The following is a 72,089-nucleotide window of genomic DNA, read 5'->3' on the forward strand; positions in this document are numbered from 1 at the left end:
CTGCCCCATCGGAGGAAGACTTCTGGACGGATCGGATGACCGGCTGGGTGAAGACGGCTCAAGGTAGGGTGATCTTCAATGGGGTAGTGTTAGGTTTTTTAAGGGGGTATTGGGTGGGATTTAGAGTAGCGGTGTGTGGGTGGTGGGTTTTAATGTTGGGGGGTATTGTATTCTTTTTTTTTACAGGTAAAAGAGCTGATTACTTTGGGGCAATGCCCCGCAAAAGGCCCTTTTAAGGGCTATTTGTAATTTAGTATAGGGTAGGGCATTTTATTATTTTGGGGGGCTTTTTTATTTTAATAGGGGGCTTATATTAGGTGTAATTAGTTTAAACGTCTTGTAATTTTTTTTTTCGTAATTTAGTTTTTTTTTTCTCCTTATTTAGTTTACTGAATTTAATTGTAATTAATTGTAGGTAGTTTAGGTAATTTATTTAATGATAGTGTAGTGTTAGGTGTAATTGTAACTTAGGTTAGGTTTTATTTTACAGGTAATTTTGTAATTATTTTAGCTAGGTAGCTATTAAATAGTTAATAACTATTTAATAACTATTGTACATAGTTAAAATAAATACAAAGTTGCCAGTAAAATGAAAATAAACCCTAAGATAGCTACAATGTAACTATTAGTTATATTGTAGCTATCTTATGGTTTATTTTACAGGTATAAGTATTTAGTTTTAAATAGGAATAACTTATTTAATTGTAGTAAATTTATTTAGATGTATTTAAATTATATTTAAATTAGGGGGGGTGTTAGGGTTAGGGTTAGACTTAGGTTTAGGGGTTAATAACTTTATTATAGTGCCGGCGACGTTGGCGGCGGGAGATTAAGGGTTAATTAATTTAATAAAGTTGCGGCAATGTTGGGGGGGCAGATTAGGGGTTAATAACTGTAATTTAGGTGTCAGCTATGTTGGGGGCAACAGATTAGGGGTGAATATAATAATGTAGGTGGTGGCGGTGTCCGGAGCGGCAGATTAGGAGTTAATAATATAATGTAGGTGGCGGTGATATTGGGGGGTGGCAGATTAGGGGTTAATAAGTGTAAGATTAGGGGTTTTTAGACTCATGGTTCATGTTAGGGTGTTAGGTGCAGACATATGTTTTCTTTCCCCATAGGAAACAATGGGGCTGCGTTAGAAGCTGGACGCTGCTTTTTTGCAGGTGTTAGGTTTTTTTCCAGCCAGCTCAGCCCCATTGTTTCCTATTGGGAAATCGTGCACAAGCACGTTTAGCCAGCTTACTGCTACCGTAAGCAGTGAGATGTGGAGCTAAATTTTGCTCTACGCTAACCTTTATGCGGCTAACGCCAGGTTTAAAAAAAACTGTAATACCAGCGTTGGCTTAAGGTAGCGTTAGAAAAAAAAGGAGCGTTAGAGCCGCTCAGCCTTACCGACAAAACTCGTGATCTAGCCAATAGTTTTTTATCATTGAGCCAATGGGTGTCACCGCTATGACAACATGAGCACTAACAGGATCCGATTTGGTTAGTGCTTGGCACCGCTTGAGTATAAGTTTTGGTGTTGGTTATCAATATTGACACATGTAGTTTGTACCATGAGTTTGAGGAGTTTGTAGGTGTGAACTGTCAACTTAACAGTTTGAGGCCTAGTTATCAACGTGTCTACTTACCTGCCATCACCGGCCCCAATACGCCCGCCTAAGCTCGCCTCACATGGCCGCCGCGGACCTGAATACGCTCGCCAAAGTTATCAATAAAGCTGCCAAAAAGCCGCGCACCAAGTACGGGGCGATGAGCAGCGGACTGTGATAGTTATCAATCATCCGCTCTCGCTGCTCTTTGGCTTTTACCCAGCTTTATTGATACCCCTGTCACTAAGCACTCACACTAAACTACACTGTTCTACCGCCTATACCAGCACCCCGGAGCCCCCCTGCAACTAAATAAAATTATTAACCCCTAAACCGCCGCTCCTAGACCCCGCCGCAACTATAATAAATGTATTAACCCCTAAACCGCCGCTCCCGGAGCCCACCGCCACCTACATTATACCTAGTAACCCCTATCCTGCCCCCCATATACCGCTGCAACCTATATAAATTTATTAACCCCTATCCTGCCGATCCCGGACCCCGCCGCAACTAAATAAATTCTTTAACCCCTAAACCGCCGCTCCCAGACCCCGCCGCCACCTATATTAAACTTATTAACCCCTAATCTGCCCCCCCTACACCGTCGCCACCTATAATAAATTTATTAACCCCTATCCTGCCCCCCCTATACCGCCGCCACTATAATAAAATTAATAACCCCTAAACCTAAGTCTAACCCTAACCCTAACACCCCCCCCTAACTTAAATATTAATTAAATACAGCTAAATATTTATAACTCTTATTAACTAAATTAATCCTATTTAAAACTAAATACTTACCTTTAAAATAAACCCTAATATAGCTACAATATAAATAATAATTATATTGTAGCTATCTTAGGATTTATTTTTATTTTACAGGCAAATTTCAATTTATTTTAACTAGGTACAATAGCTATTAAATAGTTATTAACTATTTAATAGCTACCTAGTTAAAATAAAGAGAAATGTACCTGTAAAATAAAAACTAACCTAAGTTACAATTACACCTATCACTACACTATCATTAAATAAATTATTCCTATTTAAAACTAAATACTTACATGCAAAATAAACCCTAAGATAGCCACAATGTAATTAATAATTACATTGTAGCTATTTTAGGATTTATATTTATTTTACAGGTAACTTTGTATTTATTTTAGCTAGTTAGAATAGTTATTAAATAGTTATTAACTATTTAATAACTACCTAGCTAAAAGAAATTACCTGTAAAATAAATCCTAACCTAAGTTACAATTAAACCTAACACTACACTATCATTAAATTAATTAAATAAATTAGCTACAAATAACTACAATTAAATACAATTAAATAAACTAACTAAAGTACAAAAAATAAAAAAACTAAGTTACAAAAAATAAAAAAAAATAAGTTACAAACATTTCAAAAATATTACAACAATTTTAAGCTATTTACAACTAATCTAAGCCCCCTAATAAAATAACAAAGCCCCCCAAAATAAAAAAATGTCCTACCCTATTCTACATTAAAAAGTTAACAGCTCTATTACCTTACCAGCCCTTAAAAGGGCCTTTTGCGGGGCATTCCCCAAAGAAATCAGCTCTTTTGCCTGTAAAATAACCCCCCCCCCAAACATTACAACCCACCACCTACATACCCCTACTCTAACCCAAACCCCCCTTAAATAAACCTAACACTACCCCCCTGAAGATCATCCTACCTTTAGCCGTCTTCAGCCAGCCAACCACCGATGGAACAGAAGAGGACATCCGCAGTCATCATCCAAGGGGCGCTGAAGAAGTCTTCCATCCGATTGAAGTCATCATCCAAAGGGCACTGAAGAAGTCTTCCATCCGATTGAAGTCATCATCCAAGCGGCGTCTTCAATATTCATCCACCTGGAGTGGAGCCATCTTCAGACGAGCCGACGGGGAGCCATATTCTTCCACCGACGACTTCCCGACAAATGACGGTTCCTTTAAGTGACGTCATCCAAGATGGCATCCCTCGAATTCCGATTGGCTGATAGGATTCTTTCAGCCAATTGGAATTAAGGTAGGAAAAATCTGATTGGCTGATTTAATCAGCCAATCAGATTGAAGTTCAATCCGATTGGCTGATCCAATCAGCCAATCAGATTGAGCTCGCATTCTATTGGCTGATCGGAACAGCCAATAGAATGCAAGCTCAATCTACTCCGGATGGATGAAGATTGAAGATGCCGCTGGATGAAGACTTCAATCGGATGGAAGACCTCTTCAGCGCCCCTTGGATCATGACTTCAATCGGATGGAAGACTTCTTCAGCGCCCCTTGGATGATGACTTCGGCCGCTGCGGATGTCCTCTTCTGTTCCATCGGTGGTCGGCTGGCTGAAGACGGCTAAAGGTAGGATGATCTTCAGGGGGGTAGTGTTAGGTTTATTTAAGGGGGTTTGGGTTAGAGTAGGGGTGTGTGGGTGGTGGGTTTTAATGTTGGGTGGTTGTATTTTTTTTTTACAGGCAAAAGAGCTGAATACTTTGGGGCATGCCCCGCAAAAGGCCCTTTTAAGGGCTGGTAAGGTAATAGAGCTGTTAACTTTCGTAATTTAGAATAGGGTAGGGCATTTTTTTATTTTGGGGGGCTTTGTTATTTTATTAGGGGGCTTAGATTAGGTGTAAGTAGCTTAAAATTCTTGTAATATTTTTAAAATGTTTGTAACTTTTGTTTTTTCTGTAACTTATTTTTTTTTATTTTTTTTACTTTAGTTAGTTTATTTCATTGTATTTAATTGTAGTTATTTGTAGCTAATTTGTTTAATTAATTTAATGATAGTGTAGTGTTAGGTTTAATTGTAACTTAGGTTAGGATTTATTTTACAGGTAATTTTGCATTTCTTTTAGCTAGGTATTTATTAAATAGTTAATAACTATTTAATAACTATTCTAACTAGCTAAAATAAGTACAAAGTTACCTGTAAAATAAATATAAATCCTAAAATAGCTACAAGGTAATTATTAATTACATTGTGGCTATCTTAGGGTTTATTTTACAGGTAAGTATTTAGTTTTAAATAGGAATAATTTAGTTAATGATAGTGTAGTGTTAGGTGTAATTGTAACTTAGGTTAGGATTTATTTTACAGGTAAATTTGTCTTTATTTTAACTAGGTAGCTATTAAATAGTTAATAACTATTTAATAGCTATTGTACCTAGTTAAAATAAATTGAAATTTGCCTGTAAAATAAAAATAAATCCTAAGATAGCTACAATATAATTATTATTTATATTGTAGCTATATTAGGGTTTATTTTAAAGGTAAGTATTTAGTTTTAAATAGGATTAATTTAGTTAATAAGAGTTATAATATTTAGATGTATTCAATTAATATTTAAGTTAGGGGGGTGTTAGGGTTAGACTTAGGTTTAGGGGTTAATAATTGTATTATAGTGGCGGCGGTGTAGAGGGGGCAGGATAGGGGTTAATAAATTTATTATAGGTGGCGACGGTGTAGGGGGGGTAGGATAGGGGTTAATAAATTTATTTCAGGTGGCGGCGGTATAGGGGGGGCAGGATAGGGGTTACTAGGTATAATGTAGGTGGCGGTGGGCTCCGGGAGCGGCGGTTTAGGGGTTAATACATTTATTATAGTTGCGGCTGGGTCCGGGAGCGGCGGTTTAGGGGTTAACATATTTATTATAGTGGCGGCGGGGTCCGGGAGTGGCGGTTTAGGGGTTAATCAGTTTATTAGAGTGGCGGTGGGCTCCAGGGGCGGCGGTTTAGGGGGTAATACATTTATTTAGTTGCGGCGGTGTAGGGGGGACAGATTAGGGGTGTTTAGACTCGGGGGAAAATGTTAGAGTGTTAGGTGTAGACAACTCCCATAGGAATCAATGGGATGTCGGGCAGCAGTGAACATGAACTTTCGCTATGGTCAGACTCCCATTGATTCCTATGGGATCCGCCGCCTCCAGGGCGGCGGATTGAAAACCAGGTATGTTGGGCCGGAAAAGTGCCGAGCGTACCTGCTAGTCATTTGATAACTAGAAAAAGTAGTCAGATTGTGCCGAACTTGCGTTCAGAACATCTGGAGTGACGGAAGAATCGATCTGTGTTGGACTTACGTTACTATATTCTACTTTTGCCGGTGTGTAGGGCTTGATAACTAAGGCGAATCAGCCTCGCCACAAATACGCTGCGGAATTCCAGCGTATTTGCGGTTGACGGCTTGATAACTAGGGGCCTTTGAATTCAATGTATTTAATATATAAGATTTGGGTTCGGGTCCCAACAGTGGTTAGTTTGATGTTATCTGTATTTGCACTAAGAGGATTTTATTTGTATAAGCCCTGATAGAAGGGTTTTCATATTCGATAGACTGTTGGTTTCTATTTAAGGTGTCTTGTAAATAAATATAGGAGTGTAAATAAATATGCTTGATGAAACAGCGAGTATATATGCTGAGAAAAGAATTGTGGTCTGCTTCTTGTGATAGCACTTGTTTTTATATTTTATATTTTTATTAAAATTGTTTTAATCATACGTTCAATTGTGGCTCTGGATAATTTATTGAACCACAGTCTATTGGTCTTTTTTGGAATCGGTTGAACCAGTCCTGTATGTACCTGCAACCTGAGTCAGTGAGCTGGCACCCTGAGAATTGCCAGCATGTTTCCACTAGCACATTGCTGTACCAGCCGATATTGGGCTAGATTATAAGTGGAGCACAATTTAGCACTACTGCTCGAGGGCAAACTACATTAGATGGAGGTGTTTGCGTGCGATGGGTTGCGCTCATATTACAGTTTGAAAGTAAAAAGTTTGCAAGTGAGCGTAAACACGACGCATAACACATAACATATTCTCCCATTGACTTTATATTCTACCATCACCTCCTCTCATGCTAGACTACAGGACTTCTCTCGTGCGGCACCAACCCTCTGGAACGCACTTCCTCGAGCTGTCAGACTTTTCCCCAACCTCTCCTCCTTTAAATGCTCCCTAAAGACCTTCTTGTTCAGGGAAGCCTATAACCAAATCAGTAACTAATGAATTCCACTTGCCTAATAGTTGCCCTCATCTAACTTCACACTAACATCATTCCTACCTTTGCAGTCCCCACCTCCTGTTTCTCACCCTCCTACCCATTTAGATTGTAAGTTCCCACGGGAGCAGGGCTCCCAATTCCTCCTGTTTTTGTTTGTTAAATTTTGTCTGGTGTCTCATATTGTACTGTCCTTTTATCTTTGTTACCTATGAACAGCGCTGCGGAATCTGTTGGCGCTTTATAAATAAAGAATAATAATAATATGTACAATAATATGTATATGTCTAGGGTGATTACATAAGCCTGTGCACCCTTCCCTTGTTCACAGTTTGTTTGGATTTGAAAGTGTGCATTATGTGGCTGTTTTAGGGTCCCAGGTATTGGAAAGGACCTTGACATGGTACCTGGGCTTGTCCCATTTGGCCAGATGCGGCAACTAACCTTTCCATTTTGCTTTTAAATCTTAGCTGAGAGCTTGTGAGTGCTGGACTTTCTCTGTGTGTTGTATTAATTTGTTTTGTAATTTTCCCTATGGTTCTTGCACCCAGACCTGTCTGGGGTTAACTGCCTGTGACTCTGGGGACAGCACAGCTTCCTGTGAGTGCCAGTGAGCACCCAGGGCTCAGCATGTTGCAGGGTCATGGTATGTGTACCTGGTCTGGTATGAGAGTGCTGTCCCCTTCCATGTTTTGTATATGTCTAGGGTGATTACATAAGCCTGTGCACCCTTCCCTTGTTCCCAGTTAGTTTGGATTTGAGAGCTTGCATTGTGTGGCTGTTTTAGGGTCCCAGGTATTGGAAAGGACCTTGATGTGGTACCTGGGCTTGTCCCATTTGGCCAGATGCGGTAACTAACCTTTCCATTTTTGCTTTTAAATCTTAGCTGAGAGCTTGTAAGTGAGTGCTGGACTTTCTCTGTGTGTTGTATTTATTTGTTTTGTAATTTTCCCTATGGTTCTTGCACCCTGGGGTCAACTGCCTGTGACTCTGGGGACAGCACAGCTTCCTGTGAGTGCCAGTGAGCACCCAGGGCTAAGCATGTTGCAGGGTCATGGGATGTGTACCCGGTCCGGTACGAGAGTGCAGTCCCCTTCTGTGTTTTGTATATACAGTATTAAACATGTATGTATGTGTACCAGCACATGTCTAACAGCACATTGTGTGCTTGCTGTTACACACATTGGGTGCCTTCTTTTTGTTTGCTTTATATTTTTACTAAATAGCTATTTCAATTTGAGATAGCCATGAAATAAACTGACATTAGCCCCAAACATTTTCTTTCATGATTCAGATAGAGCTTAAAATTTTAAACACATTTCCAATATTCTTCTATTATCAACCTTGCTTCATTCTCTTGGTATCCTTTATTGAATGATCAACATTGCACTACTGGGAGATAGCTGAACACATCAGTAAATCAACGACAATAGACTTATATGTGCAGCCACCAATCAGCAGCTCCATAGCCTACCTAGGTATTCTTTTCAACAAAGGATACCAAGAGATTGAAGCAAATTAGATAATAGAATTACATTGGAAAGTTGTTTAAAATTGCATGTTGTATCTGAATCATGAAGTACATTTTTAGGTTTCATGTCCCTTTAATTTGAGTGGCTTGCATTGGATCTATACCATTGTTTTTTAGTTTACAATTCAATATTTTATTTAATTATTGAATCATTTTCTAAAAGAGGGCATTCTAATATGTATTACAGTGTTTTGCTTTTTGATAAACAGCATTGAAAAATTACCAATATTTTGTTCTTATACATATTAGGCATGTCACTGTCTACCATTAGAGATGTGGGAGTATTCAGGGGTCAAGTCCTACAAAAAATAGTGTGGGAACTCACCAAGAATTCCACCCCCTCACAATTATTATTGTTTTATATATATATATATATATATATATATATATATATATATATATATATATATACACACACACTGTATTTATATGTATGTATATAATCTATACACTTTGGTTAATGAAAGCAAATGAAATCCAAAGAAGGGTTGAATGGTTGCGTCTTGGCTTTAGGATCCTTCTCTGTCACACCCACTTAAGGTGCAATAGTCCTATTCTGCTGATGGGAGCTAAATAACTCCAAATGTTACACAAATTGTGGGGTGATCCCACAGCAGGACCGCTGACAGTCTTACATTTAGTGTATTGTAGCAAGTGTTTCTGCCCATTACTAGAGGATCTCACTATCCCTCTAACCAGACTGCGCTCCAGTTCCTGCCACCAGCAGCAGTGTTTTCTGAAGTATTTCTGTCCAGAGGGAACTCTTGCAAAAATAGTGCAGGAACTCTGTTCCCATGCTTTCCCGCTCAACTTTACCACTGGGAGTATTTAGTTTTAGCCAATAAACCTCTAGCCTGCATGCCAGTTATACTTTTTTTTAGCTTTAAAATCCAGCTTTATAACTTTTCATACAAAATAAATAAAAAATAAAAAATAAGGCAGATTACCCCCAGGGTAGCACAAATTTAATTAAAGAAATCCCCAAAAGTAGAACAGCATAATAATTTAAACTCTACTACAAATTGTGCGCTTAGTAGCAAAGTGCATACTCAGATTCACATATATAAAAAATACACTGAAAATTTGCAGGTCAGTACATACTGTACATACAAGTAAAATGTATTCATAGGGGATATAGATGAGTTAGTCACAATTAGACTTATACCAAGCCACATCAAGTAAATCCGTCATAAAACAGTACATGATACAGGAAAATGAACATGAACAAAATTACATTGAAAGTAGATATCTGTATGAATATGATATTATAAATATATATATTGCATTGTAGCAAGTAAGATTAACATAATAACTTATACAGTATAAAACAATGGTCAGAAACTTGTGTATGTTGAAAGGGAGGTTAAAAATCAAGAATAAACAATTAGCTGTAGTATGAAAAAAATGATTAGTTAACAGTGCTATAAACAAAACATACTAGAAAATTTTTTCCATGTTCGTGAAGAATCCAAATGTAAAAGTGAAAACAGTTAGTCCACAGAAATTATTATATACTCAACTATTTACTCAATACCTTCTTTGCAGGTAGGAAATAAACAAGAGGAGTTTACTGTTCATATATACAAACTGGTTAGCAAATACACTGGACTCAAATAAAACAAGGTTTCCCCATGTAAGAACACAAGGATAAAGCTCCTTATCTGTAAGTTTCTGTTCAGAGGTCTGGAACCCACCAACAAGTAACAAAAGAGATACGTTTCTCATTGACTCTTTCTAAAAGATTCATTGAGAAAGTTACGTCATTGATGACGAAAAGCGTTTGACTTTTACCTATTGTACCTTTTATCTTATGATGGAATAATGGAATAAAGAATATTTGCTTTTTTTCGCTTGGACTCCTGCTTTCCTTCTGAGTGCGAGGATATCTTTTGTTACTTGGTGATGCTGTGCTTGGAGGCGTTGGCGAGAAGTGAGAAGCTTTGTTATGTGTAACACAGAGCACACAGCGTGAAGAATGCTGTATGAGGAGTTGGGGGATGGTGTTTGGATCCGGAGAGCATACCATGAACTACATACTGGAACCCACCAACCCTGGCAAAAGGAAACTCTTTGAGCATGCTTATATGGAACGACAGGCCAGAAACAATACATCCGCACACAGTGTCAGTGTTTTGAGGTATATTTTCAAAATTTCCTAGGGAGAAGAATCATAATGCATTCAAGCTTCCAAAATTTCAATAAACTATCTTTTGTTGAAAGGAGATATTCCAGAGTCTTACAGTGTTCATGAGCTGTGAGTTAGGCTGAGGAACTACCTACAATGGCATAGTTGTTCACATAATCTTTACTAGGTGGCTCCAATGTTTGCTCTGGATGCAAATTTGCTAACTGTTGAGGTAAAGAAGCAATCCTTCAAGGTTTCACAAATATTCAGTCTTGATAAGGTGTTTTTATTGGCAATAAATAGTCAGGAAGCAAAGTTCCTCAAAACATAGAAGTAGTCCTGGTCCTTTAGTCTAAGAAAATTGTTTACAGAGACAATGTACTATCCAAGCAAGTACTGAGCTGACTTGTAGTTTGTGGGCAGCGTCTAAGCCCAACAACTTAAAGAGATAGTAAAGTCCAAATTAAACTTTCACGATTCAGATAGGGCATGAGATTTTAAACAACATTATAATTTACTTATATCATCAAATTTGCTTTGTTCACTTGGTATTCATAGTTGAAAGCTAAACCTAGGTAGGATCATATGTTAATTTCAAATCCCTTGAAGGCTGCCTCTAATGTGAATACATTTGACTTTTTTTCACAGCTTAAGGGCATTAGTTCATTTTTTTTCATATAAATAATATTGTGCTCATGCATGTGGAGTTATTTAATAGTCAGGACTAATTGCCTTAAATGCAAGTCTGTCAAAAGATCTCAGATAAGGAGGCAGTCAGCAGAAGCTTAAACACAAGGTAATTACAGAGGTAAAAAGTATATTAATATATCAGTGTTGGTTATACAAAACTAGGGAATGGTAAACAAGGTGATTCTCTTTTTAAATAATTACATTTTTGGTGTTTACTATCCCTTTAAAGGACTATGAAATACATTATATTTGCATAATCAACAAATACATAATAATTTTTTCAAAGTTAGTTTAAATTTCCTTTCCCCTTTATCATGTGATACAACACAATATGCCTATATGTATATACTATGAATTACTGCATATGCTCAGAAGGAGGTTGTGCCTCAGAAAGTGTGTGTAAGTAAAACAATTGTGTATATTTTCATTAGAAAGTCTCTTCAAAATGCATGCTCTATCTGAATCAGAAAAGTTTAATTTTGACTTTGGGGTTCCTTCAAATTATTTTACAGGGGAGAGAGAGAAACAAAAACATGGATGCCCTACTTTAAAAATATTAGAGTCAACATAATTAAACTTAAATGTGTAGTAAAAACGTTTCACATTTGGCAGCAATAGTTATGAAGGGCTATTTTGACTTTAAAAATATTTGACATTTGATAATAATAGTTGTGAAGAGCATTTTGACCCTTGACACCAAGTAGAGGAAACAGCAAGCCATTTCCACATACACGATACACATTTTATTATTTTATGTATTTTATTTCACATTTGTTATATAATATATTTATTGTGAATTTATTGCACATTTATTAACAAGCTGAAAACTGTTGAGAGGCTTATTGTAAACTGCGTGCAAAGTATAATTTTTTTGATCCAATCGACTTTAATTGGAGCCGAAAAATCTTGCACTGATGTTATCTGGCTTGTGAAAAATGAAAATCTGCCAACGTTGTTAACTGCTGGATGGTGTCATTTTATGTTTATCAACAAGATGAAAATGATAAGGAACATCTATGTTAACTCGATCAATGTGTTCTCCCCCCTAAAGCAATTACACACATAAGGTAAAAATACTCTGTTAGGACCAGCAAAACATTGATATGGGCAATGAGCTAATTTGGAGTGGCATATCAAAGCAGCCTCCCTTAAAGGGCCATATGCTTCTTAGGAGCCTAAAACACCTAAGAAAGTAAAGCAGAATTTGGGGCCGATTTATCAAGCAGTCAATCGACCCCATTGCATCTGTTTCTGCGAGAGCCTTCAGGCGCACCGGAAACAGGAGTTAAGAAGCAGCGGTCTCTGAGGCGGAGGACAGCACCAGAACTGCTTGTGCAATGTTAAATGCTACAGCGTATCATGTGCACAGAATACCTGTTTATTGATGTGCAACATATGTGCATGCTCTATTGTTTTGATTTTATATTCCTTTAAATACTCAACATATATTACTTTATACATTTATATAAAGCTATAAAACTAATTGTATAATTTGTCTAATTTCGTTCGATTACTTACCGTTTTGACAGTACATAGAAAAGAACTTTAGAATTAATAAATAAATGTGTATATTTAGGTATATCAATATGGGAACTTTCTTGTTCTTACCCCAATTCTTGTCTTGAAATAAAAATTGACAACATGTACAAAAACTAACTATAGTTTTTTTTTTCTATTTTTTATAATCTGTTTTGGGCTAGCCTTTTGTGAAATGGTTGAATTAAAGTTTTAGCAGAGATTATGAGATAACACCTACATAGTTTGTTTTTCTCTTTAAGAAGGAGCCACCTGATTGCTTTTAGAAACTGTCTTGCTTTCCACTATTTCAGCTGGACCAACTACAGTAGAACTCTCCTCTTCTGGTGTCGTAAGGTTGAAGTGGCCACATGTAAGAAACTGAACAGCACCATTGCGGAACTAATTAAAAAAAGATAAAAATAGGATAAAAATAAAACCATAACATCAGCCACATATGGGAATCATATAAATTAGCATCAGTTTTAAATATGATCCTGGAAATATCTAGCTCATAGACTAAATTAATTTGATTACTCTGTTGTTAGTTGATATACTGAAAAGAGAAAATTGTCTCTCAGAGGAAAAAGTAGCTGTTTGTGATGTGTCAATATATTTCCATATGTATGTTTTCAGAAAGTTAAACTGTTAAACATTAATCATATAATATTAATACATTTTTTATAATGGTTAAAACAAATGTGGTATATGACAGGTGTTTGAATGGAAACTTATGTACATATATGTCTAAATATGTGTATGGGTGTGTGTGTGTATATATAGATAATATATACAGGTGAAACTCGAAAAATTAGAATATTGTGCAAAAGTTCATTTATTTCACTAATGCAACTTAAAAGGTGAAACTAATATATGAGACAGACTCATTACATGTAAAGCAAGATAGTTCATGTTGCGATTTGTCATCTTTGTGATGATTAGGGCTTACAGCTCATGAAAACCCCTAATCCACAATCTCAGAAAATTAGAATATTGTGAAAAGGTGCAATATTCTAGGCTCAAAGTGTCCCACTCTAATCATCTAATTAAGCCATTACACCTGCAAAGGGTTCCTGAGCCTTTAAATGGTCTCTCAGTCTGGTTCAGTGGTAATCACAATCATGGGAAAGACTGCTGACCTGACAGTTGTGCAGAAAACCATTATTGACACCCTCCATAAGGAGGGAAAGCCTCAAAATGTAATTGCAAAAGAAGTTGGATGTTCCCAAAGTGCTGTATCAAAGCACATTAATAGAAAGTTATGTGGAAGGGAAAAGTGTGGAAGAAAAAGGTGCACAGCAGGGATGAACGCAGCCTGGAGAGGATTGTCAGGAAAAGGCTATTCAAAAGTGTTGGGGACTTTCACAAAAGCCATCACACACAGACGGATCCTGGACATGGGCTTCAAATGTCGTATTCCTCTTGTCAAGCCACTCCTGAACAACAAACAACATCAGAAGCGTCTTACCTGGGCTCAGTGGTCCAAAGTTCTCTTTTCTGATGAGAGCAAATTTTGCATCTCATTTGGAAACCAAGGACCCAGAGTATGGAGGAAGAATGGAGAGGCACACACTGCAAGATGCTTGAAGTCCAGTGTGAAGCTTCCACAGTCTGTTTTGATTTGGGGAGCCATGTAATCTGCTGGTGTTGGTCCACTGTGCTTCATTAAGTCCAGGGTCAACGCAGCCTTCTACCAGGAGATTTTGGAGCACTTCATGCTTCCTTCCACAGACGAGCTCTATGGGGATGCTGACTTCATTTTCCAGCAGGACTTGGCACCTGCCCACACTGCCAAAAGCACTAAAACCTGGTTCAATGACCGTGGGATTACTGTGCTTGATTGGCCAGCAAACTCGCCTGACCTGAACCCCATAGAGAATCTATGGGGAATTGCCAAGAGAAAGATGAGCGACATGAGACCGAACAATGCAGAAAAGCTGAAGGCCGCTATTGAAGCACCCTGGTCTTCCATATCACCTCAGCAGTGCCACAGGCTGATAGCTTCCATGCCACGCCGCATTGAGGCAGTAATTGCTGCAAAAGGGGCCCAAACCAAGTACTGAGTACATACAGTATGCATACTTATACTTTTCAGAGGTCTGATATTGTTCTACAGGTATGTACAATCCTTGTTTTATTGATTGCATGTAATATTCTAATTTTCTGAGATTGTGGATTTGGGGTTTTCATGAGCTGTAAGCCATAAATATCACAGTTATGACAAATCATGGCTTGAACTATCTTGCTTTGCATGTAATGAGTCTATCTCATATATTAGTTTCACCTTTTAAGTTGCATTAGTGAAATAAATTAACTTTTGCACGATATTCTATTTTTTCCAGTTTCACCTGTATATATAGTGTGTTTATATATATATATATATATATATATATATATATAGTATCTCACAAAAGTGAGTACACCCCTCATATTTTTGTAAATATTTTATTATATCTTTTCATGTGACAACACTGAAGAAATGACACTTTGCTACAATGTAAAGTAGTGCGTGTACAGCCTGTATAACAGTGTAAATTTGCTGTCCCCTCAAAATAACTTAACACACAGAAATTAATGTCTAAACCGTTGGCAACAAAAGTGAGTACACCCCTAAATGTATATGTCCAAATTGGGCCTAAAGTGTCAATATTTTGGGTGGCCACCATTATTTTCCAGCACTGCCCTAACCCTCTTGGGCACCAAGTTGACCAGAGCTTCACAGGTTGCCACTGGAGTCCTCTTCCACTCCTCCATGACGACATCACAGAGTTGGTGGATGTTAGAGACCTTACACTCCCCCACCTTCTATTTGAGGATGCCCCACAGATGCTCAATAGGTTTTAGGTCTGGACACATGCTTGGCCAGTTCATCACCTTTACCCTCAGCTTCTTTAGCAAGGCAGTGGTCGTCTTGGAGGTGTGGTTGTGGTTGTTATCATGTTGGAATACTGCCCTTCGGCCCAGTCTCCAAAGGGAGGGGATCATGCTCTGCTTTAGTATGTCACAGTACATGTTGGCATTCATGGTTCCCTCAATGAACTGTAGCTCCCCAGTTCCAGCAGCACTCATGCAGGCCCAGACCATGACACTCCCACCACCATGCTTAACTGTAGGCAAGACACACTTGTCTTTGTACTCCTCACCTGGTTGCTGCTACACGCTTTACACCATCTGAACCATATAAGTTTATCTTGGTCTCATCGGACTACAGGACATGGTTCCAGTAATCCATATCCTTTGTTTGTCTTCAGAAAACTGGTTGTAAGCTTTCTTGTGCATCATCTTTAGAAGAGGGTTCCTTCTGGGATGACAGCCATACAGACCAATTTGATGCAGTGTGCGGCATATGGTCTGAGCACTGACAGGCTGACCCCCCACCCCTTCAACCTCTGCAGAAATGCCGGCAGAACTCATACGTCTATTTCCCAAAGACAAACTCTGGATATAACGCTGAGCATGTGCTTTTTCGGTCGACCATGACGAGGCCTGTTCTGAGTGGAACATGTCCTGTGAAATCGCTGTATGGTCTTGCCCAATATGCTGCAGCTCAGTTTCAGGGTCTTGGCAATTTTCTTATAGCCTAGGCCATCTTTATGTAGAACACTAATTCTTTTTTTCAGATCCTCAGAGAGTTCTTTGCCATGAGGTGTCATGTTGAACTTCCAGTGACCAGTATGAGAGAGTGTGAGAGTGATAACACCAAATTTAACACACCTGCTCCCCATTCACACCTGATACCTTGTTACACTAACAAGTCACATGACACCGGGGAGGGAAAATGGCTAATTGGGCCCAATTTGGACATTTCCACTTAGGGGTGTACTCACTTTTGTTGCCAACGGTTTAGACATTAATGGCTGTGTGTTGAGTTATTTTGAGGGGACAGCAAATGTACACTGTTATACAGGCTGTACACTCATTACTTTACATTGTAGCTAAGTGTCATTTCTTCAGTGTTGTCACATGAAAAGGTATAATAAAATATTTACAAAAATGTGAGGGGTGTACTCAGTTTTGTGGGATACTGTATATGAATATTTTATCAGATAGTCTATATATGTGTAACACTTTATTTTAATGTATTTATGTTATGTTTGGTGCACATAATTTTTAGCACTTAAAGGGACATGAAACCCAAACATTTTCTTTCATGATTCAGATAGAGAATACAATTTTAAACAACTTTTCAATTAACTTCTATTATTTAATTTGCTTCCTTCTCTTGTTATCCTTTGCTGAAATGTTTATCTAGACAAGCTCAGGAGCAGCACAGGACCTAGATTCTAGCTGTTGATTGGTGGCTGCATATATAAGTTGATTGTGATTGGCTCACACATGTGTTCATTTAGAAACCATTAATGCAGCATCCTTCAGCAAATTATACCAAGAGAATGAAACAAATTAGATAATAGAAGTAAATTAGAAAGTTGTTTAAAATGATATTCTCTATCTGAATCATTAAAGAAAAAATATGGGTTTCATATCCCTTTAATCTTTACAATAGGTCTCCACTTGGGCAAACCAGACTCATGCTAAATTTGTTTGTGCTCGAGCAAACAATTTTACTTTCAACATGTAATATGTGCACACTAAAAATAGGTGCCAGTTGTAATCTAGCCCATTGTGTATATGCTACATTGTCCAGCAGTCTTTTCAGACCAGGATGGTAAATCATAGAAATGCAATATGTGCTGCACTAAGGGATGGCTCTTCTGAGCAACCATTATCTAGGCACTTTGTCCAAGCGGGTCATCAGGTTTGCCAACCTTAGGTTATATGATCATTGAACATGTCTCCTGAATTTGGGGGGGGATAGGGTACTTATTTTGCCATAAATGGAGGCCAAATGGGCTTTCACTGTAGAGACACTAGCCCCATAAGGACTACATACCAAGTTAGATTGGCAATATTTTCTATAAATTCAGTATTAGAAAAAATGTATCCATCCTACTTTTTTTTTATTAATTAAGCATTAATTAAAATGTATCCATATTTCTTTGTCAACCATTTCCTTGTTACCTAAAGGTTAATGTTAACATTTATTTTGTTAGATGAAAAATAATGTGTTTTAATGTGATTATGTTTATATGTAATCCACAATGACATTTAGTAGTTTTTTCTCTAGCTGTATCTTTATATATATATATATATATATATATAGCTATACTGTATATAGGGAATTAAATATTTAAAAATGTCAAAGAACATTTTCTACTATGTTAAGAACATTGGAATGTAAAATATTTACAGGAAATACACAGTAAAACATAAACTAATAAAATTGAATAAAAATGACTTTCCTTGTTTAAAGGTTTTTGAGTGGAAAGGGCTCTAAAGTGAATATATATGTGTATATACGTGTATACATGTATATATATATGTATGTACTGTATATACAAATCTAAATACACACACACGCACACATATATATAAATAAATATACACCCATACACATATTTATAAATATACAATATAGCCCTTTCCATTCAAACACGTTGTAAAATACCATATACTTTTTAACACTTATAAAAATATATATTTAAATTATAAGTATATATATGTGTGAATATATGTATATACATGTGTGTATATATGTGTTTATATGTGTATATACAGTATGTATGTATATGCATATATAAATACATAAATATACATGTATATACACAATTATGTATATATATATATATATATGCTAGGTCTCCATTTGTGCTAACCCGACATGTGCAAATTTAGATTGCACTTGAGTGAAGGTGTTTACTTTCTACTTAATAGTTGCTAATAATATGAAAACAAGTTCTCTAACAATTGCGTGCCACTTGTAATCTGGCCCTATACTAAATAGTACAATAAAAATGTTGGAGGAAAGTTGTTAATATGCCATGACTTTACCTGTTTATTAAGAAAGATATAGATAATTGGATTGTAGACAGGGCTAGTCTTTGCAAGATATGTTGGAAGAGTGGCAGCAAGAGGTGGAATATACATTTCTGGATCAAAGACAACAATAAGTGCAAAGACTGTGTATGGCAGCCAGCAGATGAGGAAAGCGACCACCATTAACAGAACCATAATTATAACACGGACTTCCTCCTCTGGATTTTTTGTTCCTCCTTGTTGTTCAATTTTTTGATTCAGCTAAAATAAAACAAAAAAAAGCACATAGGTTTTGTATATCTGAACTAAAAAAGGAAACAAGGAACGTACAGTAACAAAAATACTGTTCTCAAAGCCTTCTAGATTTACCAGTCAAAGAAATACTGAAATATCTTATTTGTGTGCTGTCCCCCTACATAGCATAGTTTTACAATGGTAATAATAAACAGCAACAAACAACAAAAACACTTACTGTTGATTCATGTACTTTCATTTTTTTTTATCAAGCTCTAAATGCCCACTGATTTTTTTTTTTTATTAGAAATTGGAAAATGTCATAATAAAATAAAAAAAGTGGTGTAAAAATTAACTTTAGCTCTATTGCTGTTTTTGGGCTAGATTACGAGTGGAGCGCTATTAATCGTGTTAACTCCAGAAGTAAGCTTTTCGCGTGCACAGGGTAGCACACTTATTACAAGTTGAAAGTAAAAAGTTTTTGCATAAGCGCTAGCCCGATGTGTGCAAAAAGCCGAACTTGGAGTATTGCAACCACATTAATTTGTTCCCTATAGACTTCAATAGAATATGAAAAGTGGAAAAAAACACCCAACAAGACCTGATTGCGTTTTCTCAAGTGCGTTAACCTGACATGAAATAATAATATTTCACATAGCAGACTATGTTCTTTTTATTCTTAAATAAATATTTCTATATATATCTGATGGATTTTTGGTGCAACACGTAATCTAGCCCTTAATCTTTTATGTCTTTTATATTTTCATTTACACATGATACCTATTTTGTAGTTTGCCCTGAATATTATATTAAAATTTAATATTATATATTATATACATGTTCTGCATGCTTTTCTTTGTGAAAAAGAATATTTTATTCTTAATACATTAGCATCCAAACTCTTAATTAAAAAAACAATGTATTCTTAACAAAGAAATAAAAAAACAACAACCTGGCATTAAGTACAATGACAATCAATTCCATTATATAAAAAATAAAATTAAAGACAAATCGTTCCACTTTTTGTAGCTGTATTATTATCTTCTTTGGCAATGTTGTATTATTATGTTGCTAAGCAATACCAACCTATTCAAGGTTGAGTTAAAGACTATCTGGTCCATGCTACAATAAACTTTGTATTGGAAAAGATCTAGACTGCTATGAAATAGTAAAACCTTGCACACATTTCTAAGAAAAACGCTAAGAAATTGCTTTTAAACATATATACTTTGACACTTTGCAACCGTGCATAATTGATTATACATATTAAAACATTACTTTACTTTATTTTTTATCCTACTGTAGCCACATTAATTTAACTATTAACCCAAATGCATCACCAGAAAAAGTCCATTTAATAACTGAACACCTACACATTGCCCAATAGTTCTATCATTCACAACTTTATCCAAAACCAACATCCCATATAACACCCAACTATAACCCAAGAATCTAACAAACTCTACAAAAAGCTCACCAAAAGTGTTCTCTATCTAAATCCACATTCCAGCAAAATATAATTTCATGATTAAAAACACATCTCCAGTGTTCAGCCTCTTCCAAGCACTGGTCAAAGATTTGTTACAGTCTTAATAGCTTTATTCAGGTCATGCTCCAGATTGGTTAAATAAATAACCAATCAGGAAATAGTATGAGTTCTGAATCCCTTTTGATTTTGAGAATTCTGAACAGATCTAGATTATGATGAGAAAGGGTTATTTGGGGGATCAGATCATTGCTCGATGTTTAGGGATAGCACTAGTATTCACATTTAGTCGGCTCATGCCTTGCAGCTCGCCCCTGTGGCTGTTGAAAGGGAGAGGTCCAAACTCACATCAAGGACTTTACAGCTTAAGGACTGAGCTTTAGCACATAGTAATTCCCTAGCTGTGCATATATATATATACAGGGAGTGCAGAATTATTAGGCAAGTTGTATTTTTGAGGATTAATTTTATTATTGAACAACAACCATGTTCTCAATTAACCCAAAAAACTCATTAATATCAAAGCTGAATAGTTTTGGAAGTAGTTTTTAGTTTGTTTTTAGTTATAGCTATTTTAGGGGGATATCTGTGTGTGCAGGTGACTATTACTGTGCATAATTATTAGGCAACTTAACAAAAAACAAATATATACCCATTTCAATTATTTATTTTTACCAGTGAAACCAATATAACATCTCAACATTCACAAATATACATTTCTGACATTCAAAAACAAAACAAAACAAAAACAAATCAGTGACCAATATAGCCACCTTTCTTTGCAAGGACACTCAAAAGCCTGCCATCCATGGATTCTGTCAGTGTTTTGATCTGTTCACCATCAACATTGCGTGCAGCAGCAACCACAGCCTCCCAGACACTGTTCAGAGAGGTGTACTGTTTTCCCTCCTTGTAAATCTCACATTTGATGATGGACCACAGGTTCTCAATGGGGTTCAGATCAGGTGAACAAGGAGGCCATGTCATTAGATTTTCTTCTTTTATACCCTTTCTTGCCAGCCACGCTGTGGAGTACTTGGACGCGTGTGATGGAGCATTGTCCTGCATGAAAATCATGTTTTTCTTGAAGGATGCAGACTTCTTCCTGTACCACTGCTTGAAGAAGGTGTCTTCCAGAAACTGGCAGTAGGACTGGGAGTTGAGCTTGACTCCATCCTCAACCCGAAAAGGCCCCACAAGCTCATCTTTGATGATACCAGCCCAAACCAGTACTCCACCTCCACCTTGCTGGCGTCTGAGTCGGACTGGAGCTCTCTGCCCTTTACCAATCCAGCCACGGGCCCATCCATCTGGCCCATCAAGACTCATTCTCAATTCATCAGTCCATAAAACCTTAGAAAAATCAGTCTTGAGATATTTCTTGTCCCAGTCTTGACGTTTCAGCTTGTGTGTCTTGTTCAGTGGTGGTCGTCTTTCAGCCTTTCTTACCTTGGCCATGTCTCTGAGTATTGCACACCTTGTGCTTTTGGGCACTCCAGTGATGTTGCAGCTCTGAAATATGGCCAAACTGGTGGCAAGTGGCATCTTGGCAGCTGCACGCTTGACTTTTCTCAGTTCATGGGCAGTTATTTTGCGCCTTGGTTTTTCCACACGCTTCTTGCGACCCTGTTGACTATTTTGAATGAAACGCTTGATTGTTCGATGATCAGGCTTCAGAAGCTTTGCAATTTTAAGAGTGCTGCATCCCTCTGCAAGATATCTCACTATTTTTGACTTTTCTGAGCCTGTCAAGACCTTCTTTTGACCCATTTTGCCAAAGGAAAGGAAGTTGCCTAATAATTATGCACACCTGATATAGGGTGTTGATGTCCTTAGACCACACCCCTTCTCATTACAGAGATGCACATCACCTAATATGCTTAATTGGTAGTAGGCTTTCGAGCCTATACAGCTTGGAGTAAGACAACATGCATAAAGAGGATGATGTGGTCAAAATACTCATTTGCCTAATAATTCTGCACTCCCTGTATATATATATATATATATATATATATATAAATTCAACATTTTATCACCTGTCAATAATTGCATTATTTCTAAGTTGACAAGTAGAGCATTTCCTCTTATGAACAATAAACAAATACTTTAGAAAGACTATATTGAAAATACAGGCTTAAAGTAGAAACTACAACAGAAGTGTGTACAACCCTCCCCTGTGCAATATCAAATGATTCCTCAATGCGATAAATGACAGAAAACCTTTTCAATACCTTATATGTCCACCTTAATTTTGGTGACAGACTCAATTCTCTTTGGAATGGATTATACCAGTGTTTCACAAATTTCTGGAGAGATGTTCTGCCATTCAGAGATGGAGGGGTTGTGTTGCTCTACCTTTCTCTTCTAAATACCCCAAAGGATTTTTATTGAATTCAAGTTAGGCGACATACATGCCCAGGTCATAGATTTCACTTTTTTCTTCTTTAGAAAACTCTTTGTAATTTTGGCAGTGTGCTTCGGATCATTATCATGCTGGAATATTCCTTTTCTGACAAGTTTCTGTAGACTGGGAGTTATTTTGACAGCCAGTATTTTGGCATATCCATAGACATTCATAGTGTTATCTATAAATGTATTCTCCCAAACACTTTTTTGCACTCATGCTCCCGCATACCATCACACTCCCAGCTCTATGCTTCACTGTTGGGACTATGAATTTACTGTGGTTGTCCTTTCCAGGTTCATGTCAAATATGCTGGATCCCATGTGAGACGAAACAAATTTATTTTGGTCCCATATGAACAAAGAATGTGCTCCCAATATTCATCAAGCTTCTTTTCATGATCTTTAGCAAAGTTTAATTTTGTAGTTTTGGACCAAAGAGCAAACAAGGATTTTTTTCATGGACGTCGTACATAGAGGCTCACATTATGCAATGTCCTTTGCACTGTCTGAGCTGTCACAGAAACTCCTATTTCCTTTGATAACCCCTGAGCCAAGTCTATAGCACTTGCCAAGTTGCCCGTCTGTTTTTCAGAGCTAGTTTGAGCAAGTAGCGCACTGTCCGTGTGATCATTTTAGGAGGATGGCCACTATGGCTACTTCTATACCTCCTGATTACTGCTGCAACAGTGTTTTGACAGATCTTTAGTTGGTCAATGATCTTCCTGTATCCTTTTCCATCTTTGTGAAGTCTCGCAATCAGATTTTTCAGTTCCTCTGGCAATTCTTTTCCATGTGGAGAATGAGAAAGTTCTGGTGTTCATAAGTCATTTAATAACCATGTTCATGCAGTTAGACTAATTGGAAATCACAGTTGTACTCTGTTTTTTTTGGTGTGTGTATATATATATATATATATATATATATATATATATATATATATATTGGTCATCCCATCAAACTGTTGTTCACAAAATAACTTCATTATTTCTATGGTTTCTCATCACTCCCTGAAATTGCAGCTTCACAATGTTTAAAATTAGTGATGGAGGGTGGAAGATGGTGGTGTGTTCTGGTCTGTAGATTTTCTAAGTAAGGTAGTACCGAGTTTTTAATTATCTTGAAAAATACGTACATCTAAAAAGTAAAAAGTAGTCATACTATGGGTATTTTTAAACCAAATGAAATCAGGTAAGTGATTCAATTCATTAATCCAAATTCATTAAAATAAGGCTGCACTCCCATTTCATATGAGAAACAAATGATTTTCAGAAAAGTGTATCTTAGGTGTCTGATACACCCTCATTATTGTTCCAAGATCAAGTTTGCAAATAATGAGGCCACATTGGTCCCCATTGCAGTTTTAAACATTTTCAAATAGAACATATTCTCACATCTAAAATAAATATTTGTTGGTCATAATCTTAAGAAGTTGAGGAAAATCTCACTTGTAGGACCCACATAGGCTATTCTATTAAGTCTACTTGTTAAGCTTGCCAGACCACTATCATGAGGAATTACCACTTGATACTTCCATCTTGACCAGATGGTCTGATTCCCTAATTTCTATCAGTTTGGTAATCTTCTTGATGAAGGCTGAAGAATCCAGCACAAAGGAATCCATCCTTTTTGCCCATGGTTGAAGATAAAAGTCAAGGCTGCCTGGTATTTGGGTGTAATCCTTATGCACTTTGGGGAGGGTATAGAGAATTGGACAAATAACTTTTAATTAGACCTGAAATAAAAATTTGATCAAGTATTCATCATTCTTGCTTTTGGGTATCAATGTAAGTGTCAAAGTCATTATAGTAATTGGTAGGTATAAATGTTAATCCTTTGTTCAGAACACTGATTTCAGCTTTGGTCAGGTGTCTAGTATTAATATTAATACTAATAGTTTCTATTCTGGAGGTAAGTGGAAGGGGATGGTTTTTGGCCACTCCTCATCTTGATTGATGCCTGAGGAAACGGTGCAGTAGACGCAGAGAAACGCGTTGCAAATAAGTGTATCTGCTTTTAACTTATGCTTCGATTTTGTGTAATTTGTTATAAAATGAAAAAAAATTGTATACTATATACTATATATTATTCGAGCACTTTTTGGAGTCTTATTCATCTGCTATTTTCTATCATCTGGAGACACAGAGAATTGTGTTGCGGACATTCCAGTGGGCTGGAGGATCAGTGAGCTGGGCCACTATAATAGCCCAGTATGCGTTACTAGCACTGTAAGGTGCTTTTCAGCTTGTGAGTACCCATTTTATTTTTGGGCATCTTTGGGGTTACATCCATCTCGTGTATCTTTACTAGGAGGCGCCCTTTTTTCTATGAGTTTATTTCTAGATGCTTCCTGATTGGGCATCGAAAGGAGTAACCTTAGTTTGTGCACAGTGTGCTGAGACACTTAGAGTTCTCAGCTTGCTTACCTAGGCATTACCTTTGCCTTTGGATATTGTGAGTATCCATTTTTTCTTTTCCTACATATTCCCCGTGCCCTATTGGCTACTCTAGCAGGCGCCCTTCTTGTCTCTCTTTTATAATTATTTGATGTATCAGGAGTAATTGTATTGAGATGTTCATCTTCAAACTGTTGTATTTCCATTTTTTTTATTGATCTACCAACCTACTAAATCACACAAAATTCAGGATTATTATGGCCTATCATTAGTTTACTGCAGATTCTAATCCTCTGGTGATATACTGTTTCTTATGATAGACAAGTAAGTACCATTTAAGTTCAAGTTGATCTCATGTTTCCTAACTTTAATTAGAGTGCTATATAGAGACTGAATAGACTCACCAGTCTGATGTTCTTGGACTGACCCAAACCTGATATTTTCTGCATCATCCTCAATGAATGCAAAATTGTCTTCCTACATCTCTGTTCCCCCTGTGCCATCAGGTACCTGACTTAACTCCTTAATATCAGCCATGCCAAGTGTATTCACAGTGGATCACAGAGTCCAGTAGAAAATACTGAGGTGTGCATAGCATATATAACACTCGAGTTTGAGTTTCACATCACCCTTTGTGCTATTCTCACTGATGTACAATGTACCTTTCTCACTGCATAACACCCATCTCAAATGTAAATCACTCCACACATGAGATCCCCCTACATGGGAGCCCTTTTCCAACTGTAAACCCATTGTGACCTTGAAACCATAATAGATGTTTTCATAAGTTTCCATTCATAAAATGTTTTATCACTAAAACCCTAAGTGCAAGACCCTCATAGGACTCCTCTTGCTTCTTCATTTGCTAAACAAATATGAATTTAAAAATGTAATTTGGGAGTATGGTGCCCCCCCCTAAAATAAAATAATCATGACCAACACAGAAAGGAACAGTGTTTAAATTATTTTTTCAAATGAAAATGACAACTTGATATCATTGCTCAATTATAGTAAGTTTCAGTCAAAGTATAACTTATGAAATGTACCTGATGCAATGATAAAAGGACACTGCCATAGGAAAATCCAATTATGCCCACTGGAATGATAAAACATGTGAGAAAATAGGCTATCAAGTAACTGTAGTTATTCCATGATCTCACTTCCCAGCCAATGGAACAAGAGGTCTGAACACCTTCAGGTCCATAGGAGCTCCAACCAAACAATGGTGCTATAGCCCAAAAAAGACAAAAAATCCAGATAAACGCCAGGCCAAGGTAACCTCTTTTGTTGCTCAGCTTCAGGGCTCCAATTGGCTGACAGACAACATTGTACCTCTCATAAGCTAAGATAGTCAAAGACCACAGTGAAACAATTCCTGCAAAAAAAAAAATAGTATAATAAATCAATATACCAAAAAATAAAGGACGTCATTTATGTTTGTTTAAACATTCTATATTGTTGGTTCATATGCCTAATAATCACATAGAGTGAGGTTTTAAATGCTTATGTGTTAATAATAATTAATGCCTATAGCTAATTTCTTGCCATGATAAAATTTGAAAAGCTATATCATGTGGCAAAATACCTTGATCTGTACTAGCAATTTGACATAATGTGGTAACATGAAGAATGGGTGAAGGAACATCCTTTTTTCTTTAGGACAAACTTGTATTTATAGATATATTTGTGAATATTTTAAAACTAAGTAAAAAGTGATAGATTTTGGATATAATTTTGTTCTGCTATATTTAAAAAAAAAAAAAAAATGCTACACAGAGCAATATTGAAGATGTAATAAACATTTTTTTTTAAAATATTGCACACAAGTTATAAAGGCTCAAAGAGATGAGATCTCAGGTGTTAGAGAAAAAAAGGCAGGAAAAGGGCTTTAACATGTCTAAAGATGTATATGTATGTGTATATATAAATAGATAGATAGATAGATAGATAGATATGTATTTATAAGTGTATATATGTATTTACAGACATATAAACACATAAATACATATGTACATATATATAGATATAAATATATATATATAAGTGCATTGGAGCCCTTTGGTATAAAGTAGATGAAAACATGAACAAGCATATTTATGCAATATTCATATTTAAAGGGATACTAAACACAATTTTTTTCTTTAATGATTCAGATAGAACATGCAATTTTAAGCAACTTTCTAATTTACTCCTTCTATCAATAGCAAGAATTTAAAGCTTAGAAGGAGACAGCCATTTTAAGTTCAGCACCCTGGATAGCCCTTGCTTATTGGTGGCTACATTTAGCAGACCAATAAGCAAGCATAATCCAGGTTCTTAACCAAAAATGGGCCAGCTCTTAAGCTTTAAATAAAGACAGCAAGAGAACAAAGAAAAATTGATAATAGGAGTAAATTAGAAAGTTGCTTAAAATTGCATGCTCTATCTGAATCATTAAAGAACAAAAAAATGGAGTTTATTGTCCCTTTAATAAAGTTTTAAATTGTGTATTTACTGTAAATATTTGTCTGGTGTTCTGCACATAACAGAATGTTTTCTATATATTTCTAAATATATGTTTTAAATATAATTTCTATTGTAGATATATGCAGAAATATGTATTTAAGAATGAAATAGAACATATTCAGTGTAAAGTTGTTTTTTATTAAAAAAAAGTAGCATTTTTTTAAATAAAAAAATAACTGCACATAGCAGTTGTTAGGGGTTAAAGTGAGTGGGTAAGTGGTAGATAAAAACAGCATAACTTACCCCCTTTGCTGTGCCGTATCTGATGGCATGAGAATGAGTCTCCCATTGGAGCCTACGGAAGCGTGCTCTCATGAGCGCTTGGCTTCGATGCAATAAATCAGGATGTTTTAGGGGCTCAGTTTATCTATTTTTTTGTTTTGTTTATTTTCTTTTTTTTACGTTTTTTTGATATTTGTGAATATTTGGATTTATCCTTTGTGATTATTCATGCTATTTGGAAATTTAACTTCTATTATGTTTTTTATATGTTTGAATAAATAAAATAAAAAATAAAAAAACTCTGCATATGTTTGTCTTAGTGCCTTAATTTAGCTGTAAATTAATTTCTACATTGTGTATTTAGTACGTAGCTTGGTGGTTCAGCAAATCTGAAGTATTTTGCAGCATACATATGTTACAGAATTTGACTTTTGACCTTTCTAGAGAGCTTAGGTCATGCACCATTTTTACACAAAAATTGGTTATTTTACATCAAAAGCAAGCAAAATATATAATTGTGCTTTATTTTCATTAAATTAATGTCTCCTCTAATGCTATTATAATTTTTTTATGTATTTTCTTTTGCTTCTATTTTTGATTATACAATACATATCATATTGTTGAATTTATTTCATACACTCAATATTACTGCCTTTGAAAGAAAATTTTGCAAATGTATAAAATTTAGCAAATAAATAAAACATATTCTTAGAATTAATGCAACAATACATTAACTACATTAATTGCTAATTAGACACATATTACAAATATGAGCATAGAAGAAATATTTAAAGCTCTTTTTTATGTGTAGGTGAACAAACTTACCAAAGTAGTTGACAGCAAATCCTTGAAAAGTACAAAAAGTTGTACCAAGGTAGAAATATCCATAATAATTGGTGCTGACTACAATAGTTGTGCCGAAAAGTGTCATCATTAGATCAGAAAATGACATATTCAGTATAAAAATATTGATAGGATTGCGAAGTTGAGGATTTTTTATGGTCACAATAATAACTAACAAGTTATTAAAAATAGAAAATACAGCATTCAAAAACATTAAGAAAGCTAAAATGCTATATCCAGATTTTGGGAAAATAGTGGGCTTAGCCGTAAAGCTGTCACTTAAATCAGATGCAGTTGTATTCGTATCCATGATGAGCTAGCTTGTCTTCCTCTGACTATTTACACTCACTCTAGCAAAGTAACTATTCCAAGCTAGTCATACTAATACTCCTGTCACTGGGCAGTCATCATTTTCTCATTCTGTACAACAGTGTCTGGGCCTATTGTTGTTTTGTAAAGGAAGAATAGTTAATTCCTTGGATTATAGAAACAGCTGGTCCAGTAAGCTTGTCTTTGCCGTATTTCAGTAAATAAAATGTATTACAGTACACTAATATAATCAGATTAAATTTAACTCAAGTAAAGACTAATTTAATATTCAGATACTGCAGCACATACACGTGAATTATTGGATGCTGCTAAAATTCTTGCTCTTATATAACTATTCTATGCTTGGTACATTTGAGCATATATTTATTTTAAGTTATTACCACAATAAGGTGTATTTTTATATATATATATATATATATATATATATATATATATATATATATATATATATGTAATTTTAATTTGGCACTATTCTAATCACAACTTTAGTAAAGCATTAATTCAAATAACACAGTATGGATTATTTAGCTATTTTTTCATTACCATTACCAGTTTGTAAAATAATTTTTCTATGTATTGTGAGGTTAAATGTAATATTCTGATACTGATTTAAAAAAATGTAAATTGTTGGGCTACTGCTAAAAATATTGCACATATGTAACCGTGTTGTGATTGATGCATGTGATTATATTTATTTTATTAACACATTAATTTGCACTCTTTGATTTATATATATATATAACAAAACTTGCACTCTCTGGTCTTTTCCAAAATCTTTTACTATGAAGTGATGTTTCAGGGACAAAGTATCCCCTTCCTCAGACACAGTGTATACAAAATCAAAAACAATATATAGCTGAAAACAAACAAACCCCATCCCCAATTAAGACCAATAAAACAGCAAATACTAGCCATGGAAACAGCCTAATCACATAGTAAACACTACAATAGCCTGAGTATCAAGGATCAACAATCTGTAATAATATATACAGCGCAATGATAATATGTGACAATATAAATGTGACCAGCAACATTGATAATCAGTATAGGCACACAGAGTTACATACGCAAAGGTGCAGATCATGTCATAACTTTGACTACTATATATTATCGGCATACCTTATAAACTTTAAGGACAAAATCAGAGACATGCGACTGAACAAAAAACAGATCATAATCCGCCCTGAGGTTTCACAATCTTGGCTCCGGCACCCGCTAAGAGACTACACAACCCACTTCCTGGTTAGTGATGTAGTCACGTATCTGTGAGAGCCAATAGGCTTCAAGCATCGTGAGTTCTATGGCAACGCGGCGTGTACATTCACCACCATCCATGTAGTATTACACAAACCAATCAGAATGGGTGAAGAGATAAACACCTACACAATGTTTTACTCATTTCTGGTATTGTGTTCATGCCTGTATATGTACTGCTATGACTATGCATTGCTTACATTGTGTTGGCCCAAAACGTGGTCTTTACTTTTTCCCTCAATGTTGGAATAAAACAAGATTTTGAAGCAAAATCCACGGTGCTGCTGTCTTTCTATGTCCAAATGTATCTCAGCAGTTCAGGGGTTAAGAAATAGAATGGTCAGAGACAAGCAGGTTTCAGGCAACAAATAGGCTTTCCAAATGTTTCTCATGCGGTTCAGGGGTTAAACAATAGAATGGTCAGAGGCAAGCAGGTTTCAGGCAACAAATAGGCAGTCCAAATGTATCTCAGCAGTTCAGGAGTTAAGCAAAAGAATGGTCAGAGACAAGCAGGTTTCAGCAACAGTAAGGCAATCACAGTATACAGCAGTTTCAGAAGAAAAGCACCCAGGAAGCAAATACAACCTTTACTTGGGCAAAGAGGAAAGAAATCCTTATACTTACATAGGTGCAGATCCGTGCCAAAAGAGGGCCTACAGGTGATCCGGCCGGCATCAGAATGGAAGTGGCGTGTGGCAATGACGTCATCGCCACACGCCCACAGGAACCGCCACGTCCATGGCAACAGCCATGGCAACAGGAGTGGTGACACAGGAGCTGACCGGAGCGGTGTGACATTATATTGTTACATATTATCACTGCACTGTACATATTATTACAGATTTTTGCTCATTGAAACTCAGACTATTTTAGGTATAATTGATCATATGTAAATTGCATTCACTGATGTTTACTATGTGATTAGGTTGTTTCCATTTCTACCATTTGGCGTTTTTTTGGTCCTAATTGGGGGTGGGGTTTGTTTGTTTTCAGCTATATATTGTTTTGGATTTGTATACACTGTGTCTGAGGAAGGGACTACTTTGTCCCCAAAACGTCACTTTTCACAGTAAAAGATTTTAGAAAAGACCAGAGAGTGCATGTTTTGTTTGTTTCATTTGTATGTATACTACCACCCTGGCAGCTGCTGGACCTTCCTAACCCTTCCATTTTTGCTTTTAATCTTAGATGAGAGCTTGTAAGTGCGTGCTGGACTTTCTCTGTGTGTTGTATTAATTTGTTTTGTAATTTTCCCTATGGTTCTTGCACCCAGACCTGTCTGGGGTTAACTGCCTGTGATTCTGGGGACAGCACAGCTTCCTGTGAGTGCCAGTGAGCACCCAGGGCTGAGCATGTTGCAGGGTCATGGATGTGTATCCAGTCCAGTCTGAGATTGCAGTCCCCTTCTATGTTTTGTATATGTCTGGGGTGATTACATAAGCCTGTGCACCCTTCACTTGTTCCCAGTTTGTTGGATTTAGAGCTTGCATTGTGTGGCTGTTTTAGGGTCCCGGGTTTTGGAAGGGACCTTGACATGGTACCTGGGCTTGTCCCATTTGGCCAAATGCGGTAACTAACCCTTCCAGTTTTGCATTTAATCTTTGCTGAGAGCTTGTAAGTGAGTGCTGGACTTTTTCTGTGTATTGTATTATTTTATTTTGTAATTTTCCCTATGGTTCTTGCACCCAGACCTGTCTGGGGTTAACTGCCTGTGATTCTGGGGACAGCACAGCTTCCTGTGAGTGCCAGTGAGCACCCAGGGCTGAGCATGTTGCAGGGTCATGGATGTGTATCCAGTCCAGTCTGAGATTGCAGTCCCCTTCTATGTTTTGTATATGTCTGGGGTGATTACATAAGCCTGTGCACCCTTCACTTGTTCCCAGTTTGTTGGATTTAGAGCTTGCATTGTGTGGCTGTTTTAGGGTCCCGGGTTTTGGAAGGGACCTTGACATGGTACCTGGGCTTGTCCCATTTGGCCAAATGCGGTAACTAACCCTTCCAGTTTTGCATTTAATCTTTGCTGAGAGCTTGTAAGTGAGTGCTGGACTTTTTCTGTGTATTGTATTATTTTATTTTGTAATTTTCCCTATGGTTCTTGCACCCAGACCTGTCTGGGGTTAACTGCCTGTGACCCTGGGGACAGCACAGCTTCCTGTGAGTGCCAGTGAGCACCCAGGGCTGAGCCTGTTGCAGGGTTATGGATGTGTACCCAGTCCAGTCTGAGAGTGCAGTCCCCTCCCGTGTTTTGTTTATGTCTAGGGTGATTACATAAGCCTGTGCACCCTTCAATTGTTCCCACTTTGTTGGATTGAGAGCTTGCATTGTGTGGCTGTTTTAGGATCCCAGGTTTTGGAAGGGTACTTGACATGGTACCTGGGCTTGTCCCATTTGGCCAAATGCAGTAACTAACCCTTCCATTTTTTATTTTAATTTTAGCTGAGAGCTTGTGAGTGCTGGACTTTCTCTGTGTGTTGTATTAATTTGTTTTTTAATTTTCCCTATGGTTCTTGCACACAGACCTGTCTGGGGTTAACTGCCTGTAACTCTGGGTACAGCACAGCTTCCTATGAGTGCCAGTGAGCACCCAGGGCTGAGCATGTTGCAGGGTCATGGGATGTGTAGCCAGAAGGGTAACTAACCCTTCCATTTTTGCTTTTTAATCTTAGCTAAGAGCTTGTAAGTGAGTGCTGGCCTTTCTCTGTGTGTTATATATTTATATATATATGTGTGTGTGTGTGTGTGTGTGTGTGTGTGTATTTATATTTATACAGATCCTGTTCTGTGAATCCGCCTCCAATAAGTGTTTTCATTCAATTGCTATATAGTTAATTTTTAAGTTACATTTAATTATATTCTGATACTACATCGCACAAACTTATATGAATTATTTAAGTTATTAATTACCAGTTTGAAAACAGTTTTCAATTAATTGTGAGTTACATAATACGCTTTGACTATTAGAATGTGTTAAGAAAGCACTTAAACAAGGTTGTTCAGCTTTAGCCCTGGGGAACAGAGTGTAGCCCTCTATTCTTTTTTTATATGCCACACACATCCCTGTTATATGTAATATTTATAACTAAATTATTAATTAAATTTAGTAGCACTTTCACTGTCACTGCATTTTACTGAAACCTTCTCATATGTATATCCTGACTACATTATATTATAGTAAAGCATCTGGCAGTGAACCCACACGATTCCTGTGCCTTTGCTTGTTTATATCACATAGAGTGCCTAGCCATGGGAATAGCACATGCAGCTGAGTTGAGGAAGAGATTGCTCCCTATTCTTTACTACTGTATTAATTATATCCTCTCTGGGGGATTCAGTGTATATATTTCTGATCTTTTTTATCACATAGGCTTGTGCTACTTATTCATCAATATTTAAAGGGATTTACCAAAATATTTGGTGTCTGAAGTTTGTTTATAAAAATACTATTTGTTTATTCATTCAAGAGTTGGAAACTTACGGCTAGATTTAGAGTTGGGCGGTAGCCGTCAAAACCAGCATTAGAGGCTCCTAACGCTGGTGTTTACCGCCCTCTGGTATTTGGACTCAGTCAGGAAAGGGTCTAACGCTCACTTTGCAGCCGCGACTTTTCAATACCGCAGATCCCCCTACGCCATTTGCGTATCCTATCTTTTCAATGGGATCTTTCTAACGCCGGTATTTAGAGTCGTGGCTGAAGTGAGCGTTAGAAATCTAACGACAAAACTCCAGCCGCAGAAAAAAGTCAGTAGTTAAGAGCTTTCTGGGCTAACGCCGGTTTATAAAGCTCCTAACTACCGTGCTCTAAAGTACACTAATACCCATAAACTACCTATGTACCCCTAAACCGAGGTCCCCCCACATCGCCGCCACTCTATTAAATTTTTTTAACCCCTAATCTGCCGACCGCACACCGCTGCCACCTACGTTATCCCTATGAACCCCTAATCTGCTGCCCCTAACACCGCCGACCCCTATATTATATTTATTAACCCCTAATATGCCGCCCCCAACGTCGCCGCTACCTACCTACACTTATTAACCCCTAATCTGCCGACCGGACCGCGCCACTATTATAATAAAGTTATTAACCCCTAATCCGCCTCACTCCCGCCTCAATAACCCTATAATAAATAGTATTAACCTCTAATCTGCCCTCCCTAACATCGCCGACACCTAACTTCAAGTATTAACCCCTAATCTGCCGATCGGAGCTCACCGCTACTCTAATACATTTTTTAACCCCTAAAGCTAATTCTAACCCTAACCCTAACACCCCCCTAAGTTAAATATAATTTTATTCTAACGAAATAAATTAACTCTTATTAAATAAATTATTCTTATTTAAAGCTAAATACTTACCTGTAAAATAAACCCTAATATAGCTACAATATAAATTATAATTATATTGAAGCTATTTTAGGATTAATATTTATTTTACAGGCAACTTTGTATTTATTTTAACCAGGTACAATAGCTATTAAATAGTTAATAACTATTTAATAGTTACCTAGTTAAAATAATTACAAAATTACCTGTAAAATAAATCCTAACCTAAGTTACAATTAAACCTAACACTACACTATCAATAAATAAATTAAATAAACTACCTACAATTATCTACAATTAAACCTAACACTACACTATCAATAAATTAATTAAATAAAATACCTACAAATAAATACAATGAAATAAACTAACTAAAGTACAAAAAATAAAAAAGAACTAAGTTACAAAAAATAAAAAAATATTTACAAACATTAGAAAAATATTACAACAATTTTAAACTAATTACACCTACTCTAAGCCCCCTAATAAAATAAAAAAATAAAAAAATGCCCTACCCTATTCTAAAATTAAAATAGAAAAGCTCTTTTACCTTACCAGCCCTGAAAAGGGCCCTTTGAGGGGCATGCCCCAAAGAATTCAGCTCTTTTGCCTGTAAAAAAAAAACATACAATACCCCCCCAACATTACAACCCACATACCCCTAATATAACCCAAACCCCCCTTAAATAAACCTAACACTAAGCCCCTGAAGATCTCCATACCTTGTCTTCACCACACCGGGTCCCGATCTGTCCAGAAGAGCCTCCGATGTCTTGATCCAAGCCCAAGTGGGGGGCTGAAGAGTGACGTCCATCCTCGGGCTGAAGTCTGGATCCAAGCGGCGGCTGAAGAAATCCATCATCGGGCTGAAGTCTTGATCCAAGCGGGCGCTGAAGAAGTCCATCATCGGATGAAGTCTTCTATGAAGCAGCATCTTCAATCTTCTTTCTTCCGGAGCCATCATCTTCCAGCCGACGCGGAACATCCTCTTCTACCGACGCCTACTCGCCGAATGACGGTTCCTTTAAATGACGTCATCCAAGATGGCGTCCGTCGAATTCCGATTGGCTGATAGGATTCTATCAGCCAATCGGAATTAAGGTAGGAAAATTCTGATTGGCTGATGGAATCAGCCAATCTGATTCAAGTTCAATCCGATTGGCTGATCCGATCAGCCAATCAGATTGAGCTTGCATTCTATTGGCTGATCGGAACAGCCAATGATGGACGTCACTCTTCAGCCCCCCGCTTGGGCTTGGATCAAGACATCGGAGGCTCTTCTGGACAGATCAGGACCCGGTGTGGTGAAGACAAGGTAGGGAGATCTTCAGGGGCTTAGTGTTAGGTTTATTTAAGGGGGGTTTGGGTTAGATTAGGGGTATGTGGGTGGTGGGTTGTAATGTTGGGGGGGGTATTGTATGTTTTTTTTTTACAGGCAAAAGAGCTGTATTTTTTGGGGCATGCCCCGCAAAGGGCCCTTTTCAGGGCTGGTAAGGTAAAAGAGCTTTTCTATTTTAATTTTAGAATAGGGTAGGACATTTTTTTATTTTGGGGGGCTTTGTTATTTTATTAGGGGGCTTAGAGTAGGTGTAATTAGTTTAAAATTGTTGTAATATTTTTCTAATGTTTGTAAATATTTTTTTATTTTTTGTAACTTAGTTCTTTTTTATTTTTTGTACTTTAGTTAGTTTATTTCATTGTATTTATTTGTAGGTATTGTATTTAATTAATTTATTGATAGTGTAGTGTTAGGTTTAATTGTAGATAATTGTAGGTAGTTTATTTAATTTATTTATTGATAGTGTAGTGTTAGGTTTAATTGTAACTTAGGTTAGGATTTATTTTACAGGTAATTTTGTAATTATTTTAACTAGGTAACTATTAAATAGTTATTAACTATTTAATAGCTATAGTACCTGGTTAAAATAAATACAAAGTTGCCTGTAAAATAAATATTAATCCTAAAATAGCTTCAATATAATTATAATTTATATTGTAGCTATATTAGGGTTTATTTTACAGGTAAGTATTTAGCTTTAAATAGGAATAATTTATTTAATAAGAGTTAATTTATTTCGTTAGAATAAAATTATATTTAACTTAGGGGGGTGTTAGGGTTAGGGTTAGAATTAGCTTTTGGGGTTAAAAAATGTATTAGAGTAGCGGTGAGCTCCAATCGGCAGATTAGGGGTTAATACTTGAAGTTAGGTGTCGGCGATGTTAGGGAGGGCAGATTAGAGGTTAATACTATTTATTATAGGGTTATTGAGGCGGGAGTGAGGCGGATTAGGGGTTAATAACTTTATTATAATAGCGGCGCGGTCCGGTCGGCAGATTAGGGGTTAATAAGTGTAGGTAGGTAGCGGCGACGTTGGGGGCGGCATATTAGGGGTTAATAAATATAATATAGGGGTCGGCGGTGTTAGGGGCAGCAGATTAGGGGTTCATAGGGATAACGTAGGTGGCAGCGGTGTGCGGTCGGCAGATTAGGGGTTAATAATAAAATGCAGGGGTCAGCGATAGCGGGGGCGGCAGATTAGGGGTTAATAAGTGTAAGGTTAGGGGTGTTTAGACTCGGGGTACATGTTAGGGTGTTAGGTGCAGACTTAGGAAGTGTTTCCCCATAGGAAACAATGTAGCTGCGTTAGGAGCTGAACGCTGCTTTTTTGCAGGTGTTAGGTTTCTTTTCAGCTCAAACAGCCCCATTGTTTCCTATGGGGGAATCGTGCACGAGCACGTTTTTGAAGCTGGCCGCGTCCGTAAGCAACGCTGGTATTTAGAGTTGCAGTGGCGGTAAATATGCTCTACGCTCCCTTTTTGAAGCCTAACGCAGCCATTCTGTGAACTCTAAATACCAGCGGTATTTAAAAGGTGCGGGGGAAAAAAAGCATGCGTAGCTAACGCACCCCTTTAGCCGCAGAACTCTAAATCTAGCCGTTAGTTTGCTGGCCGACAGAAAATGTCAGTATGGGCCCCTTGTACTGTAAAATTATTTTGGGAAAAAAAGGGACAATAAACACCTTGAGGTGTTTATACAAAATACTTACGGCCAGATTACGAGTTTTGGTTATGAGTGGCTCGGTAATAACTTATTTCCAAGTAATTTCCACCGCTCACCTTTGAGATGGTTTTACATGCTCGTGTACGATTTCCGCATAGATATCAATGGGGAGATCCGGCTAAAAAAAAGCCTAACACCTGCAATAAAGGAGCGTAAAGCTCCGAAACGCAGCCCCATTGATTAATATCGGGAAAGAAAAGTTATGTTTACACCTAACACCCTAGCATAAACCCTGAGTCTAAACACCCCTAATCTGCCAACCTCGACATCGCCGCCACCTACCTACACTTATTAACCCCTAATCTGCCGCCCTCAATGTCACTGCCACCTACCTACACTTATTAACCCCTAATCTGCCTCCCCCAATTTTGCTACCACCTACCTACACTTATTAACCCCTAATCTGCCTCCCCCAATGTCGCCACCATTATACTAAAGTTATTAACCCCTAAAACTAACCCTAAGTCTAACCCTAACCCTAACGTAACTCTAACCCTAACTTTAACATAATTAAAATAATTCTAAATAAAAATTAATATCATTAACTAAATAATTCCTATATATTCCTATATAATTAATAGTTACATTGTAGCTAGCTTAGGTTTTATTTTTATTTCTCAGGCAAGTTTGTATTTATTTTAGCTAGGTAGACTAGTTAGTAAATAGTTATTAACTATTTACTAGCTACCTAGTTAAAATAAATACAAATTTACCTGTAAAATAAAACCTAACCTGTCTTACACTAACATCTAAAATTACACTACAATTAAATCAATTACATTAATTAAATACAAATAACTAAATTACAAAAAATAATAAACACTAAATTACACAAAATAAAAAATAAATGATCAAATATTTAAACTAATTATACCTAATCTAATAGCCCTATCAAAATAAAAAAGCCCCCCCAAAATAAAAAAAAAAACCCTAGCCTAAACAAAACTGCCAATAGCCTTTAAAAGGGCCTTTTGTGGAGCATTGCCCCAAATAAATCAGCTCTTTTACCTGTAAAAAAAATACAAACAACCCCCCAACAGTAAAACCCACCACCCACACAACCAAACCCCCCAAATAAAATCCTATCGAAAAAACCTAGGCTCCCCATTGCCCTGAAAAGAACATTTGGATGGGCAATGCCAATAGGATTGAGCTTGCATTCTATTGGCTGTTCCAATCAGCCAATAGAATGCAAGCTCAATCCTAAACTAGCTACAATGTAACTATTAGTTATATTGTAGCTAGCTTAGGGTTTAAATTACAGGTAAGTATTTAGTTTTAAATAGGAATTATTTAGTTAATGATAGTAAATTGTATTTAGATTTATTTTAATTATATTAAAGTTAGGGGTGTTAGGATTAGACTTAGTGTTAGGGAATAATAACTTTAGAATAGTGGCGGCGGTGACGTTGGGGACAGCAGATTAGGGGTTAATAATATTTAACTAGTGTTTGCGATGCGGGAGTGCAGCGGTTTAGGGATTAATATGTTTATTATAGTGGCGGCGATGTCCGAAGCGACAGATTAGGGGTTCATAATTTTATTTTAGTGTTTGCGATTCGGGAGGGCCTTGGTATAGGGGTTAATAGGTAGTTTACGGGTGTTAGTGTACTTTGTAACACTTTAGTTATGAGTTTTATGCTACAGATTTGTAACGTAAAACTCATAACTACTGACTTTAGATGGCGGTACGAATCTCGACGGTATAGGCGGTACCGCTCAATTTTTGGCCTCCCAGGCAAAACTCATAATACCGGCGCTATGGAAGTCCCATTGAAAAAGGTTAGTTACATTGCGTTACGGCCAAAAAGGTGTGCGGTACAGCTATGCCTGCAAGACTCGTAATAGCAGCGGTAGTGAAAAAGCAGCATTATGAGGCTTTTTCACTCATAACGCAAAACTTGTAATCTAGCCGTATGTTACATGTGTGGAGTTATAAAATATAGAATATGGCAATGTAGCGTTATGAATGTAACTACCATAAATAGGATTAGTCAGAATTTAGTTAGTAATGGGTTAATCCTTTTTCAAGGGCATTGCATTTAGCAATGTGACATGTACATTCAGTTGCTCTTTTCAATCAAAACACTATTTAGTGCTTGTTTACAGGAAAAATATTATTAACTCACTATAGACTGTGCATGAACAAAAGTTAAAATAGAATTTTCTATATGTCAGCCAAAATTATAAAGGCTTTTTAAGGTTATTAACATATATAGAATTAACCTTCCACTTATGGTATAGTCTAATCTGATTGGTTTAAATTGTGTATATAAGCTTTGCATTTTTGTATTAGCTGTTGTTATCTGTTACCTTCAGATTTCAAGGTATGTATTGATCTTGTGATTAATAAAATGATTTATGTCAACTAATATTTGATAGATATGAGTATTCATTTAATTTGTTAGATAACCCAGACTGAATATTTGTCTATAATTAGGCTTTGTCTAATCAAGGCATATAATACTGATACATTAAAGAATATAATCTTCAATGATTTCAAGCTTATGAGACACAAAAGCATTTCTCCTCCAATCAGACTCACTACTCCACTATTAAAGGAGCTCTGCAGCCAAGTGCCAAATTAGAAGCTTGAGAAAGGTATAAGCCGAAATGCGTTGCTTCTTTTTGGCCCATCTAGTCTGTGACATCAGACTTTCAGCTTTGATTCCCTACGAGAAGGGACCGGACGGAAACAATTTCAACAAACACCAGGCAAGGCGTCCCAGTCATACCGAGCAAGTTAAAAGTATCCTGGAATTACCATCGTAGTCTGATACATCAGACCATCTACTTGTATTCCCTCTGAGAAGGGTCCAGACGAAAAAGTTTTCAGCAAACGCCAGGTAAGGCGTCCAGCTATATCGAGCAGCACAAGACATTTTGAAACTGTAAGTTTGGATCAGCATTTTGCACATTATAACACCAGCATTTTTGTACATTATAACACCAGCATACTGGGACAAGGTGTTATTTACATTCCATAGAATAACCCTAAGGAGTATTTCCGGAGGAGTATTTTTAAGCCTAGCAGTGAATTTGCCTGCAAAGAGATATAAATCTTACGGATCTGTCCAAAGTGGCTATAAATCACTTTTACCATCTTCATAACGCTTTTGCTTGCTACTGCTTGCGTAAATATTCTAAACTTTATTTTATGCAAAACTGTGCCTGCTTTCACTATAGCCACATCTTCTTACATATAGGCTGTTTAAAATAACAGCATTAATCCAAAGGATTTATAACTTCGTTTCTGCTCACATTGTGTGCTATATTTTAACAGCTTGCTGTGTATTCTGTGCAGCAACAATTGTGAGCTCAGATTGCTTGTTTTATTCTTTTGCTTGTTTTAATCTTTTGTGTTTTAATTACATTGTGCTTATACTAATTTTGTTCTGCTTTAATTTGTCCCTAACATTTCTATACTAATTTACTCTATATACTAACATCTTTTATGTATTATCTCTGTCCCTTTATATTAATTTTATGTAATCTAAACAGTGATTTTAAAAATTATACTTATCGGTCTGTCTAAACACTAATCGATTTTAACTAAAATTAAATTGATTTTTAAATATAGTTATATATATATTCTTTTTACCACCCCTACAGATTAAGCTATAGTTTCAGATTTTCTTCTGGCCTTAGCACAGGAAGATTAATTATTTATATACCCTTTTTTACAATACTCTTCTGGGGATTATTGTTATCATCCTGTTTTCTGTGGGTGTGGCATTTCCCTCTCTGCCTTTAGCGCTCTCTCATTCCTCCTTTTAAAGAATATAATCTTACAACATCTTTTTCTGTATCCTCTTGCTCCCTTTGTGAGAAACATAAATCTGTTGCTATCATTAGTGACAGCCCCTAGGTTGAGGAATACGACAACATGTACATATTTACAATACAACTAATATAATTTATTTTAAAAAAAACACTACTGCACACAGGTATACCCCGCTCATACAGACTTGCTGTAAAGTGAAAATTGCCTTAAAGTGAAACGAGGCGGTTTTAGCTTTCTTTTCACTTGCCAGTGTGTTTTAAAACTTTAAAAAACATGTTTGAACCAACATATATTAGGGGTGCAATAGTGCTATGTTTAGTTTAACACTAGCACAGCACAGTATGTAATTAGTATTCAATAAATACTGCACCTGTAAAATAGTGACAATTACTGTAGTAAAATTTGTCAGACTACAACACTGAGACACAGATTGCACTGTAATGCTGTAAACAGAGTGAACTGCGCATAACAAAATGGTGCCAGTCACTTTTCTCGCAATCTCACGAAGATTACAGCACTGTTTCAAAATCCTTGGAGGTTGAACTTCAGCTCCACAAAGCGCTGTATTAGCAAAGCGCTGTATTAGCGAAGCGCTGTAAAGTGAAGCGCTGTTAAGTGAGGTATACCTGTATTATGGCTTATCCGCTTTGAATAAGTCATTCTATATAACATTTATTTAGTTTTTTAGTGTCCCTTTAAAGTGGCTGTAGTGATATTTTTTTATTCTTCTCATATGAACGCATTTAAATATGTAATGGTTAAATATTTTATTAAGTTCCGGAACTAATTTTTTCCCTCTTTGGTGTTGGTTTTTTAAATGTATGTTCTTATACAAAGTGTAAAATATCATTTTATATCACAACAGACAGCATGAAGGCTTTCCAATTTCCTCTTATTCAAGTCAGGTGGTTAAAAAAAATACTCCTACATTCTCTTATCTGCCCAAATCACTTTGGGTTATTTCTGTAGCACCCAGTATTATTAAAAGCTATTTAATACAACTTTAGTTTATATTATCAGTCAGTAACAATGCATAATAGAGACTTGCATTTGGGCTTTAGACGCATTTTGCTGATTCAGTGAGTTGTCTGATAATTGAACAGAAAAATACATTATTGGACGAAATATAAGAAGAATGTTTGACCAAATCAATTTGTTCACTAGTTCATACCATTTGGCACCAAAAAGAGGAGGAGGAATATTGTTTGGCCAATCATTTCTTTTGTTTGTAATAATGTACACAGGGCCTGATCATTCATGTATCCATGGTCTCCTGTCCAACCGTGCGATAGTATTACTAATGACTGATGTTAGGGACAGCCAGTCTTGCACTAAATGTTGGATTTTTATCATACAGGCTTGGCCATTAAAACCTTAACCTAGCATAGGGAAGTGGTGAACTAGAGGAAGCTCAGACTTTTTTTTATTACTTTGACTAGAGCTATTGGAAGTGCAGCTGTGCCTCTTTAAGCTAGTCATTAACTCAAATTAAATCAGCCAGTTATGTGTTCTGTTAATATTGAAATATATGTTTTGTTTTAATTGTAAAATGTATTATTTTTGTTAAAATTTGTTGTATATATTTGCTGTTCCCATTGAAAATAATTGTAACATAGCTAAGTCCAATATTCATATGAAATTAATTCACGCAATAACAAAATTTGGCCGAACCAAACATTGGGAAAAATCCAAAATTAATCTAACAGACTAAACCCATTTTTTGTCTGTGCACATCTCTAATGAATAACTGTTAGATTCATTTTTTTTATTTAAAAGATTTTTATTGAGCGTATTACATACAACAAGAAAATGAGAGACCATACAGAGTCATCAAACAAAACAGACTTTCATACTAGTCAAGTTAAATAAAACTAATACGATACCTTGGTAAATTGGTAGCTTCATAGTTGTCAGGTGAGATCAGACTAACAAGTCCTTATCAATTCTCTCTTACTATGTTAATACAGCTCATTTTTAATTTTCTAGAGTTAACAACAACACATTAAGATATGATAACATAAAACAAGTGTAGAAGCCCAACACCGAGCTTCAGATCTATTAAATAGTCAATCAAGTTGTCATGTTCTGAGAGTTCAAAATATATCTGTCAATATATTATATAAAGTTTTAAATAGAAGTTAAGAGAAGTTATAGAAAGACAAGGAAGGTATGAAAAGACATTTAGAAGAAGGGAGGTAGAGGAGAGAAGAAGAAAAAAAATTGGGGGGAGGGGGTTCTAGCTTTAGTTGGCAAATAGATCTAGCCTGTGACTAGGGAGAGGGGGGGCTCCAGAGTTCTAGCATTGCCTCATATAGTTCCATGTTTCCATTTTTCATGTATTGGTATTTTTCTACCTGGAGAACTGATGAGACCTGACCTCTCCAAATAGCTAATGTTTGGACCTCACAAGATTTCCATCTCTGTGTGATAAGGGCCTTGGCACTATTTAACAAAATGTACAATAAAAGTTTTTTTAGGTTTTTTTCGGATTTTAGGCATATCTAGGAATATAATTATGCTGGGGTCATTTTGTAGTTGTATGTTAAGTTTTGTGTTTATCTCGTTGATCACATCCGACCAGAAGGTGCCCAGCTCTCTGCAGGACCACCATATATGTATTAAATCTGCCTCTTCTCCACATCCCCTCCAGCATTTCCCATTGCACTTCTCGTAAATATGTTGCAGTCTGGTAGGTGTTAAATACAACCTCGGCAGTAGTTTGAAATTCATTTCTATGATATTGGAGGAAATAGTGGCCCTCTTATGGCATTCGAGAGCTCGGTCCCATTCCTTTTGGCTAATCTCTCTGTCCAGATCTCTAGCCCATTTATAAGTTAAAGAGGGATACTCAGTTCCACTCTTGGTTAGTAATATGTTATAGATTTTAGATATAATATGACTAGGCTGGTTTTGTTGTGAACATAAGGATTCGAATCTGGTCAGTGGACGGCCAAACTCCTCTTTTTTTTATGAGTCTGTATAATATGTGTCAATTGGGTATAGGCAAACCATAAGGGGAGGGGACTCCCGTCCTCCCCAACTAAGTCCTCTCTCCACACAAGTCTGTTTCCTACTATTACATTTTTGATAGCGAGCTCCTGCGCTTGTGGGTAGGTGCATATTGGTGAGGGAAAACCCGTTGTCGGTATATCTGGGTTGCATCTGTATGGGGTCATAGGAGAGGGCGACGTGGAGATATGGGCAGACGTTTTGAGGATTTTATCCAAGTTGCAAACAGTTCCTGCCATAATGGATAACGAGAGATCTCAGCGGGCCTCGACCTTAGAGAGATCAGAGCCCAAATGCCCATGTTCTCAGAGCCTAAGGGCTCCCTATCTAGCTGGATCCATCTTTTGTCAGCTGAGTTGTAACACCATTCTACCAGGCGCTGCAGCAAAGTAGCTTGTCGGTTTAATTCAATATTCGGCACCCTCAGCCCCCCCCTAAGTCTAGGAAGGAACATAGTGCCCTTTGGGATACGTGGTCTAATCTTTTGCCAAATGTATTGCCCTATAATGTTCTGAAGGTTCATAATGTAGTGCCTAGGTAATGGGGTGGGCAGTGTCTGCAATATATACATAATTTGGGGTAAGATATTCATCTTAATAACTTGAACTCTGCCCATCCATGAGATCTGTTTGTTGCTCCAGCTAGAGAGATCTGCTGTTATTTGTTCTAGTAAGGGTTTGTAGTTGACTGTAAACAAGTCTTTGGGGTCTGCCGTTAAATAGATACCTAAAAACTTCATTTTGTGAGGTTGAATGACCAGGGGACTAGAGGCTTTTATTCTGAGTAAAGTTTCTGTGGATGCGGTAATGTTTAGTATTTCAGATTTAGATGCTGTTACAGAAGCATTAGTTATTTTGTTGTGAAGAGCTTATTTCCCAGCAGCAATGCCTGAACCAGCAAGCCAGCGCCTAAGAAGGGCTCCAAGAAAACCGTAACAAGTATCATTTCATAAAGAGTTAACTCTTTTTTTTTAGCTTTTAGAAACTATTGTCTAATCACCTCTGGAGCCAGACTGCTAATTGATAAGATGAACTTGTAAACTTGTTATCTTAAGTACTGTAATCCTATTGTGGCCTGTCAAAGGACAGTGCTCTCTATCTAAATGTGTGATGGGGGATTTTGTGCTTCCCCCCCTCTCCCCCTGGGAGTGCCCTGTGTGCATGTAACCTTAATAAAAAGCAGGCTGGGCATCCCAGTCCTGAGTTCTTGTTTGACCCTCAATCGCAGCGTTGACTCGTTTTTGTGGGCAGAAGGGTATCCTAGCTGTACTGCAGCTAAGGGAGATTATTCTATATTTGCGAGACTCATATAGAATACTATGGAAAGCAGCTTCTCCCCTCTTTAGCAATAGGGATCCAGGCTACTAAGCGGTCCATCTCTCAGCGAGACTAAGGGTAACCGTAACATTTGGCGGCAGCGGCGGGATTTTCCTGGATTTCCTAGGAGAGGTACAGAACGGATGGAGAGCGCTTACGAAAAATTGAAGCGTACAACCCTAAAAGATTTACTTGAAAGCAGAGGGGGGTACGCCAGCAACCGGCCGAGGAGAGAGCTGATCGCAGAATTGACCGAACTGGATCAGAGCTTCACAATGGCGGAAACACCGACCACGATTAGTGACGAAAAAACAAGGATTGTTCGGGAAAGGCTCTCATTATACGGGCCGAACCCCTCCATGGAATTGGTACAGCAGTTGATGGCGGAGGCGGACGAGGATATACGAGAGACTCGAGCCCACGAACTCAACCTAGCGAACGCACACCGCAATGCTGAAGCCCCGCAGGTAATCATCCCTGTCGAAAATGCTGGGAGGCCCAAGATACCCTATGCGGCATTTCGACCCTTCCTAGAGAGCGAGACAGGGATTGATGAATATTTGGCGGACTTCGAAAGGCAATGTGCCCTGCACCAGATTCCCAACAGAGAGTGGCCCACGATATTGTCTGGGAAACTATCCGGGCGAGCCCTGGAAGCCTTTCGTACTCTGGGTGCTGAGGAAGTGACACAGTATGAGCTAGTTAAGGAGACACTGTTGCGACGGTACGCTGTAACTCCGGACACGTATCGCCGACAGTTTCGGGGCACGGAAAAGAAGCCTAACGATACCCATATGGAATGGGCGCACCGAATGCGGAGAGCGGCAAATCACTGGCTGAGCGGAAGTAAAGCGGTGACTGGGGAGGAAATTTTACAATTGTTTCTCTTAGAACATTTTTATAATGGCATGGAACAGCAAGGGAAGGAATGGCTGCGAGACAGGCGGCCTTCTACCTTAGAAGAGGCAGCCAAATTGGCCGATGAACATTATGACTCCCGTCTTCACGAACCCATGAACTACCGAGCTCCAGCACGGGTCGAACCCAGAGAGGTTTACCGTGCACCCCCTCGTGCTGAATTCCGAGCCCCGGTGCCCACAGGGCCCGTCCGACACTCAGGACCACCCAATAACAGCTCTGAGCGTCCCAGACCGACTTGCCACCGATGCAAGCAACAAGGGCATTTCATGGCTAGCTGCCCCCTTAATACGCACCAGACACCCAGGAATTACAATTACCCCTCTGGGTCCTATCGTCCGGCCCGGGCCCTCTGTGTTAACCAAGAGGCCCCTATGGAGGGATATGTGGGGCCGCTTCACGAGGCAGACCCTGTATATGCTGCCTCAGATAACCGCCAGCACCATCGGCAGAGTGTATGGCTCGAGGGGCGATCTACCGAGGGATTGCGAGACACAGGGGCTACTATCACGCTGGTACAGAGTCATTTGGTGCCAGAGCACAAGCGATCCGGACAGACTGTGGCCGTTAGAGTGGCGGGGGGGGATGTGTACAAAATTCCAACAGCTAAAGTGCATCTTGATTGGGGAGCAGGAAAGGGGGCTGTGAACGTGGGCCTAATGGATAATTTACCTGCCGAAGTACTACTGGGCAACGATTTGGGCCCCATGACTTCTGCCTATGCTCCAGTATGCAACAACGAGGCGGACCCAGTGACTACACGGGCCCAAGCCCGGACGGAGCGAGAGCTCTCACCAGTGCGGGAGACACAGGTAAGACCTACCCCGACCTTGCCTGACAGGTTAGGCCCCATACCCTGGGACACCCCAGATGCTTTCGAGGCAGAGTCTAAGACTGACCCGACCTTACAAAAGTACCGGGAACGAGCAGAGACCGGAGGGGGCGGGGCAGATAACGAAACATTCTTATGGGAAAAAGGGAAACTATACCGCTGGACAGAGAAAAGGGGACAGCGTAGGCGACAGCTGGTAGTGCCCCACAAATACCATCAAGAAATCCTCAAAATAGGCCACGACATCCCCTTAGCAGGCCACCTAGCCGTTACCCGTACCCTACACCGCATTACTCACACGTTCTTTTGGCCAGGGGTGCACGCTGACGTTAGAACTTACTGTAACACCTGCGATGTGTGTCAACGAGTAGGAAGGCGAGGCGATCACCCTAAAGCCCAGCTAGTAAATATGCCCATTGTAGAGGAACCCTTCAGCCGGGTTGCTATTGACCTAGTGGGACCACTGGCTACCCCTAGTCCCTCCGGTAAGCGATACATTCTTACCGTAGTGGACTACGCTACCAGGTACCCAGAGGCTGTCGCCCTATCCAACATACAAGCGGATACGGTAGCGAATGCACTAGTACAGGTGTTCTCCCGGGTAGGATTTCCAAAAGAAATCCTATCCGACCGAGGCACCCAATTTACGGCTGAATTGACCCAACAACTCTGGCAGGTTTGCAAAATTAAGTCCCTCCTGAGCTCCCCATACCACCCCCAGACGAACGGGCTGTGTGAGAGGTTCAATGGGACCCTCAAGCAAATGCTCAAGACGTTCACTCAGGAATACCGAGACTGGGAACGCTTCCTGCCGCACCTCCTATTTGCTTACCGGGAGGTGCCCCAGGAAACGACAGGGTTCTCTCCCTTCGAGTTGCTCTACGGAAGAAAGGTACGGGGACTCCTAAACCTGATCCGGGAGCACTGGGAGGGAGAGATGGAGGCTGACGGTGTCCCAATTGTGCCATACGTGCTGGAACTCAGGGACCGAATGGAGCAATTAGCCAAATCCGTGCGGGCTAATCTCCAGTTGGCCCAGAGAAGACAGAAAGTATGGTACGATCGGGGGGCCCGAAAGAGAATCTTCACCATAGGACAAAAGGTGTTAGTACTTAAGCCGGTGAAGACAGACAAATTGCAGGCGTCCTGGCAGGGTCCCTACCAGATCGTAGAGAAAAGGGGAGACACCACTTATGTGATAGCTAGCTGCCACGACAACAATCTTAGAAAGACATTCCATGTAAACATGCTCAAGGAATATTTTGAGCGACCAGAGAACGTGACGGCCGTATGTTGTTCCCCTCAGGAAGACCCCGACAGTTTACCCATTCCAGACCTATTAGAAAAGAGCCTCCCCACAGGTATAGTGGCGCAGGTTCAGATAGGGGACCGACTTAGCCCCACTGAAAGGGAGCAGCTCAACCAACTCCTCCAGTCCAAACACCTCACCTTCTCCCCGAAGCCAGGGTACACTACTTTAACCACCCACCAGGTAGATACTCCGGGACAAGCTCCCTTGCGCCAGGCTCCGTACCGAATCCCTGAAGCAGTTAGGACAGGAATGAAGAAGGAGATCGATGAGATGCTCCAGCTCAGGGTAATTGAGCCCTCCGATAGTCCCTGGGCCTCCCCAGTTGTCTTGGTGCCCAAGAAAGATGGGACCACCCGGTTCTGCGTAGACTATCGGAGGCTCAATGAAAAGACTGTGACGGACGCTTACCCTATGCCCAGGGTAGACGAGCTACTCGATCGTATAGCCAGGGGAAATTACCTGACCACTATTGACCTCTGCAAAGGTTACTGGCAGATTCCCCTGGCCCCGGAGGCTATCCCCAAGTCGGCATTCGTCACTCCATTCGGCTTATATCAGTTTAGGGTAATGCCGTTTGGGATGAAGAATGCCCCAGCTACATTCCAGCGCTTGGTGGATAGGCTCCTGGATGGCTTCCAGAGTTTTGCTTGCGCCTACCTGGACGACATAGCGATCCACAGTGAGTCCTGGGAGGACCACTTAGCTCATGTGGGAATGGTTCTGGATCAGATCCGGGCTGCTGGCCTGACTCTGAAGCCAGAAAAATGCCACTTTGGGATGGCCGAGGTACAGTACCTGGGTCACCGGGTGGGGTGTGGAAAGCAGCGACCAGAGCCGGCCAAAATAGAAGCTGTCGCCAATTGGCCCACCCCCATCACTAAGACTCAGGTCCTAGCCTTCCTGGGCACGGCAGGGTACTATAGACGGTTCGTACCAGACTACAGCACACTTGCCAAACCCCTGACTGACTTGACCAAAAAGAACTTACCTCGACAGGTCCTGTGGTCTCCCCACTGTGAAACGGCTTTCCAGGCTCTCAAAAATGCTCTAATTAACGCTCCTGTCTTGGCGGCCCCAGCCCTTAACAAACGTTTTATCGTCCATACAGATGCTTCCATGTTTGGGCTGGGAGCCGTCCTCAGCCAAGTAGGCGAAGATGGAGGGGAGCATCCAGTTGCCTACATCAGCCGGAAGCTCCTGCCCCGCGAAGTCAGCTATGCAGCGGTCGAAAAGGAGTGTTTGGCTTTGGTGTGGGCATTAAAGAAATTGACTCCCTATTTATATGGTCAGGAGTTCACTCTGGTCACCGACCATAACCCGTTGGTGTGGCTGAACCGGGTCTCTGGAGATAACGGCAGGCTATTACGTTGGAGCTTATCGTTGCAACCCTTCAATTTCACCATTACTTACAGACCTGGGAAACAGAATGGCAACGCCGACGGGTTGTCCAGACAAACTGACCTCAGCCCCGCATAACCAGCGGTCTGGACAGCCTTAGTCTGCCCCGAAAAGGGGTCAGACCGTGTCTGCCAGAGTGTTCCACAGAAAGGGAGCACTGTTACAGAAGCATTAGTTATTTTGTTGTGAAGAGCTTATTTCCCAGCAGCAATGCCTGAACCAGCAAGCCAGCGCCTAAGAAGGGCTCCAAGAAAACCGTAACAAGTATCATTTCATAAAGAGTTAACTCTTTTTTTTTAGCTTTTAGAAACTATTGTCTAATCACCTCTGGAGCCAGACTGCTAATTGATAAGATGAACTTGTAAACTTGTTATCTTAAGTACTGTAATCCTATTGTGGCCTGTCAAAGGACAGTGCTCTCTATCTAAATGTGTGATGGGGGATTTTGTGCTTCCCCCCCTCTCCCCCTGGGAGTGCCCTGTGTGCATGTAACCTTAATAAAAAGCAGGCTGGGCATCCCAGTCCTGAGTTCTTGTTTGACCCTCAATCGCAGCGTTGACTCGTTTTTGTGGGCAGAAGGGTATCCTAGCTGTACTGCAGCTAAGGGAGATTATTCTATATTTGCGAGACTCATATAGAATACTATGGAAAGCAGCTTCTCCCCTCTTTAGCAATAGGGATCCAGGCTACTAAGCGGTCCATCTCTCAGCGAGACTAAGGGTAACCGTAACAGATGCGTTTAAGTGAAAGTAGGAAAACCTACCGTATTCCTCAAATTCATCTAGAAGTGCTGGTAATGAGTTTTCGGGATTGGACAGCATGCACAATATGTCGTCAGCATATAAGGCTAATTTATGTTCTGAATTATTAATCTTGATGCCAGATATCAGGGAATTTTGCCTAATCTTGTGTGCTAGAGCTTCAACCGACAGAGCAAACAAGATTGGGGATAAGGGGCATGCCTGTCTCGTACCGTTAGTGATATAAAATGGTTCAGACAAGATATCATTTACCCTCACTCTAGCAGTAGGATTAGTGTATAATGCAAACATTTTTAAGATAAAGGTGTCGCTAATATTCATTTGTTTTAAGACAGAGCCGAGAAAGCCCCAACTGACCCTATCAAAGGCCTTCTCGGCGTCTGTGGAGACCAGTATCATTGTGGTCTGGACGTTACGGATATGAGAGATCAATTGGAGTATTCGGAGCGTGTTATCCTTCTCCTCCCTTCCTGGCACAAACCCAACCTGATCTGGAGCTACCAATTTGGGCAATATCTTGTTAAGTCTGTCTGCTAGGATTTTTGCATATAGCTTCACGTCCACGCTAAGTAAGGATATTGGTCTGAAGTTTTCCGGTCTCGTGGGAGGCTTACCCGGCTTGGGCAAAACTGTAATGTACGCTTCTAACATTTGTTTAGAGAAGCCTCCCACTTCCTCAATAATATTAAATAATTGTGTGAGGTAGGGGGTCAAATCGGTCGATAACAGTTTGTAATATTTGCTTCCGAAACCATCTGGGCCCGGGCTCTTTCCCAAAGGCATATGTTTAATAGCCTTTGCCACCTCCTCGCATGTGATCGGATGGTCCAGCATAGCTGAATCTGTTGGGTCTAAGTGGGGGAGGTTTAATCTGGTAGTGTATATGGACGGGTCGGGAGGGTCCTGTGGACCCTGATTTAAATTAGTTACGTCAGATGATCGTTTAATGTTGTATAGGGTTTCATAATAGTTTCTGAATGTTGCCGCAATGGCAAAGCTATCTGTCTTACTGTTCCCCTCTTTATCTGTCATTGTGAGTATATAGGATTTCAGACACTTGCGCCGGAGTGATCTGGCTAGTAAGCGACCAGATTTATTCCCATATGTATAATAATACTGCTTGAGTGCTAAGGTCTGCTTCTGATGATCTAGGTGTAGAAAATCTCTCACGGTTGTGCATGCTTGAGTTAGTGCATCTGTGATAACTGCATCATCTGGATGTGGTTTATGTGCTGATTCTGCATCTGTAAGTGTTTGTAGTAGATCATTATATTTTTCTCTGTGTAGTTTACGTATCCTAGCCTTGTGTTTAATTAATATACCTCTAACTACACATTTGTGTGCATCCCATCTCGTCATTTCCGAAGTCTCTGTTATGGTATTGAGTTGAAAGTATTCTGTAATGGTTTTCTCTAAGTCTACTTTGACCAGAGCATCCTCTAATAGATGATCATCTAAACGCCATTGGAATGGGGCAAGAGGTGTTTCCGGCCATTCCAGGGTGCACATTACTGGTGCATGGTCTGACCAAGTAATTGGTAATATTTTAGATGTTTTGATTGTGGACAGAATCACCGGGTCTACAAAAAAATAGTCCAAGCGAGAGTAAAGTTTATGGGGGTGGGAGAAGAAGGTGTAGTCTCTTCTGGTCGGATATACCAATCGCCAAACATCATGGATGGCCAAACTTCTGAGAAGATGATTAATAATCTTAAGATCTCTTTTGGGTATGGATGAGGTGCCCCCCAATGTGTCTAATTTAGGATCCATAGGGATGTTGAAATCCCCACCCACAATGAGTAAGCCTTTTTTGTGATCTAGAATGTAATTTTAAAGATTTCTCATGAAGGATTTTTGGGCTTTATTAGGGAAATATGCATTAACAATTGTAATAGGCCGTCCATATAGTAACCCCTGTACCAGAATGAACCTGCCTTCTGGGTCTTTGACTATTTGAATGGGGTGGAATGAGTGCTTAAATATAATTCCTACTCCATTTTTCTTATTTGGCCCTGATGCAAAGAAGGCAAGAGGGTAGTTCCTATAGTGCCATTTCGGGTCATGTCCTTTTTTGAAATGAGATTCCTGGATAAGGACAATGTCCCCTCCCAGTCTACCAAGATCCTTTGCCACCATACTGCGTTTAGCGGGGCTGTTTAGGCCCTTAGCATTTATTGTTATGAATGTGAGTGTTTTACCTGCCATGTGTGGAGGAAGAGTTAGGCAGATAAAAAAAAAAGGGGGGGGGGAGATGAAGTGGGAGGGTGAGGGTGTGGAAGGGAGGAGGAGAAGATAAGGTTAAGAGGTGAAAATAGATCAAAAGTGAGGAGATTAGAAAGAAGAAGACTAAGAATAGAATAGGACAGGTGTAGATAAGAAGCGTGAAAGGTTGCAGTGGGTGAGAAGTTAGTAACCTATCAACTGAAGAGAGTGTGTGGTTACTATCAAGGAGAGAGGAAAGAGCCCTTTCCCCCAAAGGGTCAATTAAGTGTGTGAAAACAAGTTCGATTTAAGTGGTTGATTCCCGGACTGTGGGGACTGCGAGTGCAGGAGAGTTATGTTGGGTGGTAAGATAAATTCCTAAGAGTGGGTAACCATGAGGCCAACTAGTATGTCTGTCAAACACATGGTGTAACCTCTTAAATACTGTGACAGTCTGAGGATTGAGATATGTGATTATATTATAGGCAGAGTATCTCATGTGGGAGTCCAGGTTATGTAGGGGCTATGTCCCACCTCCCATCAGGATGTAAGCGGCCTTTATATCAGAATATAGCCGATGGGCCCCGGCATGGACATTTGGACAAACCATTTGTAAACAAACAAAATAATTGAAGTACACTATAAATGTTAACTTACATTTCCAGTGAGTAACTGTTGATATAGTACAATAACCAGTGAGCCAGAAAAACATTCTCACAACATTTGACATATATTGGTTACCACAGTTTCCTGTAAGAAAAGGTGAGATCCCATACATAAGGCAGCGGTGAGGCCTACTTGTGTGTCTGCTAGATTTAAGAAGCAATCTCCCTGTTTCTATGTCGGTCTTATAATGGAAATATATCACTATATTATAAATAAAATACCTCATGTGGGGACCCAAATTGTGTAAGGCTATGTCCAGCCTCAAATAAGTGTATGGTCGGCCTAGGAGTCAGAAACTAGCCGGATGGCTCCGATATGAACATTTAGGTAAGCTGTATGTACAAAAACAGGATAAGATAAATGTAATAAGAAATGGTAACATATATTTTCAAAAATTTAACTGTTAAAATAATACATTAACTAGTCCCAACATTAATCACATATTGGTTAATGCAATTTCTGGTGATGGGTAGAGGGCAATACCCAGTCTCTCAAAGCGCCCTTTATGTTCTCTTAGTCTCTTCGGCCAGTCTCTAATTAGAACAATTTAGTCTCATGTCTCTCTGGCGCCTCAATAGGTGAAAACTTAGGCAAAGGCCTAAGAGGCGGAAAATAATAAGTATACAGTTTAATGAGTGTTATACAATACCTCATCTTGGCATGGGATTGGTAAACTGGTTGCCGTCCTGTTGGACTACAGGAGAGGGTCTCGTGTTGACTGATTCCATGTCTGGAAAGGAGATTTTTAGGCCCAACTTCTCATTAAAATTGTGGAGGTCATCAGGATAGCGGTATATTATGGGTACCTCATTTTTGGTGGTGATTATACTCACTGGGAACCCCCAGCAATATTGGATCCCAGCAGATCTAAGTGCATCCATGATAAATCTTAATTCACGTATCTTTTGGAGGGTGGTTGGGCTGATGTCTGAAAAAATCTGGATGTTGACACCGGCATGGGTGATAGGGGTCTTAGCTCTTGCGTTCTTCAGAACTTCTTCCTTGTCCAGAAAATTCAAAAAGCATACAATAACGTCCTGTGGTGGAGCTTTAGCTGTTGGCTTTGGCCTCAAGGCCCTGTGGGCTCTCTCTAAGGTTATCTCTGGAGCTGTTGGCGTTCCTTTGATTGAGCGAAACAAGTCCTGCACACAACCCTGCAAGGCAGTTGGTATGATGGATTCAGGGATCCCCCTGATCCTAAAGTTATTTCTTCTGTTGCGGTTGTCGAGGTCTTCAACTTTATCCATTAGGAAGTTAATGGTTTCTTCTTGGTTATGCAATTGTTTATTAGATTGCTGCACGTCTTCGCATAACATTGTTTGTACACTTTCCAGTTTGAACACTTTCTGCTTAACCTGCGTGATGTCTTTTCTTAATTCACCAAATAAGCCTCTTTCCTCTTTAAGAAACTCTTTTATATCATCTTTGGATGACAAAGTTTTAAGGTCTTCTCTAGTTATAAAAGAGTTAGAGTCCTGGAGAGGGTCGTCCCTCAAGGTCTGAGGTTGTTGCTTAGGAGTATCAGGCCTACTATCAGCTGAAGGCTCTGCGGCTTTAAGATAATGGTTAAGGGTTGCAGATTTTAATGGCTTCTCCATTTTATTTGCTCTCTTGCAGGGCATCCCAGAGCAATCTATATTTGAAAAAATAGTCTCTTGGTAATGGTGGAAGGATAGAGGTTAAAATATGTGAGTTCAGCTGCAGGGACTACTAATAATAAATGCAGACCGTTTTTGCAATTAAAGTGCGCAACAGGCTTATCAGATATGCAAGGCCGCCCTTGCAGCCCTCAGTGTACTTCTGCAGTTCTCCTGCAATGTGTGTAATATGGTGATCCACCGGAGCCCAGCTCTCAACCCTGTGACCTGGCAGGTATTTGTTTTTATGTACTAGCCCGTAAGGTTCAATAAAGTGAAAGTCTCACTCTTATATCCAGCATCCACCATATGCTATGTGCTGCGATGCCTCAGATGCGCTCCAGTGTGAGTGTCCACACTGGCACCTAAGTTAAGACTGCTGTTTATCCTCCGTTAGCTCGGTAAATCAAGTCAGCTGCTGGCCAGATACATAGGAGTGTTAGTGAGTCCAGCGACCCTTGTGATAGCCGCGTGTGCGTGACTTGAACTGCTTCGGGGCAATAACTTCTCCTTTTCTGTGACCTCCATGTCGGAACCAAGCACCTGCAGTCCCAAATTGCTTAGTGATAGCTAGGATGATCCACTAGCTATATTTACTGCCGGGAATCTATGTTTCTTACCCCTCGGGGAGAAAGACAGCTACAGAGCCTATTTAGTGTGCGGCCATTTCCCTGCTTGGCCAGGCTCCGCCCCCAGCCTGTTAGATTCATTTTTATCTTAAATTATAAAAATGATATGTCTCATATTCTATAATAAATACATTGCTATAGATGTAAGTAATATTCCCCAAACAATTATTTTTCTTCCTTCCCATCTTACATTATGTATATATAGCTTATTTACCTTTATTATATAATTTGAAATAGCTACTGAAACTTCCACCTATACTTAAAAAAAAACTAAGTACTCAGTACTCGGTTTTGGCTATAGAAATGTGATTTAGATCAAATTTAACAGAAAAAAGCACCCTCCCGATGTGGGGGAGGGGGGAGTGAGAGAGAGAAACCAGACCAGTTAAAATGGTCAACCTGCAGCAACTTATGAGCCACTTTCATATAGAAAAAGAGAGAACCTTGGAATGAATAATAGCATAATAACTAGTTCTATGGTTAGTTACCACCCTAGGAGCAGGCTCTTTTTGCCCAACATGTGGCTTTCACAGAGAAGAGCTTTCCTGTAGTATATAAGTCTGGTCCTGACTAAACAATGCAGTCAAGTCCTGAAAGGCACATATTGAGCAAAAAGAGGCTGCTCCTAGGGTGGTAACTAGCCATAGAACAAGCTATTATTCATTCCCACGTTGAGCGCTTCTCTCTTTTTATTTATGCAAATTATGACCCTGATAGATGTCTCGCCAGGGGTGATGCGGGAAGCCAGACATGGACCCGTTGCTCAGTTTGCCTAGAGGGATATGGCTGCCCCTCACTGATGAGGCCCACAATAGGCCAAAAAGGGACATCTAGGGTTTTGCTGCTTCTCTCGTTCAGAGAGGGATTGCCTGGTATTTCGGGGCTGGACTGCACTGTTAAGTCAGGATCAGACTGATATGCTTCAGGAAAGTTCTTCTCTGTGAAAGGCACATATTGAGCAAAAAGAGGCTGCTTCTAGGGTGGTAACTAAACATAGAACTAGCTATTATGCTATTGTTCGTTACCAGGTTGAGCGCTTTTCTCTTTTTATTTATACTTTTGAGCAGCTTGCCTGAGTACATAGAGCTAGGTTACACAAGCAATATTTGATTTTTGCAACCATTTGCGCACAAGTTCAATGCCGCTCGTATTACAAGTTGAAAGTAAATGCCTATGTGTGAGCGCAATGTCAATTTATGCTAATGATTACCGCAACCTCAGAGCTCTGGGTTAACTGTTACGCGAGTCAAAATATTTTCAAACATTTAAAAGTACAGTTACACTCATAATAACATTATATTAAAAAAATTATTAAAAAAAAAATATTGCACAAAATAGTTATAAGTGCTCAAAGATATGAGGTCTCAGGTGTTAGGGAAAAAAGGCATGCAAAGGGCTTTAACGCTGAAATACAAATAAACACATAAATACACATATACATATATATATATATATATATATATATATATAGAGAGAGAGAGAGAGAGAGAGAGAGAGTAATGAAGAGTGCACTCGCCAGGACTTTCAAAGTTTTATTCCAAATATTTGGAATAAGACTTTGAAAAGTCCTGGCGAGTTCACTCTTCATTACTCTATATTTGCCTATCTGTTGCACCCTGGGCATGTGATTTGGATTTCTGGAGTGCTTGTCTACTTTGAACTACTGTATGTAAAATTAGGTCTTGGTATGAAAAACGCATTGCTTAGAGAGTCTGACCTATAATGCATTGCATTTGTGTTGCATGATGAATTGTAAATAAAAAAGTAGCTGACTTTTAAACACGATAAATTGAACTCATAATGAAAACCACTAGATGGCGAAGCAGACTCATCAAACTAACTAAGATATGAAATCAGATGCCTGCAGATGTCGCTATACAGTAAGAAGTTAAATTATGATAAAAGTACCTGCAACGTATCATTATGTGTTTTTTTTTCCTAGTTCTAATCATGATCTGTACTATACTTTTGCAGATTTATGGTAAATCAAATTTAGTTTCCAATTAAAGTTTTTTTTTACTTGTAGTGGAAACAGGAATGTGTTTTTTTACTGAATAAAATTCTAATTAACTTTTTATAATTTTTTATTTAACAATGTTTTTGAATTGCCACAATACATTAAAGGGGCATTATGGGTAAATATTGTTCACATATACAGAGCAACAATTAAATATGTTAAAAATGATATGCATGAAAATTGTTTAAAAAAGTTGTTTAAACAGGAACTAGCAGGTATTTGTATACATCTGTAACATATCATTTGTTTAGAAGAAACAGCTCACACAGCTTTAGTAGATAACAGAAACACTCCTTCACAAGCTTTAGAATAGTTTATTCAGTGCAGAAATTTTAAACAAACTTTAATACATTTTAAATTACTGCCATTTTATTGAAAAAATACAATGTGATTTTAAACAAATTTTAGGGGAGAAATTAGCAAATAAAACAGTTAAAAGCTTTAAGCTGTCATCTTTCAGTTTAGATTACTTACCAGCATGATAATACAATTTTGAGGTATATAAAAAAAAAAGTTTGATTTTTTTACTGTAAATCAAGTGTTATGCTTTTGTTAGTAAATTTACATACTCAATGTAAATTCTGCTATATAGTTGCTTTAATGTCAGGAAGGCAAAGCAAAACCATGCCTTTTATATATATGTTTTACTTTATTTTTTTAATCCATGCATTAGAATCACTGTCATTTACTCATTAGCATTGGTAAAACTTCTCAAAAAACCTGAATAATACAATAGGAAAACCTAGTAAAACACAGTAGTACATAGCACATACTTTTCAAGGGAGCTTTTAAAAAGATTTATAATGGACATTAAGCACATCATTAGCAATAAATGTAACTGTCATTTTGTAAGCATCATTTAAATGTTCTGCAAAAAAAAGAGCGGATCAAGGATATACCTCTTGAAAAGCCTGGCAGGATCCATGTTCCTGGTTTTGTTTGCTGTGGGGGCAGAGCTAAACAATCATATTGTTATGGGAGAGGGGATAAAGCAGAACTACCAATGAAAGGTTGCATAGAGGGAAAATTTAGTCTGGGGGTTAATAATGGACAAAGAATGTATGTGGTGTTTGTGCTAGTGAGGGGGTCACACACTAGAACTTTTAGTGTTTTGCAGTGTGTGGTTGCATAAGGGGTGTTTAAAGGTAATGGGAGCTTATGGTTAATATTGTACAGGTGGGTCATTGAGTCAGTCAGCACGGCTATTTGTTGTGGGGATGTCACAGCTAGCAATAAATGTGGCTGAGGTGATGTTCTTGGAGTAGGTAATTGTTAAAGCCACCAGTAGTTGAAAACTACACATATATATATATATATATATATATATATATATATATATATATATATATATATATATATATATATAATGGCAACAAAAGCTTGCACTCACTGCACTTTTTTCAAACACCAAAATATTCTTTAATGTGACGTTTCGGAGGCAAAGTATCCCCTTCCTCAGACCCTGTCTGAGGAAGGGGATACTTTGTCTCCGAAACGTCACATTAAAGAATATTTTGGTGTTTGAAAAAAGTCCAGTGAGTGCAAGCTTTTGTTACCATTATATATTACCTACTAGCACCCTGGCGGATGAAATTTGAAGTGAGAGTGCTCATCCTGGAATTATATATATATATATATATATATATATATATATATATATATATATATATATAAAAAATATATTATATATATTAGGTTTGTACAAATGCTGCACAAGTTTTTCTTTATTCCAGAATATTAAACAGAGGGGCGCCTCATGTGCGTATCAATCAGTATTATCCAAATTCAAAAGTAAGGTGTATAAATCATGGTACTCACACCATTTAGCAAAAGCACCCCAGTGTGCTTGTAGGTGCAGGCTGATATATTAAGGTGTATTAGCTTACCCACTCCCGGTATCAATCTGCAGTGTCTCCAGTATCAGATAGTGCTTTTCTGCTAACAGGAACAGATTTTAAAACTGCTATGCATATACAGATTTAAAAAAATGCTGTATTGATATGGCTTTACCACACTGCTCAGGTTTAAAAAAGTATTTTAATTTAAAAACACATCTTAACCAACTGCCTGCAAAAAAGCTGTGAACAGAGTTGATGCATTGACATAACTATATGAGTGTAACTAAGTATGGATTGAGGGGGGGGGGGGATTTAATAGTATTTTTTCCCAAAAGCTTTCAATAACTCAGAGGTCTCTTCTTCATTAGCAACATCTGAAGAAGAGACCTGTGATGAAAGCTTATTGAATAAATAAATAAAGCTTTTTTTTAATTGGTTCATGAAAAAGTATCACAATCTACTAAAGGAACACACACACACACGCACACAAACACATACATACACAAATCCACATATACACACACAGACACACACACGCATGTACACATATACACACACACACACACGCATGTACACATATACACACACACACACGCATGTACACATATACACACACACACACACGCATGTACACATATACACACACACAAACACAAGAGGGAGTTGATGCACAGCCTAGGAAACACTCCTAACAAACAGCACAGCACTAAGAAAAACTTATCACAGCAAACCGCTTGCTTTCTGTGCACAGATTTCTTTTTCCAAGTTGCATATCAGTCACCACAAGTTTAGCGACCTCTAGTGATGATAATAAAAACTGTAGCCCCATAAACAAACTGCTCTGAAATCTGATTCTGCTTGAGAAGCTGAGGCTGGGCCTCCTAAAAGGATGGGCTCGGTAGCAGTGGAGACCCTTGAAACCCTGTAGTTATGCCTCTGGCCTAATGTATTCTCATTGCTTTGTTTTAGTATAAGTTTCAATAAAAGTAATCTGTTCTTACTTTTCATCCCTAATAGGTATACTTGTTGCTTTCCCTGGTGCAGAATACTCACCTAAATTTGTGTCAGTGTTTGCCAGTGAAATGGTGAAATAATTACTCTGATCAGATACATTCCCTGCAGTCTCCTTCATGTTGGTATATGATCCTGTTTACAAATTTGCAAACTAAAGCTCAAGTAAGATCTGAGAATGGATGCATGCCCTTATGCCAGCTACATACCCAAATAAGATAACAGGCCAAGTAAATGGCTCCTGCAGCCCATTGATCAGCTATATATACAATGGTGGCATTAAATAACATGCACAGACCCTGTAGCCACCTTTATTAAAACAATGTGTTCAAGGATCTTGAATCAGATGTATATACACTGCATACCCTTTATAATAGCTAATTAGCTGTATGCTACCATGGACCTTTTTAGAATATTTACATAGTTACAAGAACCAAATTTGAAACAAGGGTAAATCAGTCAATATATGCTCTTTCTTGCAATAAATATCAGACAAGACAAAAGTGTATCACTAGAGTTGTAGAGAAAGCATTCAAGTACTAGCAACAATGGATACTTTGATATGAATCTTTAACTAGTAGTCTCATCCCATAAGCAATCCCAAATGTGATCTTCTACTAGATAATTTGACAACAAGATCACCACCATTGGTAGCTTCCTAAAATTAAAACGCTGTCCATAATACCTCTATTGTAACCCCTTAAATATATACCCCTTTGCAAATGACCATCTCAACCTTCTCATTAATCTCTAAACCCTGCCTACTGTGATCCTTCTATTGTAAATACACAGATTTTCTAACACAAAACTCCACAAAATTACAGAACTATTAAAAAATAAAACAACAATGTTCTGCTTTCTTAAGCCTCTTCTGTTTATTACCAACTGGTCACTTAGTTTTTTTTTTTTTTTCTGTTTCATTGTCTTGACCACTATCTGGTTACTCTCCTATATGTAAACAATGTATCTTCTTCTATTGAACCAATCTAAACTGTGATGGACATGCAGGCACATTGTCAAAACTGAGCAGTCATAGTCTTCTAAATTCTTAATCATAGAGTTTAGAGTTAATGGTGGATGTGTAGAATCGAAGTAAATTACATGTTTAGAGGCTGGACAGAGTTTTTTTTGGTGCTTTAGAAAATTTACTGGTGGAGGTTTGTGTGGTAATCCAGACCAGACTAGTAATTTTTAGGGTTTACAGCAGTGGAGAACCAGGTTATAGTTATAGTTAATTACATTTTGGGGAATGGTTTAGTCACAATTAGGATTCATTGTGGTTGGGTTTCACTGTAATTAGGTGTAATTGGCTTAAAAATACTCTGATTACTATCCAGTGATGTTGCCAGGGGGAGCAATAGCACCTCCCACCATAATGGTTGGCTCTCCATGTGCCCCCCAATGGTGGTTGTCCCTAGCTTTCCTGCTCCAGCACCTCCAATCTCCACCCACATCATGTCCTAGGAATGCCCATGACATGCCACTCCATCCCGTTATGGTCCCACCCAAAAATGTGGGCATTGTGGAAGTGCCCCCCCACATTTAATTTCTAGATACAGCACTGGTACTAGCTCTATAACCCCCAAAATGAAAAAAGCAGGGTATAAATAACAAAATTCTAGACAGCCACTGTAATTGGGCTTTTAAAGCTGACATCAGGTGAAGTACGTTAAATATATTTTGTGTTGTTTAGTTTAATCTATCCTGGAGGTACCCATTTTAATAGTTTGTGAGCATTCTGGCTATTTTCTCTATGTGAATTACCATTAAAGTTACATTTCTGTATTACATGACCCCATACTAGGCATGCGTTCCGCTTATAAATGATACAAGACACAGAAGTGGGTGTAAAGGCCGTAGCCCGCATTTATTAAATCTTTTATAAATATATAACTATACATTCAACAAATGACTTTAAACCGTTAACACAATAACCTCACAACTTGAGATGCTTGCCAACAGAGATGTACCTTCCACTGGCATACCACCAGGTACATCCCCCCAACTCTCTCCCGCCTCTTTAGGGAGGTACCCATTCACCTAACCACACAAAAAGACAAGCACCCCCGCAATCTGCAAACCTAGTACACATCAAAAGGGGAGGGAGGGAAATTCACCTTGTGGTTGCAGGAACTGTAAAGAGGGTGAGTGACTTCCGCACTCCGCCTAAGTATCCCCAGGACTGCTCCACTGCCTGAGATAGGAGTCACCATCCCCTACGTCGATGCTCTCCTCCAGGGAGCTATGACCCCATACTAGGCATGCGTTCCGCTTATAAATGATACAAGACACAGAAGTGGGTGTAAAGGCCGTAGCCCGCATTTATTAAATCTTTTATAAATATATAACTATACATTCAACAAATTACTTTAAACCGTTAACACAATAACCTCACAACCTGGGATGCTTGCCAACAGAGATGTACCTTCCACTGGCATACCACCAGGTACATCCCCCCCAACTCTCTCCCGCCTCTTTAGGGCGGTACCCATTCACCTAACCACACAAAAAGACAAGCACCCCCGCCACAGCGTGTCACTGACGAGCAACCCCCACCCAGGCTAAGGCCTTCTGCACCCCTTCTTTGATGTTAAAATTAAAGAGGTGCAAGCCCACCTCGTTGAGGTGTACCCCATCTTTTAGGAAAAAACAACGACCTGTTTCCCCCTCAAATTCTACATGGCGAATGCCAAACCCTCCCAGTCTGCCCACAAAACTTGTCACTGTCCTGTTAATCTTTTTCCTAGAGGCCTCCAATTTCCTGAAATCCAATGCTGCCCGCCACGACGATCGTGGTTCGATGTCTGACCAAACTATTATTAACCATGGGAATAATTCCCTCAACCTACCCAAATCCCTCCTGATCTTATCCACCAAGTCTTTTTGGGACAAAAACTCCAAATCATTGCCCCCCGTATGGACGACCAGAATGTCCGGAGGATGGAATAACCTGGCATGGTCTACCACCTTCCTAAGTACCTGATCCCACCTCAATCATCTGACCCCAAGCCAACGCAACAACACTGCCTCCTCCTTAAATTTCAACTGCGCACCTTCGTCCATCACCGCTGCAGCCTTACGGGCCCAATATATATAGGAGTGGCCCACAATCCAACACTGAACTGGACCTACAAAACAAGAAAACATCCGAAGCCACCAGATCAGGTCTAACATACGAACGGAAACATCCAGACTTCCAACCACCAATCCTCTTTATCACACTTTCACCCAATCCTAAACTAGCGGCTTCAGTGGCAGCTCCAATTCGGAATGAATGCGTTCCGAATTCCTCCGCCCTGTACCCTAAGTCCCCAAATGCTCGCCGAAGCACCGCCAAGAATTGAAAACGAGATAAACTCGAGCCGTCTCTGTGTATAAACAACGGAAAGTAAGTCTTTTGCCGAATCTCCAAAAACGCCCTCATGTTGGCTACCGGGCACCCTGCCCCCTTCGCTTCACCAAGCTTTATAAACCTACCCCGCCCCTCCTGATCCGTCTTGGATCCCCGAAGCCAAATCCACACTACCTTATCCTTAATTGCCACATCCCTGGCCTGCAGGCCCCCCATATCCCTCTCGTTCGCCCCCACCAGTTCTGATACCCGGAAAGCCCCAAAGAATGCCATCGTAAAAACCGCTCTAAACAACAAGACCTCATACCATGAAGTACACACCGTTTGCCCGACGCCAAGATCCGCAGCAAAAGTTGGAAACCAATTGGCCTCCTGCTATCCCTCACCACCTTTTTCCTACATGACCCCCTCACTGCCAACTTGATAAGAAATAACTCTGTCAAATCTTCCCACCCCAACAGTTTAAACAAGAACCTTAACACAGCCATATTCCTCCTTACCAATGAACTAGAGAGCCCCCTTCTTTCCCATTCCCCAATCCATGCCAGCAAGCCTTGAATCCACCCTTCCCTAGAAGCTACCCTACCCTCGGTTGTTAGCACCTTCAACCATTGCTTCCATGTTCTAACATAAGCATTCCACGTACCTGGAGCTACCGCTCCCCTCGCCACCCTAATTAACTCCAAACTTCCAGCTCCAACAACTCTGGCGGGCAACTGACTCCTTCCATCTCTGCTTCTGGTGCCACCTCTCAAAATCTCAACCACTGAAAGCGAGAAAGAGCATCAGCCCCTGTATTCTGATAACCAGGCACATGCACAGCACGAAACAGCACATTCATCAGCATGCAGTCAAGCACAAACAGCCTCAACAGGCGAACCACCGGCAGGGAGCAAGACATCAACCTATTAACCGCAAAGACCACCCCAAGGTTGTCCGAATGGAATACCACCTTCCTATCCTGAAGCTTGTCCCTCCACACCCTCACTGCTACCAGTAACGGAAAGAGTTCCAAAAAGACCAGATTCTTCGTTAGACCCTGGGTCACCCATTGTGCTGGCCATTTCCCCGCCACCCAGCTCCCTTGGCAATAAGCTCCAAAACCTAGGGACCCCGCTGCATCCGTAAACAGTTGCAGCTCATCATTCGACACAGCCTTCCCGTGAACCAACGCCCGACCGTTAAACTCTGCCAAAAACAACACCCATATTCTCAGGTCCTCCTTAAGATCTGCCCCCAAGGAAATCCACTTTTTGGGGCCTGAGACTCCCGCAGTGGCCAGGGAGAGCCTCCTACAGAAAACCCTCCCCACCGGGATAATTCTACAGGCAAAGTTTAGCTTGCCCACCAATGACTGGACCTCGCACAGGCGAAGCCTGCGCCTCCCGAGGGCTCCCTTTATGACCTCTTTTAGGTCAGCCAGCTTGTCCGATGGCAGCCGGCACTCCATCCCAATGGAATCAATTTCAATCCCCAAGAAACTCAGCGTTGTGGATGGACCTTCGGTTTTCTCATGTGCAACCAGGATTCCGAATTCCTCAGCTACCATAAAAAATTGGTCCATTAGCCGGACACAATCCAATTTTCCGGCGGCCCCCACAAATAGGAAGTCGTCCAAATAATGGACGACCGATGCCAACCCCGACCGCTGCCTAACCACCCACTCCACAAAGGTGCTAAACTTCTCAAAGTATGCACACGATATGGAGCAACCCATTGGGAGGCAAAGGTCCACGTAGAAGGAACCTCGGAAAAAACAACCCAGTAAATGATGACACACCGGGTGCACAGGCAACAGCCAAAAGGCAGCCTCCATATCTACCTTACCCATTAACGCACCAACGCCAGCATCCCTTACCAACCCCACCGCCTTATCGAATGATGCATACCTCACGGCCGCTACTGCGGGGTCGATCCCATCGTTAACCAATGTCCCTTTAGGATAGGATAAATGGTGGATCATGCGGAACTGTCCTGCCGCTTTTTTCGGCACCACCCCCAACGGCGATACCCTCAAATTCTGAAAAGGCGGGTGGGAAAAGGGGCCCGCCATCCTCCTCAAAGCCACTTCTTTGTCAATTTTGCCTTGAACCACCTCCGGCAATTCCTTTGCCGATTTCAGATTCCCCGAAATTTGTACCCCCGTTTTCTCCTCAAATGGAATCCAGAACCCAGAGCTAAAACCCGTAAGCAAGAGTTCCGCGTCCCCCGCCTTCCCCCGGACATTAGCGAACCGCTCTAACCAAGGAACCATCTTTCCTACCTTCACCGGTGTCCTGGCCCTTAGCAGCAGCCTCGCCCGATTTTCCCCCTCCCCCGCTTCTCTTGAAACACTTCGCCAACGAGTGGGCCCCGTCACATCCTGAGCAAGCGTGTTTGTACTTGCACACGGATCCAAACTTACATTGCCCCTCGTTATACTGGAAGCAGAGACCCTTTCTAATAGCCACTGCTGCGCCCCCCCCCAATGCTACCAGAGGCCGTTCCACCCCCCCATTCCCTCGATGCCACGAAAGAACCCACGCAGTGGAGTCATTAGCTCCAGCCATATCCCCATATCCCTGTCGTCCCACCTCATCTCAGGTCTCACCGCCATTCGCTGACGGAACTGCTCATCGTACTGCCACCACGCTAGACCCCCATAAGTCCTATAAGCCCCCGAGATCTCGTCGTGATAGCAGAACAACGCCGAGCATTGATCTGGGAATTTTTTGCCAACCACCGCCACAAAAATACAGAATGCCTTCGACCAATTAGATAGAGTTTTTGGCAATTTACGATACATCTTCTTCCTTTCATCCTCTTCTTTCTTCTCCTTGTCACCTTTAGTGTCTTCTTTAATCTCTAGCACTTGTTCCAACGGCAGCAAAGAAAATATTTCCAAGAACTCTCTCTTCCATATTTTCTCCTTAAGCTCCTGAGTAAGATGAATCTCTAGCGGCCCAATCGAGCACAGGCAGGGTCTTCTCATCGCGCTTTCCGGAACCTTCAGCACTTCACCAGCAATAGCTACCCCCCCTGCCGCTGGTACGGCCCCCCACTGTCCCTGGCCTGTGTTCCCAGCCCCCTGACTGCCCCCCCCCCACTGGTGCCACGGACCACACACCCCAAGCTGCTGCAACGTTCCCCTGCTGCCCCGCCAGCCATCTTTCAAACTGCATCAGCAGATCCCTTAAACCACTCATCACACTCTGCACACCTAATCCATGCTCTCCTCCAGCCACGCCTGTGTCAATGATAGCACCCTCACCTCTACTCCTGGGCGCCATCACAGCTCCATCCACTTCCACTGTCGCTGCCGCTATCCCTATCCCAGCCTCTGGCTGCCTCCTAGGCTCTCTCCCTCTGGGTCTGTGCGTCCTCCTCCTCTGGGATGGAGACCGAAATCTCCTCCTCCAGCTGCTCCTTTCCCGGGACCTGTCGAGCCTCCCGAATGTGGGAGATCGCCGTCTTCCCCGCTGCTGCGTCCTCTCCCTGGGCGAGCGGGATTTGTCCCGACGCCGTTCCGCTCCCGACCTTCTTGGGCTGTGGCGCGCCGGGGGGTCCTCCCCCCGTGGCCGTATCTGCAAAGAGGAGACAGTGAAATCCCTATCTTGCCCTACACTCCTAACACTTCCTTCCCTAGACCCCATCCCTTGCCTACCTTCCACGCTCCCCCCTCTGCCATCCCGCACAAGGCCCCCTGATCCCAAGGACCTAATTAACTGCTCTAAGGCGGCCAGGTCCCCTACCTGCCGTGGTCCCACCGGTCCAGATGAAGTGCCCTCACCAGGATCGTCAGATTCCAAGTCACTGTAGGAATAGTCTATCCACAGTGCATCCCCTTCCAGGTCCGGTCCCACAGTCTCAGCAGAATGTTCTGCCCCACAACCCCTCTGCCCCTCCAACTCCTCCTCATCACCTGCTGGAAATAAAGATGACACGTTAGCCCTGCCCTGAACAGTCCGTCCCCCTCTACCCCTAAGCCCCCCCGCCCCCTCTTTCCTTTCCCCTTCCTTCTAGCAGCCCTTTTAACACCACGTCCCCTCCCCCCCGGGGATCCCCTGTCCTGGCCTAGGGAATCCCCCCCCGCTCTAACCTTATCTCCACCCCCCCAACCCCAACCCCCATGTCTTCTCTGTTCCTGGGGCAAGCACCCCTTCTCCCTACAGCGGACTCCCGCCCATATGGCTCCCCCCACCTACCACTGGACCATCTCCTACTCCTGCTACCCTAACCCCTCCCCCCTCCGATCAAACACCTCTTGCCCCCTTTCCCCACATTGGGCCTCTGCCGCGCTACGACTGAGGGCCCCCCCAGGGCTCACTCCAGCTACCGCCCCTGCTATTGGGACGCTTTTATCCCCCTTTTTGCCCCCCCCAGGAGTCTCATTCCCCATACTCCTGGTTACCCTTGCCCCCTTCTCTCCTCCTACCTCAGGCCCCTTTTTGCCTTTAATAAGCCTCCCTTTTCCTTTGCTAATCCCTCTCCCTTGCTGCCCCTTTGTCTCCTCTCCCTGCTCCAGCGGTAACCCTGTGGCCTGAGTAGATCCCTCCCCCGCCGTCACTCCGGCTCCCTGGGCTGTAGGCCTCATGTCCTGGGCCGTCGGCTCCCGACCACTCCTTCCGCGATGGAGGCCCAGCCCGTCTCCCCGCCCGGCCTTACCTGCCGCATCACTGCTCCTGACAGACGTCCTCCGCGTGGCCTCCTCACCCGACACATGCGCCATCTCCTGCGACCCGCCTCTTCTGTTTGACGACCGGCGCCTGGGCTCAGGATCATCTCGTACAGGCCCAGCGCCGCTTCCACTCCTCCCGGTCCTGCCGCCATCTGGAGATAGCCGCTCCGGAGGCCTTGACCGCCGTTGCGGCCTGCCGTGATCCGTCCCGCCTGCAGCCGCCGAAGATCCAGGTCCGGAGAGATGCGCCGCAGCCAGGTAAGACCGCAGCCAGTCCAGGCCCTTCGCTTCCGCTAGCCGCTGCACCTGCTCTGCAACGTTGCTCATCCTCTCAGTCTCTGCGACCGCAAGCCTCAGTAACGAACTTCACCTTGTGGTTGCAGGAACTGTAAAGAGGGTGAGTGACTTCCGCACTCCGCCTAAGTATCCCCAGGACTGCTCCACTGCCTGAGATAGGGGTCACCATCCCCTACGTCGATGCTCTCCTCCAGGGAGCTATTTCTGTAGTAGAATGTTTTATTAGTATTTTTGATAATCTCGCACATTACTCCAGCATAACCAACATGCACATTTAATATGCATAGTTCATAGGCCCAAAAAGTCTACACATACTTCTTATAAAGTTGTAGCTTATTTTGTTTGTAAGATAGTCTTATACTTTTCCCACTCATTTTTTAGCCTCCCCCTTAGTGTTTTAGCCTTTACTATTTCTAATCTTCTATCAAAGATTTTCACTCAATGGTTCCCATTTCAATCTGTGACAGTCTGTTATGTGAAAATGTAAAAGTTATTACATAAATTATTTTAACCATTTTTGAGGGGCCTCTGTAGTTTTAACACACTTTCATTTAAGCAAACGATAAGTAAAACATAGGCTTATCAACGAGGCTCTAGTAGAAGCTAACCATCTTTTGGTGACACACTCACATATACTGCTTGTGCTTTTGCATCAGCATTCATACATCAAGTCTGCTGAGAGCACTGGTTTTAAACCCTGTACCCAGGCCTCCCCAACAGGCTAGAATTTCAGGTACATGCCACTGTTTGCTTTCTGAGCAAGATGCGTTTCAATGAAGGTGCACAGGGCATAAGCAGCATATGTACATATTCTCCTGAAACACTGGTAACTTTTAATAGAAACATTTTTGCAAATGCATTAATACTGCAAAAATGTTTCTATTTAAAATTGTAATAGACTCATGCACCCTTCATTTCTGACTATTATATCCCAACAATGTATGTAAATTCATGACTCGTGCAAGGCACCGTAGGCAAGGGTTCCTCATCTGGTTGGCCATATGTATGGAGAAAAAGCATTGCTTGTCAGACACATGAGCTGCTTTCAGGAATGCAAAGAATGACTCAAATGGGTGCTTATTGGATCTAAAAAGCAAAATTAAGAGGGAAACGTTACATGACTTTTATTGAATTTAAAGAGAGAGCAGATTACTAGAGATGCACATTTAGGCTTGGGAGGAATACAAATGTGTCCAAATTGATGCCACTATACGAGCCGGCGAGTAAATTATAGGACATAACGGACAAAGGAGAAACAATTGTTTGACTAGATAGTTTAATTCATTCATTCCTACCATTTAACACCAAAAAAGGTGCAGGAACGGTCAGGAAAGCTGGAAAGGAGCTATATAAGTTTGTCTAATCAGCTCCTATGTTTGTGATGATGTACAGGTGGTCTGACCATTCATGTGTCCATGTCTGATGTCTAATCCTGCTATAATATCACTAGTTATTGATATTAAGGGACAGTCAGTAAGGCCTTAACCTGTCATAGGGGTGCAAATCACAAAGTCATAAGATCCAGAGAGGTCAAGGTACACAGCAACAAATCAGTAAGTTATAGGGTAGATCCCAATCCTTTAAAAAAGCTTATCAAATTATTAACAACAAAAATCCAAATAGACTTTAATGATGAATTTTGTAGAAAAATTATTAGAAAAACTTTTATATAGAATTTTAATTGAGCCCTAAATATTTTCTTGGCATTGAAAGACACATTATTTTAGCTCTTTAATTTGTTCAAATTTTACAACATAATATTTTTGTTTAAATTTGTTTTCCCCATTGAAAATAATGGTTGGCAAATCCAAAACCAATATTCTGTCAAAACAAAACATTTTTGAAAACTACGAAAATTAATATTTTGAAAAAATTAAATTTTGCCTGTGCACATGTCTAGAAACTATATATTATATAATTATAATGTTCACTCATTAAAATGACGTTAATTGTAATTCTGTTACCAGAATGAAGAAGTTATTTTAAGAACCAACATAATAACACTAGAATCAAATTATATTTTCAGTGACATTTCTGACCTTGTCACTTCTAATCTTTAAAATAATCAGCTTAGCAATGAAGGTATTATGAAATAGGATTATCACATTATTACTAAAAAATCTTAATTGGGCTAAGAACTTACTTACATCTGGTCTTAAAGATCTAAGGAAATATACAGGAAAATATAAAGTTTATGATAAACATATCAAAGAATTGTTCTGTCGACAAATAACTAAATGGAAACAAAATCTCTGCAATCTCGCAAATTACGAGGGCATTTGAGGCTAGCTTGATCTTTTTCACCTAGACTGAGATTTAGAAACATACGAGATTCAGAAAGATACGGTTGTCCTTGCGAAGTCTTGTCTTGCTGTGTTAAAGCGGTTGATGTCTCGTTTTTTATTTCATTTTTATTTTCTTGAAAAGTTTTCTTTTGTGCAAATGTTAGAGTGGACTGTTTTATATAGGGTGTTTTTTATTTTTAAACGCTTGTTTTGACAGTGGAAGTTGTTTTTATGCGGCAGAAAGTTAACCGTTTGCAAAATAGAAGCAGCTCCATTGATTTCAACAGAGCTGACCTTGCAGATAACTGATCTGATGAGGGACTGTTATGTATTGAATTTTTTTGGTTTTTGAAGGGCAAATTTACAGTGATTTCTTTTTCAGTTACATATTTATTGAATTCAGGCAATTGATTAGCTGCATTCAATTAAAACAGAACATGTAAATGTTTAGTTGTTTAGCAGAGATTAGCACAGTAACACACACAGAGGGATCCATTTATCATCAGGTGAGTGGACAAGGTTGAATATCACGGACCTCGTCCACCCAGCCTCATGGCTTGTGTAATGTCACCCTCTGCTCGCATTCGCCCGGTCGTGTATAGAGGTTAGCGGTTTCTAAAGCTGCTATTGCAGCTTGATTAATGGAGCCCAGACACAGTAATTATGCAGTAGCACACACACAGAGTGTATTTATACAGTAACACACACATAGTGTAATTATGCAGTAACACACACACACACACACAGAGTGTATTTATACAGTAACACACACAT

General features: G+C 39.8%; 1 protein-coding gene across 1 annotated transcript; it reads right to left on the minus strand.

Annotated features, from left to right (window-relative positions):
• Positions 1-12,721: 12,721 nt before the first annotated feature.
• On the minus strand, positions 12,722-28,736 carry LOC128664400 (vertebrate ancient opsin-like). The gene is made up of 4 exons (XM_053719232.1): positions 28,409-28,736; positions 25,903-26,231; positions 18,353-18,598; positions 12,722-12,865 (listed from the first exon to the last, which is right to left on the minus strand). The coding sequence occupies exons 1-4, from the start codon at positions 28,734-28,736 to the stop codon at positions 12,722-12,724; spliced, it is 1,047 nt and encodes a 348-aa protein (XP_053575207.1).
• Positions 28,737-72,089: the final 43,353 nt, after the last annotated feature.

The sequence above is a fragment of the Bombina bombina genome, chromosome 6 (genome assembly GCF_027579735.1).
Source record: "Bombina bombina isolate aBomBom1 chromosome 6, aBomBom1.pri, whole genome shotgun sequence".
Taxonomy (NCBI): domain Eukaryota; kingdom Metazoa; phylum Chordata; class Amphibia; order Anura; family Bombinatoridae; genus Bombina; species Bombina bombina.

What these genes read in the sequence shown, in the direction of transcription:
- LOC128664400 (XM_053719232.1), bottom strand. Translation starts at nt 28,736, where the DNA reads ATGGATACGAATACAACTGCATCTGATTTAAGTGACAGCTTTACGGCT. An exon ending in ATTTGCTGTCAACTACTTTG is followed by an intron (nt 26,232 to 28,408) that starts GTAAGTTTGTTC and finishes TTTTTTTTGCAG; the next exon opens with GAATTGTTTCACTGTGGTCT. An exon ending in TCCTTTTATCATTGCATCAG is followed by an intron (nt 18,599 to 25,902) that starts GTACATTTCATA and finishes GTTTTATTTTAG; the next exon opens with CTGAATCAAAAAATTGAACA.